Genomic DNA, 72089 nt, shown 5'->3' on the forward strand with positions numbered 1-72089 from the left:
AATAGTCTTGTGTAGTGGATGCATGGAATGTGTAATAAGAGTTATGAAAATAAGCTGAAATGATTACTACAATATATTTTACCACATATTATACCACAAGTCTAGATGGGTATAATCTGGTTTCTCCAAGGCAAAGGACAAACTGATGACTGTAGCCAAGTGTCATCAAAGTTAATTGGCAATCACCTGTCAAATGGCCATTCTTTTGCAACAGAGGAGGGCACGAACAGATCTATCTGCATTTTAGCAAATAACAACATGGAACCTCTTTCACCGTGAGACTCCATGTCTCCATCCTCACAGCTGGAATGAACTTTATCTAGGGGTAACTACCAGGAAAATGCATTTCAAAGGGTTTCTAGACTATAAAAGTAAGGGGCAAAACCACCCAAGGTATTCTTTCACCTAACAAGACAAAAAAATCAGCCGTTTGAGTCTGGGGGGAGATCCTCAGATGAGAATTTGGTCCGCCACATTGCTGGGGTTATGTGGTAAGGATTTGACCTTGAACCAAGTCTAGTTTGTTACGTTTTAGATACTAGAAAGTTTTATCTTGTAACCATTTCTGCCTTTAATACCCGATTTCTGGAATTCACTTACAATCCTATCTTCTTTTGTAAATAAACTTATTTTATTTTTTTAATCTAAACAATCCAATGCTGTGTTTAAACTGAACTGTATAGTAACTCCAGGTAAAGTAGCAAACAGTTGAATATTGACTCTTCACAGGGGCAACAAATCTGAACTGTCCAGGAGAGGGCTGGACAGTGCAAAACACACATTTTTTGGGGGGAAAATTTGAGATCTGGGAGTGTGTTGGGGTCACCCTGAAAACCATTACCAAAGTCTGGTAGAAGTCAGAGTGTGACTGGTGTGTTTCTGACAGGCTGCTGGGGTCAGATTTACTGAACCAGGGCTGCATGTATACACAGACATTCGGGGTGTGACCTGCATGATGTTAGGCTGTTTGTGAGTGGCCCTGGTTGGGACCTACAGCAGCTAAATGTTGTGAGGCACCCAAGGTTGTGGGGCAGGTTGTGACACAACCCCTCACTGGTCTAGATTGTACACTGGAACATGACACCCACCCAGAGGCTGAAATGAATGGCTGTCCTGATGACAGACTTAACCAACGATTGATCTGAGTCAGGTGCCTCCACCCTATGGCCCAAAAGATTCAAGACAGTTTGATGATCCAGGTAGAGGCAGCTAATGGCCAAGGAGGGCCCGAGACAGAAAACAGCAGATGCCAGAGTGGTGCTGCTCTTTAATTCACTAAGATGCTGGGATATTCATTATTAGAATTCCCTATGGTTTTTCTCCAAGTTTGCTCACAGTAGTATCCAGGGTGCAGGGAGTGAGGAGGGAGGGTGTTTTTCTAGAGGAAAAATTTGGTATATTTCCTCCTCACTCCCTGCCCCCTAATAATGAACTAGATCCAATATATATTGGTACATTCCTTATATATATTTTTCGTGATAGTGATGTGTAGGTTTGATTTCAATTGTAATGTGAGAGTTCTGAGGAAGTATTTGCTTTTATGGCAATATGTGATTATTTTAAAAATGTATTTATACCTTGCCAATTGCAGTGATGTCTGAGCACTTTGAAATTTAGTTTAAGATCACTACATACTGACATGATGAGTGAGAAGCTCCCTCTAAGGCTATGTCCTCCTGTTCTTAGTGAAAGTGAGAGACAGAAAAGGCACTTGTTAATTCAGACCTTCTGATATGACATTGTTATGATGCAGCATTGCAATCTAATCGTGTTTCATTAATATGTTATGGGATGAGGCAGCAGCACCATGATCCTGAAGCCAGGGCATAATGCAAAGATGCCAATGTGGTGACTAGGGACTTCTTTTTGTGATAGTTCAACGTGGTTTTAAGGGCCTTCAGAATTAACTTCACTGGGGTCCTTCCAGAACCTAAAATCAACCCTTTGTACTGCTCAGTAGTCAATTATTACTGCTGATTCTGATTAAAAGCAATTGGAGTGATACATGATGCAGCCTGCTAATCCTGGAGAGGCACAAGCCAAATGCTGGTGTGGGATTTCAGCTAGGTGATTTAATAAATTGACTTTAATGTAACCTGTAGCTCCTATGTCACATAACAGGTTGGCAAATGAAATGGAATATGTATTATCTGAAAGATGAAAGCTAGTGTTAGCATCTGAATGGGGTCTGTAAACCTGACTGGAGTGCTCATTGAACTTCAGTGTTGTTATACTTCCTTGTGAATTATTTATGTAACACAGATCATTGTCATGGTGGTGAAACAATCACAAAACTAGAGATGAGTAAAAACCAGAGACGTTTATCTGACTCCCCTCCCTATCCCAGACTTTGGGAGCTTAGGTAAAATGTGTTCCAGGGAGAGTTGTTTCTGGAGTATTATCAATCCAGAGCCCATATGACACAATCTTATCATTAGGGGCTGAACTGGGAGTCAAATCAGATCCTGGCTCTGTGACAGACTTTTTTTTTGAGAAGATAAATTCATTGTTTGTGAAGTGCTCAAATACTCTGGAGAGAAGGGCCATAACATTACCTATGTAGGCAGTAATCTACTTTGTGATGGAGAGGGATGAGAGGCTGTGCAGCAGATTTTGCTTTATATGTATAGTATTATCTAGAAAGGGAGAATACACATGAAAATGGTATTTGGTATGCATCATTATAAACATATATTTGAATCTGTGACTTATACTTTTTCAAGTGAATTTATTACTAACACATATAGCTCAAATAGTGTTCCACAAATTTTCCTCACAGCATCTTGCCAAGATGCCTCAATCTTGATTTGAAGGGATCATGCTTCCAGGATGAAGAGGACAACATTTAGACACTGGCATCTCTGCAGAGGCTGACCACAAACATGTCAATAGGTGTGGAAAAACTTGTGTGCTAGGAACTGGGCTCAGGTCATGAATTCTCCCAGAGCAGGCAGCAAGATCTTTTAGTGGTTGCAAATCTCAGCTGGACTACAACAAGCAATCTACATGTGAAAAGCGCTGAAGTACCTGATCAGTCCAGTGAACTATCCAGACACTCAACTTGATGTATCTTTTTGCAACAAGAGTATTGTTTTCTGGCAATTGCTTAGCAAGGATTATTAAATGATATATTCTTAAACTGATGAAGTAAGGAAAATGCAATTAAAATGTATGAATAATTTATTTTCCTCTCCTAAAAATATCTTCAGAAGCTGACACCGAGCATGCCTGAATAAGGTCCCTCGTTCAGAGTGAGAAATGTCAAATTAAACATAGCTCTATTGATATAGTTTTAGAAGAAGATGATTCTGCCTAGTTTTTGCCTGTATCAGCAGTTATAAAAGAGATGCAGTAGGCTAAATGGCATGAATGACAGCTGTTCTAAAATACTTACTCTCTGTGGGAGCAGGACTGTTTTACTCAGTTTAAATTTAGATTCCAACCATTGGAATCAAAGAAGCAACACCAATTTAAACTAGCTGATGATATGGCCCAATAAAAGCCCACAAGTGAAAAGTGACAGTAGTGGTGAGTAATTTGCTGACATGTATATACATTGAACGGTTCCTCAGAAAAGAGTTAGGCAAACTTTTAAAGGAGCTGTATTTTGGCTTCTAACTGTTGGTAGCAAATCCACTCTTGCCTATTAGTGCCCATGGGTTTGGCCACTTATAATGCTGTTGAAACTCCTGTGATATTTTCTGAATACATGAGGGCCATAGGCATGAGCAGAGAGTTGTCAATGTGTATACCAAACAACTGTTATCAGGAGTTATGGGCTGGTTGGAGGGATTCCTGGATGAGGTGCTATTGCTTGTGTTATGCAAGAGACCAGCCGTGATGATCACAATGGACCCTTCAGGCATGATGACATTGTGCAGTGTTCTATAGAGCTGACATTTTTGTTGAAAACAACTAATTAGCCCAAGTCCAAAGCATTCCTTTTATGGATTATTCCTACATAAATTACTAGATTGTGAACTCTTTGGGGCAGTGGTAATCTCTTTGCACTGTGTCTATACAATGCCTTGCACAATGGTCCTGGCACATGACTGGGGCTCCTAGACGCTACTGCAATATAAATAATAGAAACTCAAATGGGACAGATTCTCAGCTAGTATAAATTGGTGTGGCTCTATTGGAACCATGCTGATTTACATCAGTTGAAGATTTGGACCCTGGGTACCTAATTTTTGTGCAGACCTTATAAAAAAACACTGTGAGAACTGCCTAGAAGGACAGTCAGTCAGTTCTCCATCCTCTTCCAGGTGGAATCATGGGCCATCGGTCTCTGAGTGCCATGGTGGTTCTCATTCCTGCCCCAGATTTAATCATGGGCTGTTAATTTTGAACATGGTATCAGAATTTCTTCTGCTTTGGCTCTTTGGAGAATGTTATGGCAAGGGGGCGTTTCTTACAGTTTGACGCTAGGAAGAGCAGGGCACTTCCTGATACCCTGTAGGAGGATGTTCAACAATCTCTACCTGCAGATCCTTCTAATGGTAGTATCAGAGCACCTTCAAAAGAGCCAGATCTTCAGATGGTGAGCTCAGTGGAGCTTTGTCAGTTCACACCATCTGAGGATCTGGCCCAAAGTTGTACAATGGCTTGAGGCCTATTTTATACTCATTGCTGCTTTTGAGGCAGTTTTATGAACATGGGAATTGCCCTGCTAGATCAGACCGGAGGTTCATCTAATCCGTTGTCCTGTCTTTGACAATGGCCAGCACCCGATGCTTTGGAGGAAAGTTTAAGAGCCCTGCAGTAGGTATAGGTAGGGTGATCTAGGCCTTATCCTGATCGCTAATAGTCAGTGACTGGCATAAACCCTGAAGCATGTGACTTAATACAAATAAAGTGAAGTTTTCAGTTTAGTTTGTTATCCTCCATTCTCTTTTCTCCCTGTCCTATTCCTCCTCTTTATAATCCTCCTCCTTTTGCTCCCATATGAGGAGAGATTAAAGAGGCTAGGACTTTTTAGCTTGGAAAAGAGGAGACTAAGGGGGGATATGATAGAGGTATATAAAATCATCTGTGGTGTGGAGAAAGTGAATAAGGAAAAGTTATTTACTTGTTCCCATAATATAAGAACTAGGGGCCACCAAATGAAGTTTATGAGCAGCAGGTTTAAAACAAATAAAAGAAAGTTCTTCACTAATCGCACCATCAACCTTGGAACTCCTTGCCTGAGGAGGTTGTGAAGGCTAGAACTATAACAGGTTTAAAAGAGAACTGGATAAATTCATGGAGGTTAAGTCCATTAATGGCTATTAGCCAGGATGGGTAAGGAATGGTGTCCCTAGCCTCTGTTTGCCAGAGCGTGGAGATGAATGGCAGGAGGGAGATCACTTGATCATTACCTGTTAGGGTCACTCTCTCTGGGGCACCTGGCATTGGCCACTGTTGGTAGACAGGATAGTGGGCTGGATGGACCTTTGGTCTGACCCAGTATGGCCATTCTTAGTTCTCCATTCCACTTTCTCTTCTTTCCTCACCTCTTTCCCACCCCACCCCCTTTCCAATTCTTTTTTTATCTAAGTTACTATATTTAGTAGCAGCTGTGGGAAGGTAGAATCAGAACTTGAGTGTTCCACTCCCTTCTGACAGCAGGGAGTTTTATGGACATTCTGATTTCCTCTACTAATGAGTCCCAAAGCTTTGACTTTCTTGCCAAGAAACCTTGCTCAGCCTCTCTAACAAGCTTCATAGTTGATTGCTTCATAGTTTTTGAGGGATGTAGCTGCTGAGGGAGACCATTGTTGCAGAGCAAGAGCAATTTTCTAAGATACATTGGTCCAATTCTACACAGAGGGCCTTGAAAATTAGGACTGCAATTCTGAAAAGAATTTGATCCCCCCTGGCCAATGAGGAACCAATCCAATGTGTGAAGCAATGGAAAGATGTCTTGACAACTGACAATGATAATGGGGGGCAGGGGGGCTGTTTCATTCTGACCTAAAGAAAGCCTTTTATATCTGTAAAAAGAAAAGGAGTACTTGTGGCACCTTAGAGACTAACAAATTTATTTGAGCATAAGCTTTTGTGAGCTACAGCTCACTTCATCAGATGCATTCAGTGAGGCTCAGCGAGGGCAATGGGGATTAAAGACATGTTTTGGCACCAATGTGTCTATAGCTGGGACACTCTAGTTCTTTGCTATCTTCTTTATTTGTTGAAGAAGCAAATAATACCAGGATAAATTCATTCTTCAGAAACAATTGCCAGTGAATTCAGTGGGAGTTGCACATGCATGTTAAGCATAAAATTTGGCCGCTAGCAATTAAGTATGACTTGCATGATTTTACACACAGAGAACTAAGGTTCTTGCTGTGTTTGAATTCTGTAGCCCTTACAAAATCAAATTTAATGTATTCATCATTACGGGGGGGGGGAGGGGGAACTATGCTTCTATTGTATTCAGTGAACAGTAGGGGACCATTCCTGTGGCTAATATCTGTCTAACCCTTTTTTAAGATGGCTCTTTTTGTAGCCATCACATCATTATCTGGCTGAACTGTACTTTGTCTAAGTCAATGGAAGCTGATGCCATCTAAAAGTAGGTAGATGAAAGTGATGCACATAGCTGAGCCAATTTAAAATGCCAAGTAAGGCTCATTAATTATCTTATTTTTCTCCCTCGGCATTTCCTCACAGCGGGCTAGGAGGGGCCATTTTAAGTTGATACCTATCTTGCGTCAGCTGCACTATTGTGATTTGTCACCTGGGACCTTTTAGTTCCCACAGTTGTGCTCTCAGTGGCAGAGGGGAACCAAGATGGGCCAAACCCAGGGGTGATACATAAGGCAGTGTAAGCTAGGCTATATCTACACTATGAGCTAGGGATGTGATTGCCCTGCTCATGTATACATACGCACAAGAGCTTGATGAAAGCTGAGCACATACATCCACACTGCATGCTAGGAGTGTGAAACAGGTGGGTAACTTAACACCCCATGTAGTCAAGCCCTTAGATGCCGAGGAAACATAAGAAGGGGTAATTTGAAATTGGTCCCTTACTTTTAGTTGCAGTTGTTGTATTCATGTAGATGGAATATATGGGTCCAAAGAGTCAAAGATGTTAACACGACCCTGTCACTATCCAACATTAAAGACTGTTAAACAGGGTTCAGAGTTTGGAATGCAGAAAACTCAGCCTGCTTAGTACAATGGCAAACACTCCGTCAAAACTCCTTTTTATTAAAGATCCAGAAAAGAAGGAAACATGGTTCAAGCATTTGAAATGTGAAGAATTAACTAGGCTTTCATTTTAACATCCCTTGTTCACTTTCCCTTTAGCTGGAGACTCTTTAGAAGCTTTAAAAAAAAAAGAAAAAAAAAAGAATGTGTTTGACAATGTTTTAGGTAGTGATAACTGTTCTTTTGGAGGGGGACAGGGAAGAAGTTAGCTGAGAAGGGCTGGAGCTGTTGTTGACGTCCAATCCCATTTCCTAAGAAGACAAACACACAAAAAATGAGAGAGAAGAACAGGAAAGAGAAAAATGCAGCTCCTATCTCTGGTGTTGACTTTCACTTGTAATGTCACTTCTAGAAAAAAAACCCACAGGCCCAGCACATGGATTTACCAGCCACTCTGAGACCTGGCAAATTTATACAGCCCCATGCTGGTACAGGGCATTGGATTAACTGCCTCTGTCTGGTGACAGACTTCCACCACTGTTGAAAATACAGTCTTGGCTGGGTAAGCCAGCCTCTTGTTAGACAGGATGAAAAAAGGAGAGGGGTAGATAGAAAAAGGAAGAAATAAGGTGGGGAATGAAAAGGACACATGGAGGTGAGGGAGAGATAAAGTCTCACATCCCAGGCAGTGTTCAGGATTCAGCTGGAGCTGGTGTCAGTGGTAGTGTCCTTAGGCTCCCTCTCTTTGGTTGGGTCAGGACATCTCTCAGGATTAGGACAAGATCATGGCTGCCACACACTCTGGCCCTGCACCACGCATGGTGAAGCTCTTTCCTTCTCCTTCTAGTCACCAATGTCGCCATTACCAGATTTTCTCCTTTACTAATTTTCTTCTCCAGGTCTCTCTCTCTCTCCCCTCCTTTTTTTAAGAACCCCCCAAAAGAGTGATGGGTGGATTAGTCCATCTCATCATTATTTTGTCCACCAATTAATCCTAATTTTAGACACACCGATTTTGGTTCACTTATTTCTGATCCCACACTTCTCTTGTTTGCCAGGCATTTCACGAAAGCTTATGCTCAAATAAATTTGTTAGTCTCTAAGGTGTCACAAGTACTCCTTTTCTTTTTTGATCTTAACACAGTCCTTAAATTATATCAGTAGGCTTATTTGGACTAATTCCAGCTTTCTGTCTCACTTTTACAGCTTTCCCCCATCAAACTAGTAGGGTAGGTTTTTCACGGTATTTTATGAACTTTCATTCACTTTTTCACAGTTGAGCTCCCAACTATGGTAAATTTTTAGGCCTGATTGTTACAACACACTTTTCTCTGGCTCCTTGGTGAATGAGTTAAACCAAATTAGTCTTCTTACACATCATTAGAGAGGGATTAAGTAGGTCTAACACAATGTGATTACACAGGGATCTAAATTGGTGCAAGAAGGTCTAATTGACACCACCTTGAACATCTGTCCTGAATTTGGTCTTCTCTTCCTGGTATCTCTTTACACAAATCTTGTGGTTAAGTTTGAGCATGGTCCTAAGTCCCCAGCTAGATCCTAGAAGATGGAGGTTTTCAAACTGTGGTCCAAGAAAAAACAGTTGACAATGTCTCAGCTGCTGGTGGCCTGCAGAGATCTGGCTGGTCACATGGAGGAGCTAACACTTCTTTATTTCCAGTAGCTAAATTGAAGCCAAAAAAAGCATTAAATTCTTCCCCGACATCCGTTTTCTGTGTAAAACGTTGCTGTGGTTGCCACAGAGACATTACATGATTGCGAATGGGAGAGGATACGGCCCCAGCTGTTATGAATGGGAAAGGAAATGGACTGTTTGACAATCTCAGTATTAAATTGCCACCCACACTGTAGAAAATTTTGGGAATCCCTTCTATACCGTGATTTATTTATTCACGTCAATACCGTGTAGGGTCCATCCACAGTTTTATCTGGTTTAATGTTCCTATTCTTGATTCTTCTTGGACGATGGTATCAGACCAGATGCTCCCGAATAAATTTACCCAGATGGCATTGCAACATAAAATCTTTCTGAAACTTATCCTGTGGAGACACAAATCTTGTAGAGGTTATTTTCTTTTGCTTTCCAGAGTCTTGAAAATCAGAAAGGATTGAATCCCCAGTTGTGGACATGATTGTCTCTTGTCACCCCAACCTCACAGCCCTTTGTCCTCACGGGGTAATAAGGGGACATAAGGCACACACTGGTTAGACTATCTGCATTGTGGCTTACTCCATGGAGGGGAGAGAAGTCTCCATGAGGTTGCTGCTCCTCATCTTACATAGCGGGTGGAGAGTGAGAGTGAGCAGGCAGGATAGGGGAATGGGTGGATCTTTGTCTGTGCTCCCCCAATACGCTCACCAGTGGAGCTAAGCTGGCACAAAGGGGTAATTAATATTCTGTTGGGGAGCAAGGGAGGAATGGATTGTGACTATGAGGCACAATTCACTCCCTGAAGAAACAGCGGCTGGGGCAGTACCAGCTATGTGCTACCCCTCGCTGAGTGCAGATTGTCATGTCGCAATCTAGCCCTCGATTCTATGTCTTTCCAGTTTTCTGCTCAGTTGCTCTCTGGATTACCAACCTCCATGTTGTTGCTCATTCACAGCTTTAGACAGCCTGCTACACAAACGAGCAGGGCAGCCTCATAAGATGTGAACAGTGTAATATTACACATAGTTAAACAATATCAGAATAACCAGCTCTGGCAGCTTCATCAGTGGTGCTGGTGGGTTTTTTGTGTTTTTTGAGGAATGGTTATTTTTATGAGCAAACAGTCTGCATTGAACATATATTTAGAAGAGGCCCTAACACAGCAAGGATCTATTTTTTTTCTAACACTACACTGTGGATTATGGCAGTGTACATCTGACAGGACTATTTAATAGTCGCTTTCCTCGTTGCAAGCTGCTCCAAGTATGATATCATCATTACAGATCTTAGCTTGGCAACCATTTGCCTCTAACCTTGCTCAAAGAAAAATCCGGTGATTGAATAATGTGGTATAGAGGAACTGGGAAAAGAAGGGGAAAATTTGTCTGCACAAACACTCAACTGGTCCTGACTATATGTAGTGTTTTTGACTAGACACTGTTTCTGGGCTATTGGAAAAGTGTGAGCTTTGGATCATGCCCTGAAACTTCTGTTCCCCTACCTGTTGCCATGAAGCTTTGAATCTTCATGGATAGAAACCAGCTGATGCTCTTTGGACAGGCTGAATCAATGAGTTGCAAAGCATCTCCTGAAAAATGGAAAGTACTTTCAACTCCCACTCAGGTCCATGGGAGCCAAGGTCACTCTCACCTCCTAGAAAGCAGCCAACACCATGGCCTCTGTTTAAATGCTTTTGCTAGCAGTGGCTCTGGCCACTTCATACAAGCAAACTACTAGCCAAGTATACTGAGGGTTGCACACAGGTCAGTACAGAACCTTTTGTCATCTTAAACAGGTACATTGAGTTATAGAAAACATGAGGCCCTTTCCACAGCGGTGTTCGGGCAGCTTTGTGCTTCTTCACCTGAGAAGCTGCCCATAAGCCAGAGCAAAGGGCATCCTTGAGAAGGGGGATCATCGGGTCGCCTCGAACTATTGCGGTGGCTCCTACATCATTACCCTTCCTGCAGCTGGTTCAATGGGAGAATGGCCATGAGATGAGGTCAGGACATGGCAGAGTGCCCCACGATTAGGACAATGCAAAGGTGACTTAAAACCATATTTGCACATAGACACCCCTTAGCTGTGCTGAACTCAGGAGGTGGTTTATGCTATATTTGTTTTCTTTTTATATTTTAATTCATCTGTCACTCTGTGTGACCTTATAGCTTCTATAAGGGAACATCACACTGCCCATGTTACTCGATACTGCCTGCTCTTAGATACTTGGGTGCTCCCTTCCATGAAATCAATGACAGGCAACATCCACCACTAAAGTATTAGTGCAAAGAACCTTTAACAATGAAATAATTAGCTAGCGACATTGTAGAGCTACGCTATTAAATTCTTGTCTTGTAATCAAACTCCTAGAGAGAAAAGATTTTATGGAGGTGACTAAAGCTTGATCAAATTATTATTTGTGTTTTTGGTATTTCTTAGATGCCTCCATCAGGGATCAGGCCCCATAGTGCTAGGTGTTGTACAAACACATAGTGAAAAGACTGTCCCTTACTTACAATGTAAATACATGATGAGAGACAACAGGTGTTTTCCACAAGCAGACAGGAGGAGCAAAAGGTATTAGTGAGCTGATTAAGATTAATATAATAAGCTGTGGCCACAGCACACTAGCTGCCTGGTCATTGGCAAGTGTTTTGTAGGCACCACAGTAAAGATAAGTTTTAAGAAGAGAGATGGAGGGCAATGTACTGGCTTTGCAGCTTTTGGCAGGGAACTCTTCACAGGCATGGGAGAAAGAGCAAGGATGCGTGTTGGGAAAATTGGACTAAAGGGCAATAAAGACCAGGCTCAATGACCCTCTTTTTTTTCTTTCGTAAATTATTATGATCATCGCTTTCTTTGAATGTAATTATATGCATTCACTAAAGATGAAAGATGAACAATTTCCAGTCTGTGGATTGCTTGTGGGAACTATATGGTGAAAATCTTTGCTATTCATTATTTGTTGTATGAATTGTTGTGTAAATCACAAAAAAAATTTCTCTCCTCTGCTTGGATGACTGAAATGTCTTTTTAAACAGAAAACAAATAGCAAATGGCACACTTTCTGGGACAGCCTTTCAGATGAATAATCATTTGTGCTAAAAATTTGCAAAACTTATTAGATTTGCAGATATTTTGACATTTCTGACTGTCTGAATACTCAAATAATAAATATTAGGTCCTATAAATTTGTTCCACACCATTAATAAAAATGTTTTTTAACTATTTGACCAGGTCTAGAATTGATTGTATCACCATTCCAAAAGACTGTACAATTCATTCCCTCTACATTGAGTCACAAAACTCTTGGCCACAAATAGTATAAATGCCAGTCTATGAAGAATAGTATCCAATGTGAAGTTAAACAGTGTTGATCTGTCAGTCAGCTATCCAATTCCTTGGTTGAGCTAATGGGTTCAAGATGGGTCTTCTGTTATAACAATGTGGTGGTTCATTGCCAGAGTTCAGGTCTCTTAGATGCTAGGTTTCTCTGGTAACTACAGTTTGTTTCCCGCCAAAATATGTTTGCTTTCTTCAGTGGGAATAGTCTGTGCTCTATTACCAGTAATTTTCCTACAACTAAAATGAAACTCTGCCACATGTTCACCCAGTGGACTTGTATTTGCTTTTATTTTCCGTCCTGACCAGGTGGCTAGTATGAATAACTTTCATCTTCTATTTGTGCTTGTAAACTCCCTCTAGAGTTAGGTTTATGTATCCTTTTAGACACAAGAATCTTAGCTTTTCTATTCTCTTGTGAGATAGACTGAAAGCTTATCTTTTCCCATCTCCATTTGGTGGTGACAAGGACTTCCTTTTGTGCTTGGTTCCTGTGAAGGGTTCCAACATTTTTTGGATTTGAAGCTATGGCTTGGGATTCAAGTCTTGTCTCTGAAATATCCACTTCCTGTGTCAGGTAATGACAGCCACGTAGTGTATAATATATTGCCATCTAATGGAAACTCAATGTGACAAAAAATATAAGCTCAAGCAAATTCAGAACAAGGCTGCAGAGACACGGAGCCTCAAAGCAGTGTCAGAAGGATCTGAATAAGATAATGAATATGTTTCTATCCACAATATGTATGGTCAGCTTTCAGTGACTTTAGAATCTCTTCTTCTGAAGAAAACTCCTCTTTGTCACTTCCTAGGGGAAAAGCACAGAGGAACCAAGAGGAAAATCAATATCCAGGAGGAGACCTCTGCTAATTACTCTTTGTGGAGCTATGTGAATAAATGATTTTCTCCTTGCTGGCAATTCCAAACAATCTAAGATAAATATCTTTCAGGTCAAACGGTCAACATAAAATTAAACATTTCTAGGGTTGTCAAGTGATTAAAAAGATTAATTGGGTGATTAATTGGACTGTGAATAATAGAATACCATTTATTTAAATATTTTGGATGTTTTCTACATTTTTGGATGTTTTCAAATATATTCAGTTACAATATAATACAAAGTGTACAGTGCTCACTTTATTTGTATTTTTGATTGCAAGTATTTGCACTCTAAAAAAGCAAAAGAAAGAGTATTTTTCAATTTGCCTAATACAAGTACTGTAGTTCAATCTCTTTATCATGAAAGTTGAACTTACAAATGTAGAATTATGTACCAAGAAACTGAATTCAAAAATAAAACAATGTAAAATTTTGGAGCCTGTAAGTCCACTCAGTCCTACTTCTTTTCAGGCAATCACTAAGACAAACAAATTTGTTTACATGTGCAGAAGATAATGCTGCCTGGTTTTTGTTTACAGTGTCACCTGAAAATGAAAATAGGCATTCTCATGGCACTGTTGTAGTCAGTGTTGCAAGGTATCTATGGGCCAGATGTGCTAAAGATTCATATGTCCCTTCATGCTTCAATGACCATTCTATGGAACATGAGTCCATGCTGATGACGGGTTCTGTTCGATAACAATCCAAAGCAGTGCAGACCGACACATGTTCATTTTCATTGTCTGAGTCAGATGCCACCAGCAGACGGTTGATTTTCTTTTTTGGTGTTTCGGGTTCTGAAGTTTCTGCATCGGAATGTTGTTCTTTTAAGACTTTTGAAAGCATGAGCCACACCTTGTCCCTCTCAGATTTTTGGAAGGCACTTCACTTAAACCTTGGTCAAGTGCTGTAGCTATCTTTAGAAATCTCACATTGTCACCTTCTTTGTGTTTTTTGTCAAATCTGCAGTGAAAGTGTTCTTAAAATGAATAACGTGCTGGGTCATCATTCAAGATTGCTATCAGATGACATATATGACAGAATGTGGGTAAAACAGAGCATAGGACATACACTTCTCCTCCAAGGAATTCAGTCACAAATTTAATTAACACATTTTTTTTAACAAGAGTCATCAGTATGGAAGCATGTCCTCTGGAATGGTGGCCGAAGCATGAAGGGGCATATGAATGTTTAGCATATCTGGCATATAAATACCTTGCAATGCCAGCTACAAAAGTGCCATGCAAATGCCTGTTCTCACTTTCTGGTGACATTGTATATAATAAGCAGGCAGCATTATCTCCTATAAATGTAAACAAACTTGTTTATCTTAGTGATTGGCTGAACAAGAAGAAAGACTGAGTGGACTTGTAGGCTCTGAAGTTTTACATTGTTTTGTTTTTGAGTGCAGTTATGTAACAAAAAAAATCTACATTTGCAAATTGCACTTTCATGACAAAAAGATTGCACTACCGTACTTGTATAAGGTGAATTGAAAAATACTATTTCTTTTGTTTATCTTTTTTACAGTGCAAATATTTATAATAAAAATAATCACTTTGATTTCTGTTACAACACAATACAATATATATGAAAATGTGGATTAATTACATTAATGTGGATTAATCATGATTAATTTTTTTGTTAATCACATGAATTAACTGTGATTCATTAACAGCCCTAAACATTTCATTTTTATTTGGGGCATCTTTAACCATTTATTAATAAAAACAAAGGAAATGAAGGGCTAGCTTCACAGGAGTACTCCAATATTCATTGTGGGAGGGACTGGAACCTGAGTGTCATCCCCCCCCCCCATGTTAGTGCCCTAACCATCAGGCTATAGAGTCATTTTCACTGTGTGAAAAGGTGCCACACATACATCTAAAGGTTGCCTCCCCCATTAATCATAATAAACCCCCATAATCCCCCATCATCCCTGCAATGTACTGCAAAGGAATTCTCTGAGGATATTACTTGCTTGATGCCTTAAACGCACCTACAATCCACCTTTAGTAAACACCTTCCCATAGACACCGCCCATCTTAGAAGACTTCACAATCAATGAGCAACATTGAGAACAGACCTGACCCCACTAATTACATGAATTAGGGTCATGCATGCATTTTACTTCATGTAATAGGTATGTAATTGCAACCATTTGTGAAGCTTTTCAGATCATTGACATCCATCTACACACTTCTTTTTGGCTCATTTTTCTCTCTTTCATAGGGCAGTAATAAGACCTCATGTGATTCTCTGGCATCTGTGGTCAATATGTGCAGAACAGATGAGGTAAAGGTCCATATCTGGCTTTTGCAGGTAAGGTGGAATCTTGAAGCTGTACTGGGAGAAAGAATGAGGTACATAATGTATAGTGGAGTTTCTGTGCAGCCAGTGGGGGATGGATTAAGTATACAGGGTTCTGTGGCTTGGGGTAAAATGCTAGATAGGGAAAGGCATTGTCATGGGACTGTGTGCGGAGGGTTAAATATAAAATACTGCAATCTCTAGATCAGAGCAGTTGTGAGAGGTGTGAAAGTTTCAGATCTTTGGGCTATATATGGAGAGTAAGGTATCAGATGTTCATACATCTGGCCCATAATGAGCTAGTAGACTGGGGGATCGGGGCTGTAATTAGTTTGTGACATTTGAGTGATTGTTCACAAGTTATTGTGTGGGATGGGGGAAGCACTATGGAAATGTACAGCTCATATAGGAAAGAAAGATGGAATAGCAGAAGTGCAATAAGGAAACTTCTGGTCTCTGAGGAGGATGGGCTGGCTTTCAAGGTCAGAATTAAGGTTGTCTGAGAAACAGTAAATATTTAAAAATCTCCAAGTTCTGGTTAGGCTCTTTTTGCCTATGTTGAGAGAAGAGTGCATGTGTTGTTTCTAACTTTAACTCTATCCTCCTAATGGAGATTGTCTTCTGGGAATTTCCTTACAGATTTTAGGTTGTGGGGTTTTTTTTCCAAGTGCTAAAAACATCTAAAGCTTTATTTTTTCCCCCCTCTAACCCCATTTTAAAGTGTAAAGGTTTAACAATAGAGGGATTTTCTTTTGTTCTTCATCCTTTACTATCTTACTGTTTTTCACACTTATGGAAACAAAAATGAACCAGGCCCAGCAGAACTTATCTTAATGCCTGTGGAGGAATGGGGAGGAGAAGCATGGGCTTAATTATTAAGGACCAGGTTTACTACAGTTACTCTTTTTGATGATGAAAGTGCTCCTCTACATGAATAAGGGTTGCAGACTGAGGTTGTTAATAACTGCACTATATTTCTCTCAGAGCAGTTAGGCCAGGGCTTCCTTGCCTCTTCCCCATCCTTCCTAACCTCCTCTTTTTGGTGTCCTGCTCCCCAGTAGAAATGGGGGGTCGGTAGTCCCTGTGTTCCCTGAGCAAGGATTTGTTGCTGGAAGGGGCCCTGGGCCTAGTGCACAAATGGATGAAGGTTCTTGTACACCCCCGCCCTCCCATGGGCCAGCACAATGGCCTCTTTATGATTTGGCCAAAACAAACCCTCAACAACAAAAAATCAGCAATCTCACTTGTTTTGCCATCAGAGCATGTAAATTTCTATGAGCTGGAGATATTTGGCTCATGGGAACTTATCACCTCCACTAGGTGTCTCTGTCTACTGCGCCTGTATAATCCTTGAATTGTAACTATTGGTTCGTAGCGCTTAAAGGATTTGCAGGCATTACCATGTGAACCTTGCAAGGTTCACAGACAGAGGGAGTTTCTAAATAGGTATCCACGCTCTGCCTTGTAAGGGTCACAGTGGGGCCATAATGCTCAGCATGGAGCTTACAGCCAAGGACCTTGTCATGCTGGAGACACACACAAGCTTAGTAGTAATAAGCAGTAATAAGTAATAAGTAATAAGTAATAAGTAATAAGTAATAAGTAATAAGTAATAAGCAAAAAAAAAATAAGTAAATACCCTTCCTTGGGGTAAGGAAACCAGTATAGATCCTGCTGTGTCTCCAGAAAAAAGGCTTGCCTGGCCTCAGTGTCACACAGAAATGGCTGGAGAGGTGCTCTGTGCACCCATTAGTGTGAATATCCCCATTTCATGTGCTTACGTGCAGGCCATGGGTGGCACGTGAACCGCCACCTTTTCCACCTGAGGCCCCACCCCTTCTGTGCTCCCCCCGCTGGAGCCCAGCCTCCCCCAGCCTATGGTACCTGCCACCCATGGTGCAGGCACCTATGTGCTAAGCTTGAGCACGTTTCTGTACCTGCACGTTGTTTGTGTTGCTGAAGATGTAAACAGCAGATTTGTCCAAATTACAGAAAAGTGTCCTTCAGAACACTCAGGTTAATTTACATTCACTGAAGAGAGGTCCGCTTTGGAACCTGAGCAGCTAGACTGTGATCTTTAATTAAACAGGGTCCCTGATTTAGAAGATGAATCAGCAGAGGCTTCACTCAGCACTCAAATGTAAATGACACAGATCTGTTGAAAACACTGAAAACATGCCTGAAATAATTTGTATTTGCTGCATGTTTTGTTTTGCACCAATCACAACATCTCTAATGTGCTTTTAATCATGGATAAAAAGGAGAAAAGCTATACGAAGTACCAATTTTACAGACCATTTTTGACATTGCATTATCTTACACTAATCCAACTTCAAATCTATGCAGAGTCAGTCCATTCATAAATATAGCAGTGGCACAATCTCTCGTGCTCCCAGAGCTGCTGAAAATACAGGGCCATCTGTTGTTTTAATGGAGGATTAATTTCTAGGAAACTCCAATGTCTAGTATCAAAGCTAACATGCTTACATCCCTGTTTGGCCTGTTTTCTGGGCACTAATTGAATCCCTGTCTCAGATAGTAACCCACATACATATCTTGTGCTTGGGACAGCATGTGGGTTAGCAGAATAATATATTCATGTTTGCTAAACCTTATGTTTCTCAATTTTCCAAGGATCTAGGCAGGTTCAGATTCTGAATCTATTGACCAGGTTACATGCATGTGTCTGGAGCTAATTGGATGCTGCTTGTCTTTAGGGGGAGAAATGTACTAAAGAAAGGTACTAAAATGTTACAATGTAATGTCATAAACAATCCAGTTTAAGTGACAGAAGAATATTTTACCAGTTATTGTTGTTTATGAAAGACACACACACACACATACACTGCTGTGCCCAAATGACTTCAGTGTGGTTCTACGAGGGCACAACAGTCCACCTGCATGCTATCAGTTGCTGGATTGAGGCCTTTGGTCTGATCCTGCAGACACTGATTTTAAGACTTGGGTGGGCTGAAAATGTTCTGTCAAGGTTTTGGCAGAAATTTGGGGGGTTGACTTAAATGGGAGTTGACAGGCCCTCTGTGCTTATTACTGTACTAAGCACCCACTAGCAAGATTAGCAGGATCAGGCCCAAATGACAGTCACCAATAAGGGAAGATGTGACAATCATTCAGAAGTATTTTAATGTCACCACAATTATGTAGCTCTAAGTCTGGTAAGTAACTAAATATCATTACCAATGGTGTGCTATTCAGTGGCACATGTCAGTGATTCTCCAAAGTCTTAAGCTTGGGAGAATAATAATAAAGTTCTCCAAAATTCATAAATACTTCCTCTCACACAAGAGCTGTGTGACATTGCACTCCATATGTTTAATAAAAATGTTTATAAGTGTGGATATGATGTAACTGGAATGTGCTTTATGCAAAAGGTCTCTTGCAAGTTATCATTACAAAGTTTATGATCTACTGAGTGTGTTCATCCTATTTGTATGAATGTATCATTCTTGTATCTGAAACTAGAAATATGAAATATGACTCTGAGGTCCTATTGTAATTATGCAAAAATGGTGGTTTAGAATCTTGATGGCTCCCATTGTCTAGGACAATTGACTGTAGTTGGCTCTGTTTACCTGCAAGTCTCCACTGCATATGTGGGCCAGTGCTGGAGGAATGGAGGGGACATGTGATCATGTGGGGGTTGGACTAGATGACCTTCTGGGGTCCCTTCCAACCCTGATATTCTATGATTCTATGTGACCTGAACTGGAATCCATCTTTAACCTGGTGCTTTTCCATTTTGAAGGAGGGGTCAGAACCCAGAGAGAGACAAAGGAGTCCCACCTTGTGCCAAAGCTATAAAAGGGGGTGGAACAGAATAGTTAAGTCTGCAGCTTTGGGGGCATGGTTCAGACGCTGGGTCTGTGTTGCAGCAGGCTTGCATGTCTGGCTCAACAAGGCAGGGTTCTGGAGTCCCAAGATGGCAGAGAAAACTGACACAGCAAAACAGGTGACAGTTCCAAGGGGGTCTCTGTGACCGAACCCATCACAAGCTGTTCAAAATGTTTTTTCCAAGGAACAGTTTTATGTCTGAAACTGCAGTTTAATCAAAATCTAAACATTTTATGGGAACGTGTCAACTTTGAAAAAAACTTTCAACAAAAATGCTAAATTATTTTGACTTTTTCTCATCTCAGTGAGGTAAATGACTTTATTTTTGTGTTTCATTTCATTTTGATTTACAATAATTTCTATTTTATACCATTTTGACATGTTTAAAATGAAGTATTTCAATGTATCTGGATGAACACTTCTTGGAATTTCTCTTCTGTGAAATATTTTAACTTTTTGGTCTGATTTGGAATGAAAACAAGTTTTGAAATCTTGGAATTTCCCATGGGACAGAACTTCAGTTTCTGACCAGCTCTACTCTCATTCCAATCTCTCAATTTCTCAATCTCTTCCCCCTTCACAACTTAGTTCTGCTGGTGCAGCAGTGTTGGCTCGGGTCCTAGCATGGCTGTGTTTTCAGGGCTAGACTGATGCATTCAGTGTGGCCAGGGTAAATTCCTGTGATGAGCTTCCATTATATAAAACTCGGGATAATTTGCACAAGGAGAGAGAGGATCTTGTCTCAGCTGCAGGGGGTAGCTCTCTCCACACAATGTTTATGAAAATACTTGCTAATGGTGTGTTCCAAACTGCTTTCACTGTACTTCCCCATCTGCCCCTCTGTATCCATCTGTTTCTTGTCTTCCCTTGGGGGCACGATCATATTGTTCTGCAACCATGAGGGCTAGAAATTTACTTAAAAAACATCTGAGGCTTTCGTACAATCACTTGACTCCAGAAGCTGGGGCTTATAATAAATAAATAAAAAAAATATCAGAAGACTCATGATAAAATTTTGGGGGTTGGCAACACTGCTGTGGCATGTGTTTGGGTAAATTTTTGCTTTACTATTTCTATGAAATAAAATTTTAAAATGGTAACTTGTTATGTGTCTCTTGCTTTTTTCTCTATCTTGTTCTGTCCCTTCTTCCACTGATCTTCTTGCTCCCTCCCAATCTCTCCTTCATTTTCTAACGTAATCCCTCCTCCTCCTCCTTCTGTCCTCTCCTCATTTTCCAAACTTTTAAACTCTCTCTTTTCTTCTTTTTCTTGAACAACTCTCACCTCCCTAATCTATTCTCCTTTTCCCTGCCTTGCTGCTACTCCCATCACCTACCTTCCTTTCAGCTCCAGCTCTGCCCCTTTCCAACTTCGGTATTCACCATATCTATGGCTCATATCATGGAAGCCCAGGGAGCTGGACAACATGCCTGCTAGCTGCCCTACTTGCGAACAGAGATGACCTCTAACACCACTCATTCCATATCTCAATGGAAACAGAAGCAGAGAGGATGAAGCTGACATCAAGACACTTTTAGCAATACCCATCTCTCCTCTTTCTTTACAATGAGGAGCAGAAGAAGGTGTAGCTGCATGTAGACCTACTTTCTCTCAGAATAGGAAGCCTGTAGTCATATTTACAGGATGTTGAAGCTGCCTCTATATGAAAGACAACAGAGGAAGCTGCAGGGAGTGAATGAAATGGCAGATACCAGAACAAGGGGGGAGTGAATGAAATGAAAAAGTGGTATATTCAAAACTGATAAAAGAAAATGCTTTTTCATAGAATGTGTGATTGAACTGTGGAACTCATTGCCACAGGAAACCATTGAGGCCCAAGAACTCATCAAGATTAAAAAATGGATTGTCTGGGCACTTATGGGTAACAAGAGTAGCCAGAGTTATCATAATTAATTACACCAATAACAAAATTTTGGAAGGGATATTAAACTTCATGCTTCAGGATTTAAATCAGTCTCTAACTACTAGAGATCATGATGCAACCTAATGTGGGCTGCGGATTATCCCACATCTGACTACTGGAAGGTTCTTATACCTTCCTCTCAAGAATCTGGCAATGGGCCACTGTTAGAGATAAGATACTGATCTAGATCAGTGGTTCCCAAACTTGTTCCGCCGCTTGTGTAGGGAAAGCCCCTGGCGGGCCGGGCTGGTTTGTTTACCTGCTGTATCCGCAGGTTCGGCCAATTGTGGCTCCCAGTGGCCACAGTTCGCTGCTCCAGGCTGACAGAAGCTGCTGGAAGTGGCGGCCAGTACGTCCCTCGGCCTCCACTGCTTCCAGCAGCTCCCATTGGCTTGGAGCAGCGAACCGCAGTGAGTGGGAGCTGTGATCAGCCGAACCTGCGGACGCAGCAGGTAAACAAACCATCCCGGCCCGCCAGTGGCTTTCCCTGCACAAGCGGTGGAACAAGTCTGGGAACCACTGATCTAGATGAACCTTGAGTCTAATCAATTATGGCATAACCACTATTTTCCCATCTTTGAGAACTCATGGCCTATGGAAAATTACAGTTGCTGGGCTCAGTCCAGTTGGACAGACAAACAATCTGCTATCACAATTGGCTTTAATTGGCACCTCTGTTAATAGTGAAGCCAAAGAGTGAATGGCCTGGAGAGTGAACTATCCTCTTACGTCCATCCAAGTCAGTATTGGAGCACACAGGTATTGAGGTGGGGTGAAACTAGCCACTGCTGCTGCGTAGGCTGAGCTTGTGCTGTTGGCCCACATTCACCAGGCCTGTCAATCTGTCACCTTCCAATTGCACTACACTGGAAAAAAGCAGAAAAAATCTTTGACTAAGGGTTCAGGTGATCAGCCTAGCCTGGTCTAGATACTTCAGTCTAACCTGCTCTAAGCAGCTTTTCTTCTCCAGCAGCAATCCCCCTTAAGACTAAACTCTTTCTCAACATATCTGAAGAGTAGATTAAATCTGATACAAATATTTGTTTGATTTTTAATGGGATGATTTAATGCTGCATGAATTCAATTAGAGAGGAAATCAAATAAAACCTGTAAATCAGGAGTGAGATAGCACAACAGATTTTTCCTGGCTTGATGTCTATTAATCTCTCTTATGCCTCTTAAATGTATAAGTACAGTCTCATCTACTCGAGATGCATGGATGACAAGCAATGGAACTGAGATCTTGAATTACTGGTTGTCCTGTTGTGCCTGGTGGAGGGGGAAGGCGGTCTTTAGGGTTATATGACATCAAACATTGCTCTGAGGCTCCAGACCTGGACACCATGATAAAGAAGAAACAGAAACAGTTGGTAGTATTTGTTGTTTTTTCTTTTCTGAAAGAATAACCTCCACTGCCTCCACTCCCCACACCATAGACAAGGCAGATTTTTGTTGTTCCTGCTTTCCTCCCCAGCCCCAGGTATTTCTCTTACACCAGTGACACCAGAGTGTTACCAGGAGATCCAGGAAAATGCAACCCTATTTTGTCAATGGTGATTCTTGCATACATTATCCCCAAGTTAACAGGCTGATTATGGCAACTCACTGTAGGAATGAAACTGGCTACCTTAAAGCAGCCCCAGCTTGCTCAGAACACAACCTGACACATACTAAAAACACTCAAGCTAGTAAACTACTGCCCTCGTGCTCTCCTCTCGATGCTGACTGTCCACTGAAAAATAAAACAAATTCAAGATATCTGTCCTTCTCTTCAACACCCTCCACAGGACTGGCCCATGTTATTTTATGTTTTGTCCACATCGCCCGCGGCAGCAAGCCTCTGAGCCAGGATTGACTGAATTGGACTTAAACAGTTATTTTTAGCATGGTGGTGCCACAGCCATTTTAAGTTGAGGCTTGAGCTTTGAAGCCCATCCCCCTCCTTAGCTTCAAAGTTCGAGCTCCAGCCTGAGTTGCAATGTCTACACAGCTATTTTTAGCATGGCAGCACAAGCCCTGCAAGCCCAAGTCTGTCAATCTGGGCTGGGAGGCTTTCTGCCAAGGGCTGTGTAGACATACGCTAAGGGATCACCTCGATGTGTGTGATCACGACCTCTACATTCCATTGGAATGACTGTCATAGTCACGGCTGAGACTCAAGAGCAGAGGGGAAGGGGATTCCTTGAAACTGGCCCACAACTGTGGCACTGGCTTCTGAATGAGGCTGGAATGACCTTGTACCTCAGTCTGGTCGGGATGTGTGATAAATGAAGGGGGGGGGTAGCTCCCTTTTATGGACCCAGCCAGCCAGTAACTATAAAATCCCATTATGACAGGTTTCAGAGTAGCAGCCGTGTTAGTCTATATTCGCAAAAAGAAAAGGAGTACTTGTGGCACCTTAGAGACTAACAAATTTATTAGAGCATAAGCTTTCGTGAGCTACAGCTCACTTCATCGGATGCATTTGGTGGAAAAAACAGAGGAGAGATTTATATACACACACAGAGAACATGAAACAATGGGTTTATCATACACACTGTAAGGAGAGTGATCACTTAAGATAAGCCATCACCAGCAGCAGAGGGGGGGAAAGGAGGAAAACTTTGTTAGTCTCTACGGTGCCACAAGTACTCCTTTTCTTTTTTGAAAATCCCATTAGTAGCTGTTCTCTACTTGCTTTACCTGTAAAGGGTTAAAAGTCACTGCATAGGTAAAAGGAAGTGAGTGGGCACCTGGCTAAAAGAGCCAATAGGAAGGCTAGAACTTTTTAAATTGGAAACAAGGCTCCCCTTTTGTGGGTCTGTTGTTTTCGGGGAGAGGCAGACAGGGCTGCAACTATGCTGTAAGAAGCCTTGGGCCGGGCATGAAAAATCATCAGTATCATACCTAGAAACTACTCATTTGAAATCCAAGATATGTAAGTAGATCAGGAAATGTTTAGGAAGACACAATCAGGTTTATCTCTTTTTATTTCTTTATGGCTTGTGGACTCCTCCGTGCTAACCTCAGATGCTTTTGTTTTGCTTATAATCTTTAAGCTGGACCTCAAGAAACTATTCTTGATGCTTAATCATTGTAGTTGCTCTCTTTAAATCTAGCAATAGCCTAAGTTCCCAAATGTATTTTCTTCCTTTTGTTTTTTTAATAAAATTTACCTTTTTTAAGAACAGAAGTGAATTTTTGTGTCCTAAGAGGTTAGTGCACATGTTGTTTAATTAGCTGGTGGCAACAGCTGATTTCCTTTGTTTTCTTTCTCAGCTCTTCCCCAGAGGAGGGGGTGAATGGGCTTGAGGGTACCTCACAAGAAGGAATTCCCAAGTGCGCCTTCCTGGGTTCTCAGAGGGGTTTTGCACTTGGGTGGTGGCAGCATTTACTGATTCAAGGTCAGAAAAAGCTGTAACGTTGGGAGTTTAATACAAACCTGGAGCGGCCAGTATTAATTTTTAGAGTCCTTGTGGTCCCCCACCTTCTGCACTCAAAGTGCCAGAGTGGGGAACCTGCCTTGAAAGGATGACATGTAAAAGCCAATCCTTTCAGCTAGCGCAAGTACAACTGCACCACCTAGACATAAAATGCAACCACCCAACCAAAAATTCCCACAGACTGGGGTATGGCAAAAGCCAAATAGAGAACTTCGTGTGTTCACTTTAACAAATAACTGTGTACGATGCTCAGATTGCCATGATTAAGCATGGTGAGCTAACTAGGTGATGTATCTGTGCTCCACAACACACTTTCAAAAAGGGCCTCCACAAGAGGGGGAAGAAACTCAGCTGGTGTAAATTGTCATAGCACCTTTGACATGAGAGATTACAGCAGCTGAAGATCTGATCTTTAAAAACATACAAGGCTTTGGATCAAGATTGGATCATGTCCAGGGATAGGGTGAAGACTAATGCTGGTTGGAAAACAGGGGACTTATCCACAGAAAATGTTGAATGTTTCATCAAAAATTTCAAAACATCAAAAGATTTTGGCCAATAACCAAAACATTTTGATTTGGAAATGCTGCTGCAATACCTACTGGGGGTTGTAGTGTGCCATAGTACCTCATGCTCTCATTCTCTTCTGCATGCTGGGCTCCTTGGTTGAATTACATCTTTCACGAGAGGAGGTGGTGCGGCATGGGAGTCGATGAACATGGTACATCATGGAAGATGTAGTCCAGCTGGGGAGCCCAGCCTCTAGAAGAGGATGGAGACATGAGGCAACCAAACTACACTGTGCATGAAGCTGTGCAGCAGCATATCAATTCTTGCCCATTTTTTCCCATGGCAAGCAGACACATTTCATGAAAAATTTCATTAGTTGAAAATCCCATTTGTTCATTGAAAAACAAGTTTTAGGGAAAACCTTTGATCAGCTGTAGTGGAGACACTAATAAAGAGAAATGGACCTGAGCCATAATCAAGCGGTTTCTGAGTTTGGCGTAAGGATTCAGGATTGGTCCAGTGGATTAAGAACTAGGTTAGATGCAGGTAGGCAGAGCATCTAGCCTTGACTTTGTCACTGATTTGCCTTGTACGCTTCAGTGTGGGCCTCATGCCCTGGTGCATCTCTGTCCCTCCTATTCTCTGCCTGTGCCACATAATAGTCCTGTTGTGATCATGGTGCCTGGACAGGCCGCACTAAGTGTGACACTCAGGGCAGACTGCAAGAAATAGGGCAGGCAATCCTCCAAAGTGGTGTTTTATTCTATAATTAGATGCATCAAGCCAGTAATAAAATAACTTCTGCAGTACCACACTGGTTAACAAGAAGCCAAAGATAGTCCCCTTTAAGCATTCCAGCCCTTGGCTCCCATCTAGACTGCCAAATCCAATATAGTGAGGGATTACAGACAACCTGATTCACCATATGTGAGGTTCACCAATCCCAAAGGACCAGACACTTATCCGCAGGTCAATATGAGTCTCAGATCTTACTCAATAATCACGCTGATGCCAATCCTTTAGTAACTAAAAACTAAATGTTTCACAATAAAAGGAAAAAGAAATAAGAGAGTTACAAATGATTAAAAGATCTATATACATACAAGTGACTTATACTGTTCATAGTTCAGGATCAGAGCAGTGATGGAATAAACTGCTGGCTTGTAAAAGTCTCTGTGAGAATTTAAAGACAGCTTAAATGTAAAGTCTTTTTGAGTCATTCCATACATTTTCCAGGGTATTCAAAATAATTATTTGGAAAATCTCCATTTTATGACTTACATTTTCCCTGTTCAAAGTTTAAGCAAACTATAGATTGTAGGATCAGGCCCAGGCTTCTCTTTTATAGTTCTTCTAGCAGGCTGAGAAGTCTCCTCGCAGAAATTGTCACAGCAGGTCCTTCCCCCAAGTAAGAATAGGCAACGTGGACCATTGCTTTGAAGCTAATCTTCTATTTCCTATGCATACACATGTAAACTAGTTACATTCATTTACATAAGGCAATTAACTGGTCCTCCATTATAACAGAGATAATTAAACTGAAGACAATGTACATAATATTATTAGTTTCCTGCAGTATCTCACATCTTTGATCTAAAAGGTTAACTGGACACAGTCACGTAAAATAGATATATACTTATCGAAGACAATATTGGCAGCTTTTAAGGGTAACAACTGAACCCTAATCTTGTTCTCTGTTGTTGTTCTTCTCTTCCTCCTCTTTGTCCATTTCATGTCCAGTTTACATCTTGCTTGTGGCTCTTTATTGTCCAGTCTATGTGTGTTATTCATCTGGCGTTTCCTTTTTCTAAAAGATCCTTTTTTAAGCCCTAATAAACTTATGCTCCTCTCTGTTCAGCCATGAAGATTTTATCTAATCTTTTTTACTTGGTCTTTTTCACAGGCCATCTGTGCCTCTAATATGGTGTTGTGTTGACTTGGTTCACTTTTGTGTTGTCCAGTGTAACTCCACTGGTTCCAATGGCATTACACGGGAGTAAAAGTACCGTGATGAATCAGGCTCTAAGTGTTTACTCTACCTTCCAGTCTTTTGCTAACCATCTTAATCACGGTTATAAAATCTATATCATTGTCATTCATCTTCTATATTGCCTCTGGGGAGTCACCCTCAAGTTTCTGAGAAACTATTAAAAAACTAGTGCTACATTTTCTTTCACGGGTTTTCTTGGAAGAGGGTTGTGTAGTACTGGGCTCTGCAAACTGGAGTACTCTCAGCTACCTGCTATACGGGAGCTAACAAAGAAACCAACAGCAGTGAAGTGAAGATACCTTCAATCAGCCCTCAGAACATGAACCTTCCTTTTGGGGTTCACAGATTTTTTCAGTGCCCCCTAGAGGGAGCTCACAGTTATGATGCATGCTCTTCCAATTGCCTCCAAACACAGCATTTCCATCCCCAAGCAATCAAAATATCATGATTCATCCCATTCCAAAATAATGAGACTTAGTTAAAAAATAAGGTTTTTATTAATTATTAATTATGATGAATAATAAATTAAAATGTTGGGTTCTTGTTGTATGCCTTCTAATTTTTGAGCCTTTAGGGTACACTCATTCTGGTCATGTTTTTGAGTTTTTCTCCATAACCATGAGGGCTAGAAACTTCCTTATTTTTTAAATGAAAGCTGAGATTCTCATATAGTCAACTGGATTCCTGGAGCAGGGGCTTTAAGGGAAACACCAAATATTCCGAGACTTACAATACAACTGCAGGAGCTGTCAGCGGTGCATAATGGGAAGTCCCTACCAAGCCAGCCAATGGCATGAAGCCTTTGGAATCCTAGCAGGGCAATTTCAAAGTAAGGCATTCCCAGCAAGAAATAATCAGTGTGATGGGGCAAGGTCAGATGGCTATAGGAAAGTAGTGAGAAACAGGTTTGTTAGCCCCAGGCTAAACAAATCCCCATTACCATAGTAACCAAATGGCAGTTGCTCCAGGTTAATCAAGACACCTGGGGCCAATTAAGATCTTTTCAGAAGGCAGGGAGGATGCTAGATTGATTGGGACACCTGAAGCCAATCAGGGGCTGGCTGAAACTAGTTAAAAACCTCCCAGTTAGTCAGTGGGTGTGCATGTCAGGAGCTGTAGGAGAAAGTTGTGCTGTTGGAGAGGCTGAACAGTACACACTATATCAGGCACAAGGAAGGAGGCCCTGAGGTAAGGGTGAAGTGGCTCTTGAGGAAGTGGGGGGGATGCTGTGAGGAAGTAGCCCATGTCCTGTTTCTAAAAAGTCAGCTACTATAGCTGATACTATGAGGGTCCCTGGGCTGGAGTAGAGGGTGGGCCTGGGCTCCCTGCTATGTCCTCCTAATTACTAAGACTGGGAGACATCAGAGACTGTGCAAGGGAGGATAGCTTCTCCTCACTTGCCTTGCTGGCTTATGATGAAAATGGCTCAGTAGGCTGTGACCCTTGCCTCTTGAGAGAGAGAGAGGGGTGGGGGGCTATGTGGAGGGTCCCAGTGAACCTCTGAGGCTAGTGAAATCTGCCAGGAAATGCAGAAGCCATGGAGACAAGGACAGAGATTTGTCACACTGGGTACAGCAGAGGTACATAAATGAGGTTGAGCCCCTTTCAGAGAAAGGGAAACTAGGGCAGGGAGCTCTAGAATTATTTGCCTTCCTTTGTATTGTTGCCCTTTTGGCCTGAGCAGTTAGCCAAAATTCAGGGCCTTACAGGGTTATCTGTTTCCAGGTGAGAAATCAGTGATGTTTGTGGTGTAACTGTCATTCATTACAAAAGAAATGTACATAAATTCTTGTTTCCCTGAACATAGTAGAAACAAACACAGCAAGCAGCTTCCTTGCTCAGAAATACCCAAGTGTACCACTCTAGTGAGCTTGGCACTTAGGGTTGCTAACAGTCCCTTATTACAAGGGCATCCCTTATTTTTTCTTCTCTGTACAATTAGATTGGGAGTTGCCATGCTGCAAAAAGCAGCAAGAAATACCCCTAGTGAATGTAGGTGAGTGTGGCTTATTAATTATTCATTATAATTATTATATAAATGATACCAGGAGAATGGGTGGGGCGGGGCAGGGGTGCTAAGAAAATAGTCCCTTATTTTTGAAATTCAATGTTGGCAACTCTAACTGTAGAGCTAGAAAGAAGATCCTTTGCACCCCTTGCCTTTAATGAGGTCTGTGATTGGCTTTAGCTCTAAGACCCACCAGCTGGTAGCTATTAGCACTATGAAGCAGAAGAATATTTTTTGGAGTTTATAGGGGTGTGTATGGATTTAAATTCCACCTAGAGAATGTGGATAGAGGCTGTGATACTTGTGTGGAAGCTTTGTGTATACACAAGAGCCCTGTAAGTAAACTGGAAATCTCAAAGAGGGCTTTGCTTAACCTGGGCCTGCTGTGACATTTCCCTCCAGCCTTGGTCCTGGCATACCCCCTGGCAGTTCTAAAAACTGGTGAGCCTCTGCATGTATTTGTAGTGTGTTTGTAATACTGATCTTGATGTTTTTTTGCCACAGCACAGCCAGCTAGGTTTAACGGGCTTGTCGCTTAATGTCTATTGGGCACCCTTTGATGGGTAAAGAGCTCATTAAATGAAATAGAACCAAAAGGGAGCAGTATACCATGGCAATCACTTGAATGCAGGGGACTTAGAAGCAGAATATTTTAAAAATAAGTAATATTCAAATATGTAAAAGGGAAGGGGAATCGGGTTTTAAGATTGCAGATGAAACCACTTCCCAGATGATGACAATGGATATATAGTAGAATTAAACTAGAAATGGGGATTAGACTTTTCTCCCCCTTCCCCACTGGGGGCATGGCTTTTTCGGAAGTGTATTAAGGTACCTGAATTGCTCTTGTAGGACTATTCCATGCCTGGTGCTGAGGCCCTGCACAGGAAATGGCTGAGGAAGGAATCGTTCCTTTAGACTTCTCTGAGATTGCAATAGTCCCCCTCACTCCTCACAGTAGAGAGGTCCATTGGCAATGTATCTGCACAGTCTCAATAACTACAAGGCTCCAGTAGTTTTCAGTGTGTGTTAGCCCTGAAAAGCAGGCATAATTAGTGTGGTGGTGATAATTGATCCAGCTACAGGAGCCTTATCTACATTAGGGCTCCCACCTGTAGCACTGATATTAGCACTGGTGGGAATTTTTTTTTTAATTTTCCCAGTGTAGGCAGGCCTGAATAGCTCAGGATTTACTTTCCTATGGTTTGTTAGTAGTTAAATCTCTGAATCTGTTCTGAAATCCTGCTGGATTCTGAAAATCAGTAAATCTAGGTAATGAGTTTTTCTCATTGATAATTATTAAACTCTGTAGACAAGCAAAAGTATACTCTAGTCCCACTTCCATTTCATAATAGCAGACATTGTACATTGGTCCTGCCAAGGGTTATTTATCCTCTCGGAAATATCTTTGTAAAACTAGTGTATTTTTTATGAATACATCTTCTATGTGTACCATTGTAGGAGACTGATCTCTTGAATCGCTCAAGGGACCAGATGTCTGTATGTTTTCATTTTATTTAGTACCTTGGCTTAAGAATAGTTGCACTATATTATAAATGCAGTTTTCAATTCACTATTTTATTATGTACATCAAGTGCCACCTCCTGGACAGATCTAATTTTGCATGCATTTGGTTTTTTCCTCTTCTAATGGCTATGTTGTAGGCTAATTATTCCGTGCAGTGAAACATGTACTGTCAACTCAAGGGACTGTTGAACTGATTACTTAATAGAGGTGATTAGAGCGGAGCTGTAGTCACTGAATTCAGAGACACTCTGGAGCAGTCTCATAAGACAGGAAGTTGCTTAATAAATAGCACTGGTTGCAGGAAACAAAGATTTGTAAGTTTGAGGTGTGGGTAATATTTGTTTGAGTAGTCCGAGCACTATTTTTGCTGGTGAAAAAAGCCGATCATAATTTTCTGTCCTCCAAAAAAGTTTGAGATTCAAAAAAAAATTGTCCTGAATAAGGCTGAGAAGTCAAAATGTTGAACATTTTAATGAAACAAAATTCTGAAAACTTTTTCATTTGAGTCAATCAAAACATTTCACTTTGATTTGAGCCATTTTAAAAAAATCTTTATAGACAAAGTAAATTCAAAACCAAATCATTTTGAAACAACAAACTTTCCATTGTGAAAATTTCAAAATAAGACTATGGCATTTTAAAACAGTTTTTAAAAGTATTTTTCTAAATAAAATGGTAAAAAATGCTACAATTTTGCAAAAAAACCCCAAAACTAGGTTCAGTTGAAATCATGTTTTTTCCGTTCGAAAACTGTTTTGACAAGTGTTTCAACCAGCTCTACTGGTCAACATTGACCTGTGTTGGGGAGATGAATCAGAGAAATGGTGTTGAGGACACAATTTAGGGAATGTTTGGGAAGCCCTTACAATATACACTTCTTGATTTTAATAATTAGCTATGTCTCAGAGGAGAAATAGACAAAGTACTATTCCTGCAACTAGACTTGGGAGACCTTAAAGAGGCATTTGTTGGATCTTATTCAATAGAAAGAAGAAGAAGAATGCCTAACTCTTATATAGTCTTTTATAAAGGGTGTCAGTATCATTATCCCCATTTTACAGAAGGGGAAACTGAGGCTTGGGGATGTTAAACGATTTGTCCAAAGTCACCCAGCATGTCAGTGGTAGAGCCGGGAATAGAATCCAGGTCTCTTGATTCCCAGTCCAGTGTTATATCCACTAGGTTTTCCTGCCTCCAATCCTTTCCTACATAGGAGATATAGAACCACATTAGAACTTAATTAAAAACAAATAGCTGCTCTGTCTACTTCAGCCCCTCTACAGTCCTTCCTAAGACAGTAGCGTTTAGCACTCTATGCTCATACATTATATACATATTTCCCATCTTTCAATATTAAGGGTTGAATCATGGCCACTTGTAATGGGGGCTGTTGGGGAGAACTCCTCCACTACATGCCACCACATTCAGGCAGGAATTAGTCCATGATTGGCTGTGATAGCCATGGTAGTTCAAAGGAGGAAGTCTGGCCAGCAGATCCTACTATCCTAGAGGGACCATGTATGGGCATGGTATTCCTATAGCTAAAAGTGCCTGAACCCCAGTCTGGCTGTAGGGCTGGGGTGGGTGGAAGGCAGATTACACATGTTCTAAAGACACAGTAAGCCTCCCTAGCACACTGGAGGCATTATCTGCGACTGTTTGCCACAACCCAATGTCTCTGAGAATAAACATTCTCTCACTACGGCTCCTCTCTTCATTCCTCCAGCAGAGACCGCCCTATAGGAGCTGTAACTTATCCCAAAGGATTTTGAGGCTTGTCACTCGACTACATGTTTACTAAGACTGAATATAACTCCTTATAATGTGTCGCACACAAGTCATTTCCCTCCCCCTTTTGTTTGCAGCCTTGCTAGTTGATACAAAGCTGTTACAATGCAGAGACTGAGAAGGTCACATTTCTACACATACTTTAATGAACAAATCATGTATGTGCAGTTCCATGATAACTCATCAATACAAGTGAGATGACACTGTGAAATCAGCTTATTTTTATTACATTATCAGGATTGTGTTTTCAAGGTTGTCTTAATTGGCTGTCGAAACAGAGGGAACACAATTCTTTTGCAATGGCCAATGATGCAGAGATGGCAGAGACATGTCTGCAGTGTGTAGCTCTTCATATTGTTTTCCAGATTTTTAGGAACATTAGAACGTTCCAGGTGAAGTTGATTGAGAAAGTTTCGAGCAGGGTTGGCAAACTTTTTGACCCAAGGGCCACATCTGGGTATGGAAATTGTATGGCTGGCCATGAATGCTCATGAAATTGGGGGTTGGGGGGTGAGGGCTCTAGGGTGGGGCCAGAAATTAGGAATTCAGGGTGTGGGAAGGGGCTCTGGACTGAGGTGGGGGTTGGGGTGTGAGAGGGGTGTGAGGGCTCCAGCTGGGGGTGCAGGCTCTGGGGTGGGGCTGGGAATGAGGGGTTAGGGTACAGGTGGGGGATCAGGGCTAGGGCACGTGATTGGGGTGCAGAAGAAGGTCGGGTGCAGGCTTTGGGTGGTGCTTATCTCAAGCAGCTCCCGGAAGCAGTGGCATGTCCCCCCTCCAGCTCCTACATGTAGGGGCAGCCAGGGAGCTCTGCATGCTGCCCTGTTTGCAGATGCCACCCCTGCAATTCCCATTGGCCATGGTTCCTAGCCAATGGAAGCTGCGGGGGCAGTGCTTGGGACAGGGGCAGCATGAGGAGCCCCTGGCTGCCCTTACATGTAGGAGCCGGAGGGGAGACATGCTGCTGCTTCTGAGAGCTGCACAGAGCCATGGCACAGAGCGGGGCAATTCCCAGACCCTACTCCCCAGCAGGAGCCTGAAGGCAGGAATAAAACATCTGAAGGGCCGGATGTGGCCCCCAGGCTGTAGTTTGCCCATCCCTGGTTTAGACTCTCATAGGAATAACTGACTGAAAGGGATTAGAAAAATAGATTCTGATGGGTACAATAAGAATTGGATTCAGTTATTCATTTGCAGTGTTCAGAATAATCTATCAGAAGAATTAACTTCCACCTTAATAGAATTGGCGTGTTAGCACTGACCCCCCCACACCCCCACTTGGTAAGGCAACTCCAGTCTTTTCATGTGCTGTGTATTGATATCTGCCTACTGTATTTTCCATGTGAAGTCATCTGTTAAACAGAGCAGCCTACTCAAGTATTTTTGCCAGTTTTGTCACTTGAGTACTGGACAAGATTTTTTCAAATGTGACAGTTGAAAGTTAGGCCTGTCAGAGCTATGTAGGAATTTTTGAATGAACTCTTCTCTTCTCTTCCTCCCCCACTGGCAAATGCTGATTCACCAAAACTGGAAATTTGTGAAAGATTTTGATGAAACTCCCAGCTCAAACATTTTTGGAGGGGGGAAGGAGCGGAATGGGAATGTTTTGAAATGAATGTCCCATTCTGACAATTTCAAATGGGAAAGTTTCAGGGTTTAGTCAAAATGATCTTTTGTTTAGAAATGTTAGTAAATTTAGACTTTAAAGAAATTGGAGAACCTAAAAAAAGTTCTGATGACTTGAACTGACTTTCATGTTTGGTTTTTTATTTTGAATTGGACTATTTTCAAAATGTTGACTTTTGTCCTGATTCAGGACAGAAACTTTTTAAATGGCTCAAATTTTCACAGGACAGGAAAACTCTTTCCTGCCCAGCTCTACAGACAATTCTACTTTGCCCTGATCTCTGTAGATTGTGTTAAATACACCTTCCTGTTTCAGGATCCAATTCATCAAGGTACCTAAGCATGTGCATAACTTTAAGCACATGAGTAATCCCTCTGAAGTCAATGGAAATGCTCAATTGCCTACAATTATTCTTCATGCTTAAGTTCATTGCTGAATCTGGGATTGAGAAATTTCCTTGATGGATTTCACTTGCTTTGAAGAAATGTTTTTTTAAGTAAATTTCTCAATTGCTTCAGTACATCCCAGTAAACTTTCACTCTTCTTAAAAGACTAAATCCACACCACATCACCCACAGTGACTGTCATGGCCAATGGGAAGAACAGGGGAGGAAGAAGTGCAAGGAAGAATCCTTCACATGCCTAAGGCTGCAAAGTAATAGCTTCTGCTGAGCACTCTATCAGTTTATTGCTTGGAGTGGCCTCCATGGCTGTAGTGTGTGTTCTATGTGAGGGCTGACTGGAAAACAACAAATCCATTTTGTGAAAAATGTTGAGGTTTTGGTATTTTTCAGTCTAATGTAGAATGGAAACAGGTGCCTTTTTTTCCGCAAAAGGTCTTATGTCTTACTGTCCTTGAATAGCTAAATGGTTGGGGTACTAGTCTGGAATGTGGGAAAACTAGATTCTAGTCTCTCCTCTTTCTAATTTGGAACAGGGATTTGCACCTGGATCTCCCTAAGTAGTCTTGAGCTGGCTGAATGAACACTTAATGATTTCTACAAAGTAGAACACCTTAAGGAGGGACCTTGTCTAGGATGTGGGAGAGCCAGCTTCAAGTCTTTGATTTGAAGCAGGAACTCAAATTTGCTTTCTCATGTCCCCAAATAATATCTTAACCTCTATACTATTGGCTATTCTCAGTCTCTGGTTCTCCATCCTGGACCTGAGAAACCTTCCCAAGGGAAACATCATTGAAACTGCTGTGTTTCCACAACATTTTGACTAAGGCATTTTCTGACTGGAAAAAAGTTCAGTTGAATTTTTTTTCCACCAGCTCTACTCCACAAACCCCATGAAAAGAATGTGGGTGAGTGGGTAGGGAAGAGGTCAGACCAATCACTCTCTGTGGAAAAAGGAGGGGAACACTTGCCAGATAGGTACTGTCATCTTTTATAGTGCAAGTTGCAATGCTGCTTATGGTGAATGTTTTAAAGAGTTCTACTCTAGCCATGAGTATGTATTGTATTATTATTATTTACACATTGGTGCTTATCTATCTCAGTGTCCTCCTGAGATGAGGATTTTCTGCAGTGGCAGAAGGCAATGTTTACAGCAGTGCTCAGTGTGTCTGTGAATAGATAAGTGGCTGTACTATACCCTCTATCTATATTGCCTGCTTAAATGGGGTGGGGAGTGCCAAAACCTGCCCTCATCTTTTATTCAATTATTTTTGACAAAGTTAGGCATTGAGTCACTGGGACCAATATGAAAGCTAGGTTCAGTAGGTAGATTTCAGATTCAGCTGCCTGATGCCCCGTATGCTCAACTATCTTTTTCTTTTCTTTCCCCCCTACAGCACCCCAACCTATGGAACCAACCTCCTTCAACTGATCTGAAGGCTTCTCCTGTCCTTTCAAATCTCTCCTCTCCATTTGTTTTTTTTTCTCTATTTGTTGTTCCTCATCACACAAAGCTTTTTGGAGCTGGACTGGCTTTTCTATTACATGTGTGCACAATGGGACTGTGATCAAGCCCTCTAGTTGCTCCTGTCAAAACACTTATCCATATTCTGTGTCTATAATCCTTGTGTTCTAGTCCTGAAGTTCAAGCAGAAGCTGGTCCATGTGAATACCACAACCAGAGTGAAACTAGGGTGTTCAAACAACCTATATTAAACTGGAGCAGTAATTTTTTAAATATGCCTGGAAAACTCAGAATCTGCATTATATCATCTGAGCAATATCCCAGTGTTGACTAATGCCCTAAAATAGCTGGGAGAAGAACATGGCATGAGAGTATTTGTATTTTCAGTTTTCCAGGCAAAGTAAATTTAACAGATTCCCAAGGGAAACAGGTGGGAAGTGGGCTGGGGGAGGGGGAAGGCAAGAGACTCCATAAGTGTACAACATGCCTTCTAAATAGAGCAAATCAGGCTTGGGAAAACTGCTTGGTAAGTAAATACGGTTTTTGTTTGACAGGAAAGGTCAGCACTTAGGCAAACCTAAGACTAGCCAAGAAAAACTTGAGCAGAGAAGGCAAATCAAGCTGATTGCAGGTTATGCAATATATAATATTTAATGTGTTTGGGGGAAGGAGTTGCATGAAACTACAACAATGCCTGAGGGAGAGGGCTGTCCATACAGAGCACTGTAGATCTTCTATTTGTAATGTCTTATTTTCTAGGTTTTGATTTACTGTTATCTGCTTTTTTCTGGATAGCATCCACTTATGTAGCAGGGAAGAACAATTCCCTCCAGTGCAGGAGTTATGGGGTGGAACTCTATTGTCTGTGTCATGCAGCAGGTCAGGTGAAAGTATCATAATTTCCTCCACATGCTGTTGTGCTGAATGATAACAGAGCCTGGCAGGGTTTGCTGTTTGTCACTAGCAGAACATTGTGAGACAGCCCAGGCTGGAGAGTTAAGGGGACATAGCGGTACCTCAGTTCCAGGTTGCACTCCATCCTGGGGATTCCATCACACCCACATAGAATCATAGAATCATAGAATATCAGGGTTGGAAGGGACCCCAGAAGGTCATCTAGTCCAACCCCCTGCTCAAAGCAGGACCAAGTCCCAGTTAAATCATCCCAGCCAGGGCTTTGTCAAGCCTGACCTTAAAAACCTCTAAGGAAGGAGATTCTACCACCTCCCTAGGTAACGCATTCCAGTGTTTCACCACCCTCTTAGTGAAAAAGTTTTTCCTAATATCCAATCTAAACCTCCCCCATTGCAACTTGAGACCATTACTCCTCGTTCTGTCATCTGCTACCATTGAGAACAGTCTAGAGCCATCCTCTTTGAAACCCCCTTTCAGGTAGTTGAAAGCAGCTATCAAATCCCCTCTCATTCTTCTCTTCTGCAGACTAAACAATCCCAGCTCCCTCAGCCTCTCCTCATAAGTCATGTGCTCTAGACCTCTAATCATTTTCGTTGCCCTTCGTTGTACTCTTTCCAATTTATCCACATCCTTCCTGTAGTGTGGGGCCCAAAACTGGACACAGTACTCCAGATGAGGCCTCACCAGTGTCGAATAGAGGGGAACGATCACGTCCCTCGATCTGCTCGCTATGCCCCTACTTATACATCCCAAAATGCCATTGGCCTTCTTGGCAACAAGGGCACACTGCTGACTCATATCCAGCTTCTCGTCCACTGTTACCCCTAGGTCCTTTTCCGCAGAACTGCTGCCGAGCCATTCGGTCCCTAGTCTGTAGCGGTGCATTGGATTCTTCCATCCTAAGTGCAGGACCCTGCACTTATCCTTATTGAACCTCATTAGATTTCTTTTGGCCCAATCCTCCAATTTGTCTAGGTCCTTCTGTATCCTATCCCTCCCCTCCAGCGTATCTACCACTCCTCCCAGTTTAGTATCATCCGCAAATTTGCTGAGAGTGCAATCCACACCATCCTCCAGATCATTTATGAAGATATTGAACAAAACGGGCCCCAGGACCGACCCCTGGGGCACTCCACTTGACACCGGCTGCCAACTAGACATGGAGCCATTGATCACTACCCGTTGAGCCCGACAATCTAGCCAGCTTTCTACCCACCTTATAGTGCATTCATCCAGCCCATACTTCCTTAACTTGCTGACAAGAATGCTGTGGGAGACCGTGTCAAAAGCTTTGCTAAAGTCAAGAAACAATACATCCACTGCTTTCCCTTCATCCACAGAACCAGTAATCTCATCATAAAAGGCGATTAGATTAGTCAGGCATGACCTTCCCTTGGTGAATCCATGCTGACTGTTCCTGATCACTTTCCTCTCCTCTAAGTGCTTCAGGATTGATTCTTTGAGGACCTGCTCCATGATTTTTCCAGGGACTGAGGTGAGGCTGACCGGCCTGTAGTTCCCAGGATCCTCCTTCTTCCCTTTTTTAAAGATGGGCACTACATTAGCCTTTTTCCAGTCATCCGGGACTTCCCCCGTTCGCCACGAGTTTTCAAAGATAATGGCCAAGGGCTCTGCAATCACAGCCGCCAATTCCTTCAGCACTCTCGGATGCAATTCGTCCGGCCCCATGGACTTGTGCATGTCCAGCTTTTCTAAATAGTCCCTAACCACCTCTATCTCTACAGAGGGCTGGCCATCTCTTCCCCATTTTGTGTTGCCCAGCACAGCAGTCTGGGAGCTGACCTTGTTAGTGAAAACAGAGGCAAAAAAAGCATTGAGTACATTAGCTTTTTCCACATCCTCTGTCACTAGCTTGCCTCCCTCATTCAGTAAGGGGCCCACACTTTCCTTGGCTTTCTTCTTGTTGCCAACATACCTGAAGAAACCCTTCTTGTTACTCTTGACATCTCTTGCTAGCTGCAGCTCCAGGTGCGATTTGGCCCTCCTGATATCTTTCCTACATGCCCGAGCAATATTTTTATACTCTTCCCTGGTCATATGTCCAACCTTCCACTTCTTGTAAGCTTCTTTTTTATGTTTAAGATCCGCTAGGATTTCACCATTAAGCCAAGCTGGTCGCCTGCCATATTTACTATTCTTTCGACTCATCGGGATGGTTTGTCCCTGTAACCTCAACAGGGATTCCTTGAAATACAGCCAGCTCTCCTGGACTCCCTTCCCTTTCATGTTAGTCCCCCAGGGGATCCTGGCCATCTGTTCCCTGAGGGAGTCAAAGTCTGCTTTCCTGAAGTCCAGGGTCCGTATCCTGCTGCTTACCTTTCTTCCCTGCGTCAGGATCCTGAACTCAACCAACTCATGGTCACTGCCTCCCAGATTCCCATCCACTTTTGCTTCCCCCACTAATTCTACCCGGTTTGTGAGCAGCAGGTCAAGAAAAGCGCTCCCCCTAGTTGGCTCCCCTAGCACTTGCACCAGGAAATTGTCCCCTACGCTTTCCAAAAACTTCCTGGATTGTCTATGCACCGCTGTATTGCTCTCCCAGCAGATATCAGGAAAATTAAAGTCACCCATGAGAATCAGGGCATGCGATCTAGTAGCTTCCGTGAGTTGCCGGAAGAAAGCCTCATCCACCTCATCCCCCTGGTCCGGTGGTCTATAGCAGACTCCCACCATGACATCACTCTTGTTGCACACACTTCTAAACTTAATCCAGAGACACTCAGGTTTTTCCACAGTTTCGTACCGGAGCTCTGAGCAGTCATACTGCTCCCTTACATACAGTGCTACTCCCCCACCTTTTCTGCCCTGCCTGTCCTTCCTGAACAGTTTATAACCATCCATGACTGTACTCCAGTCATGTGAGTTATCCCACCAAGTCTCTGTTATTCCAATCACGTCATAATTCCTTGACATCACCAGGACCTCCAGTTCTCCCTGCTTGTTTCCAAGGCTTTGTGCATTTGTATATAAGCACTTGAGATAACCTGTTGATCGCCCCTCATTCCCAGTATGAGGCAGGAGCCCTCCCCTCTCAGACATTCCTGCCTGTGCTTCCTCCTGGTATCCCGCTTTCCCACTTACCTCAGGGCTTTGGTCTCCTTCCCCCGGTGAACCTAGTTTAAAGCCCTCCTCACTAGGTTAGCCAGCCTGCTGGCAAAGATGTTCTTCCCTCTCTTCGTAAGATGGAGCCCGTCTCTGCCCAGCACTCCTCCTTCATGGAACAGCATCCCATGGTCAAAGAATCCAAAGCCTTCTCTCCGACACCACCTGCGTAGCCATTCGTTGACCTCCACGATTCGACGGTCCCTACCCAGGCCTTTTCCTTCCACGGGGAGGATGGACGAGAACACCACTTGCGCCTCCAACTCCTTTATCCTTCTTCCCAGAGCCACGTAGTCCGCAGTGATCCGCTCAAGGTCATTCTTGGCAGTGTCATTGGTGCCCACGTGGAGAAGCAGGAAGGGGTAGCGATTCGAGGGCTTGATGAGTCTCGGCAGTCTCTCCGTCACATCACGAATCTTAGCCCCTGGCAAGCAGCAGACTTCTCGGTTTTCCCGGTCAGGGCGGCAGATAGATGACTCAGTCCCCCGGAGGAGAGAGTCCCCGACCACCACCACCCGCCTTCTCCTCTTGGGAGTGGTGGTCGTGGAACTCCCAACCTCAGGACATCGCATCTCATGCCTCCCAACCAGCGGGGTCTCCTTCTGCTTTCTCCCCCCAGACATATCATCTGGTCCACTCTCCGCATTGGTACCTGTGGAGAGAACATGAAAGCGGTTAGTTACCTGTGTCTGTGTTACTGGAACCCGGACATTCCGCTTACCTCTTCTGGAGGTCACATGTTGCCAAGCTTCTTCACTGGCCTCTTGGCTCCTCTGTGCAACCTGCTCTATATCTTTAGAGCTTTGTGCCCCTAGAAGGCTATCCTGAGTTTGGTCCAGAAAATCCTCAGTCTCTCGTATACAACGCAGGGTCGTTACCTGTTGCTCCAGACCTTCAATCTTCTCTTCCAATATGGAGACCAGCTTGCACTTTGTACAGACAAAGTCGCTTCTGTCCTGTGGAAGAAAGACAAACATGGCACATCCAGTGCAGGTCACAATAGCTGAACCCCCCCCTTCCATATCACCTACCTACTATGAGCTTCCTCAGAGACGTTGGCAAGATGTAAGCCTCACTGGGCTCACTCCAGGCGAACTCCCAGGCAAACTCCTGCTGTGAGCTGCTCTGCTGTCCCCGCTGGTTCGCTGCCGCTCCGCTGGTTCGCGAGGCTCTGGCTATTTTCAAACAGCCAGGCTTCCCTGACGCAAACACACAGACACCCTAATGCCCGCCCCCTGCAGGCTAGCAGCCAATCAGACACTCACTCAGGCTCTCTCCCTGCCCTCCCAGCAAACACACGCTCGGATACTTCCTCAGCAAGCAAACACACACACTCGGATACTTACCACATGCTGTGGACATTGGTGATGGCTCATCACCAAGAGCTACAGGCAGCACAAGGGATGATGTGTGAAGGGTAAGGGATCCTGGAGACCAATGGAAGATGAGATAGTGGCACTGATTAAACAGGGGACAGACAAATGGTATTGATGTCTAATCTAGCCTGAGGACTTCCACTGGCCAAAGGGCAGAAATGGCCCCATAGAGAGTTACCACCTCCTTGAACCCATGCACCTCGGGAGCTTTCTGGGTTTGGGGGCTGAACAGCATAGTAATGAGATCAAACTGTGCCTATAGTTGTATGTCATTATAAATGGGGAGGTAAGTGATTCCCTCATAGGTTACTAGGTTGTCTTGTTCAAAGGTTTAGGCTGACCTTTTATGGTAGGCATGGCAAAAGAGACAGATTGGAGTGTAAAGCAATAATTGGAAGGATTTAAGGCTGGATACTTGTACAGATTATCCGGGGGGGGGAGGGGGTTGGGCCAAAAATCCACAAGAAATAGTTGATTTGTCTATTGTCTTGAATGACAGATGAAGTACTTTCAGGACCTCCCTTGATGATATCAAGTTCCCCTTCTCCTAATAGATATCCCCATTGTAGATAGCTTGGGTGGACTTCCTTTTTCTACTAGAATAGAAAGCAAGTAAGGAATCAGAATAACTGAAAGCAGTAGAGTTCTACCCACTCACCCCAGGCCTGAATTTGGTACAATATTTCAGGTGCAGAGACATACACAATAGGGATGATAAGTCTGTTTGTGTGCCATGAACATAATAAAGGTTAGCTAAAGACCTAAAATACCCTTGCTGGAAGGCTGCAGTGTAGCACTAATTAATTTCTTGAAACCCAGAATCCTAACATACAAGACTAAAAATAGAGACACAAGGCAGACTGTGCCCCAAAACAGGCACAATTTACCCCAACTTGCTTTAGGCTGGCTGACTGCTGAAAGACTGAGATCTTATGATTTCCCCACAGAGCCTTCTTGCCTGCAATCAGGACCAGAAAACCCCTGAGAATTTAAAGTGATAGCACATCCTTTTTATACAGTTTAACACATCTGATTACTTTATTGAATCTCCCAAATATTCTCTCTATAGATTATAAATATACTAGATTATTTTTTTTAAATCCTTAGGAGGGGAATATGTTTTTCACTGGTGAAATCTCATGTGGAAGTGTAACCCACACATTTTCCGGGTGTGGTGTTCTGTCCCATTTAGTGGCACTGAGACCACTTAGAGATAAAATGAGTCTGCTCTATGGCCTGAGCTAACAGCTATATGGCTTTTAGCTCACACAGTAGAGGCTCATGCACTGAGCTCCAGACGTCCCAAGTACAGTTCCGCCCAATGACAACTGGGGTCTGTTGGTGTTACAGAAGTCCTTTAAAGCTTGCTAATTTTTCACTTGAAAACGTACTCCTGCTTCTCTGCAGCCATAACATTTCCAGCTGTGCTCCTCTCCAAGCAGGGTTAGACCTGATCATTGCTTGGAAGGGATACCATCAAGAAAAACTAGCTTGCTGCAAGAAGTGGTGGTGGTGATGCATCAGTTGCCACTTTCCCCACAGAAGTATCAATACTGCATCAGTGGCCAAAGATGACTTTGAAAGCTGCTGGAGAGACTTGGCCCATCCAGATCTCCTTCAGACTTGCCTGCCTGGTCAGTTGGTTGTGTCTGATTCTTATTTACAGTAAGGTCCCTATTGCACATCACTGGCCGAGCAATGTGGCTTTCGTGTAAATGTATGAAAGCCTTAGGGCCAGAAGACTTAGAAGGATAGAACATTCTGTTCCTTCTACAGGGGGAAAATCCAGACCTGGTCAGACTCATTTGCATGAATTATGTTTACCCATAATTCCACCTACTGAGTTTTCTTTCTTTGTTTGGAATTGTATGTTTTAATTGTATAAAAGAATATTATGGTATTTGTGGAAGGACATAGGAATCTTTTAGTGTATGCCCTGCAGCATGTGGGTCACCCTGAGATTGCAGGTGGTGGACTTCGATAACATAACTCAAGCTCAATAAGGGTGGGTCATCTCGTAGAGATCAGGAATGGTGACTGTCCAAAGGTCCTGTTTTGCTTTTGATTTCTATACCTGGAGACTCTGCACGCTGTTTGGAGTTAACCTACAGGAGTAGCTGGAGGGTGATGTGGAGATGATTTTGCAGTGAGGCCTGATTGGCCAGGTGGTGGCAGAGCTGAACTGATTTCACAGTGAGACCGAAGTGAACCAAAAACCATTCAGAGCTGATTGCACAGTGATTTAACAGGCAATGGTAGAGCAGAGCTGACTTCGGTGTCCTAGTCCATCTGGCTGGTGAAAGCAGAATTGGACTAGGTAACCAAATGGTGGAGCAGTTCTAGCCAGACTGGCACAAACAAGCTGAGGAAAGTTACACCTTGACAGACAAAAGGAGTACTTGTGGCACCTTAGAGACTAACAAATTTAATCTTGACAGAGGTGTAGCTGGATCTGAGAGTGGGGTTTGAGGCTGGTGGGTGGGATTTGTGGTAGGACTAAGCTCTGGCCCTCAGTAAACTGGACAATTGCTATTTGTTAGTGTGGGGTTGATGTTTCTTTTGATTCCCTCTCCCTCCCCCCGCTGCTCCTTTCCCCAAAATAAATGATATTTGTGGTTTCATGTTTCCAAGGACTGAGTGATTGTGAGAGGAGGAGGAAATGTGGGTGGGTGGGGGGGAACCTCCTACACAGGTGACCAGGGAGGCTTTCTATTTCCCAGCCCCAGAAATAGGAGTACAGCTCTGGGTGGGGGCTTAAGGCACTGGTCTATTTATTTTAAAATAGACAGGCAGGACCTGGCCCTATTTGACACCTGGCAGAAGGGGTATTGGAGAAATGGGCCATTAAATTTCTCAGACATCAGCAATATTTCAATCTTCTTGAAGTTCTCAATTTTTTTTTTCTGCTCTGGTTCAGATCTGGTGAGAACTCTGATTCTTTGTTGCAGCTGTTAGTGCAAGGTCACATGGTCCTGAGTACTGGAAGCCAGCTGGTGGTTCTATGAATCCAGCCTATTTTTTGTTACTAGAGCTAGCAGGGCACCCACAGGTTCTGAGATGGTTCCAGTTCCTCCAGCCCTGGGAACTGTGTATGTGCTCGACTAATTTTTCCTCCTAATTTAGTTTTTATGCTCTTGGAGCTTTTAACTTTTTTCTTGATTTCTGAACCCCAAAACAACTAATATTTAATAATGGTGGGCAATTTGCAATGCAATTCTCACCAATGGGACTGCAGTTAGAGCAAATTTTTCTGTTGTGCCTCACTGGTGTTAAGCAGACTTCTTCCAAAAGACAAGAAAATGTAGTTCTACTGGGATCCATTTATAGGGGAACTTTTTAGTCCTCTGTGCATAGCCCAAGGGAACAGGATATACCCTGGGGAGTTCCCATAGGGACCAGAAGGGAAGAAACTGCTCATCGGTAGCCAAGGAGACACTCTGGAGCTCCTTTACCACTGTAAGTACACTTGCGGGCTGCAGTACTCCTTGCTCATTTGTTTCTTCCTTTTCCTGCATGGGGAATCGTTGGTAGATCCACATAGGAGCAGATCCACCAGACATGCCTCACTACTCCCCTGGTCCCCTCCTAAATACCTACTGGAGCACAAGACCTGTATTGTAGTTCCCTCTTTGCCCATTAGTCTCACATTGCAGAACCATGTCAGGACACTGCTTTTAGAGCCCTCTACACTAGGGTCGGGGTGGGGATGTCAGGAACTGCCCCCTAGTGAACCTGGCTGTAACTGAAAGATTCTCATTCACTTTCACCAGTGTTAGATCTGGACTGAAATGACAGGAATATCCTGATATATTTCAGTGCACTGTATAATGCACTGAAATCACCATTCTGGTTATCCTGAATCTCAGGTCAGCATGAAGTTCTTCTGTGAAGAGGAGGGTAGGGCAGGGAAGGGCTTTAAAGAGTTTTCACTTGATTTCTGTAATAGCTGAACCAAGAATTCTGATGACAGCAGGCAGCCCATAACATTCAATAGGAATAACTAGGCAGGAGAATAACACAGCTGGCTGTTCCTTTTGATCTCTCTTAAATAACACATTGTCTTCAACACTAGTGTTTGGATGATAAAAGCATCTAGGCCTGGTAAATTTTATTGGATTGCCTTTGTTGTTAGTTACAATAGCTGGTTATGATCAGATGTTCCAGTTTGGTCAGAACAGATCCCACTATCCTGACTCTTTTCATAGTGTAACGATTAATCTTGGTTTTCTTTATGCTGTGATTACATGATCTGCCAAGGATTCAGTAATAATGGTCTCTCTGAGCCTTACATCAGTTGTACAATATGAATCAGAAATCTAGGAAGTACTGGTTAATGCACATTTTTTTCTAGTCAAAGCAAATGATACTTTATATGCTGAAAGAATTTTCACTTTTTCCACTTATACAGCCCCCACCCACCTACAACATTAGAATTCATTATAAAATTCCATTTTTGGATTATCCTTGATTTAGCCTGAGCTGAGTTCCCTCATTAATGTCAAAAGTGGGACATTGCAGCCTGGTGGAAGAGATACAGAGACTTGAAGAGCTCTGTGTAGCTCAAAAGCTTATCTCACCAGCAGAAGTTGGTCCCATAAAAGGCATTCCCTCCCACCTTGTCTCTCTATAGAAAAAAATATATTTAAAAACCAGAGGGCCAGAGATAAAGGGTAGGGTGTTGGATTTAACTTGGAATTTAAAATATACTCCCCTCTTCCCTCCCCCCACACTCCGCACACTGTATTTGAAATGAGACTGATGCACAGGTTCTGAATATCTCAGTAAGGAATTGCGCTCCTGGTAGGAAAATGTGTTAAAAAGTAAATAGAATCATAGAATATCAGGGTTGGAAGGGACCTCAGGAGGTCATCTAGTCCCACCCCCTGCTCAAAGCAGGACAAATCCCCGACTAAATCATCCCAGCCAGGACTTTGTCAAGCCTGACCTTAAAAACTTCTAAGGAAGGAGATTCCCCCACCTACCTAGGTAACGCATTCCAGTATTTCACCACCCTCCCTAATGGGAAAAAGTTTTTTATAATATCCAACCTAAACTTCCCCCACTGCAACTTGAGACCAGTGCTCCTTGTTCGGTCATCTGCTACCACTGAGAACAGTCTAGATCTATCCTCTTTGGAACCCCCTTTCAGGTAGTTGAAAATAGCTATCAAATCCCCCCTCATTCTTCTCTTCCACAGACGAAACAATCCCAGTTCCCTCAGCCTCTTCTCATAAGTCATGTGTTCCAGTCCCCTAATCATTTTTGTTGCCCTCTGCAGGACGTTTTCCAATTTTTCAACATACTACTTGTAGTGTGGGGCTCAAATCTGGACACAGTACTCCAGATGAAGCCTCACCAATGTTGAATAGAGGGGAACGATCACGTCCCTCTATCGGCTGGCAATGCCCCTACTTATACATCCCAAAATGCCATTGGCCTTCTTGGCAACAACAGCACACTGACTCATATCCAGCTTCTCGTCCACTGTAACCCCTAGATCCTTTTCTGCAGAACTGCTGACTAGCCATTTGGTCCCTAGTCTGTAGCGGTGCATGGGATTCTTCCGTCCTAAGTGCAGGACTCTGCACTTGTCCTTGTTGAATCTCATCAGACTTCTTTTGGCCCAATCCTCTAATTTGTCTAGGTCCCACTGTATCCTATCCCTACCCTCCGGCGTATCTACCTCTCCTCCCAGTTTAGTGTCATCTGCAAACTTGCTGAAGTTGCAATCCACACCATCCTCCAGATCATTTATGAAGATATTGAACAAAACCGGCCCGAGGACCGACCCTTGGGGCACTCCACTTGATATCAGCTGCCAACTAGACGTGGAGCCATTGATCACTACCCAATCTAGCCAGCTTTCTATCCACCTTATAGTCCATTCATCCAGCCCATACTACTTTAACTTGCTGGCAAGAATACTGTGGGAGACCGTGTCAAAAGCTTTGCTAAAGTCAAGGAACAATACGTCCACTGCTGTCCCCTGATCACAGAGCCGGTTATTTCATCATAGAAGGCAATTAGATTAGTCAGGCATGACATGCCCTTGGTGAATCCATGCTGACTGTTCCTGATCACTTTCCTCTAAGTGCTTCAGAATTGATTCCTTGAGGACCTGCTCCATGATTTTTCCAGGGACTGAGGTGAGGCTGACTGGCCTGTAGTTCCCAGGATTCTCCTTCTTCCCTTTTTTAAAGACTGGCACTACATTAGCCTTTTTCCAGTTGTCTGGGACCTCCCCTGATCGCCATGAGTTTTCAAAGATAATGGCCAATGGCTCTGCAATCACATCTGCCAACTTCTTTAGAACTCTCGGATGCAGCGCATCCGGCCCCATGGACTTGTGCTCATCCAGCTTTTCTAAATAGTCCCGAACCACTTCTTTCTCCACAGAGGGCTGGTCACCTCCTCCCCATGCTGTGTTTCCCAGTGCAGTAGTCTGGGAGCTGACCTTGTTCATGAAGACAGAGGCAAAAAAAGCATTGAGTACATTAGCTTTTTCCACATCCTCTGTCACTAGGTTGCCTCCCTCATTTAATAAGTGGCCCACACTTTCCTTGACTTTCCTCTTGTTGCTAATATACCTGAAGAAACCCTTCTTGTTACTCTTAACATCTCTTGCTAGCTAACTCCAGCTGTGATTTGGCCTTCCTGATTTCACTCCTGAATGCCCGAGCAATATTTTGTACTCTTCCCTGGTCATTTGTCCAATCTTCCACTTCTTGTAAGCTTCTTTTTTGTGTTTAAGATCAGCAAGGATTTCACTGTTAAGCCAAGCTGGTCGCCTGCCATATTTACTATTCTTTCTAACATCGGGATGGTTTGTCCCTGTAACCTCAATAAGGATTCTTTAAAATACAGCCAGCTCTCCTGGACTCCTTTCCCCCCTCATGTTATTCTCCCAGGGGATCCTGCCCATCAGTTCCCTGAGGGAGTCAAAGTCTGCTTTTCTGAAGTCCAGGGTCCATATTCTGCAGCTCTCCTTTCTTCCTTGTGTCAGGATCCTGAACTCTACCATCTCATGGTCACTGCCTCCCAGGTTCCCATCCACTTTTGCTTCCCCTAATTCTTCCTGGTTTGTGAGCGGCAGGTCAAGAAGAGCTCTGCCCCTAGTTGGTTCCTCCAGCACTTGCACCAGGAAATTGTCCCTTACACTTTCCAAAAACTTCCTGGATTATCTGTGCACTGCTGTATTGCTTTCCCAGCAGATATCAGGGTGATTTAAGTCTCCCATGAGAACCAGGGCCTGCGATCTAGTAACTTCCCTTATTTGCTGGAAGAAAGCCTCATCCCCCTGGTCCAGTGGTCTATAGCAGACACCCACCATGACATCACCCTTGTTGCTCACACTTCTAAACTTAATCCAGAGACTCTAGGTTTTTCTGCAGTTTCATACCAGAGGTCTGAGCAGTCCTACTGCTCTCTTACATACAATGCAACTCCCCCACCTTTTCTGCCCTGCCTGTTCTTCCTGAACAGTTTATATCCATCCATGACAGTACTCCAGTCATGTGAGTTATCCCACCAAGTCTCTGTTATTCCAATCACATCATAATTCCTTGACTGTGCCAGGACTTCCAGTTCTCCCTGCTTGTTTCCCAGGCTTCTTGCATTTGTGTATAGGCACTTGAGATAACTTGCTGTTTGTCCTGCTTTCTTAGTATGAGGCAGGAGCCCTCCCCTCTCGCACTCTCCTGCTCATGCTTCCTCCCGGTATCCCATGTCCCTACTTACCTCAGGGCTTTGGTCTCCTTCCCCCAGTGAACCTAGTTTAAAGCCCTCCTCACTAGGTTAGCCAGCCTGCTTGCAAAGATGCTCTTCCCTCTCTTCGTTAGGTGGAGCCCTTCTCTGCCTAGCACTCCTTCTTGGGACACATACCGTGGTATAAGAATCCAAAGCCTTCTCTCTGACACCACCTGTGTAGCCATTCGTTGACTTCCACAATTCAACAGTCTCTACCCAGGCCTTTTCCTTTCATGGGGAGGATGGACGAGAAGAGCACTTGTGCCTCAAACTCCTTTATCCTTCTTCCTAGAGTCATGTAGTCTGCAATGATCCACTCAAGGTCATTCTTGGCAATATCATTGGTGCCCATGTTGAGAAGCAGGAAGGTGTAGCTATCCGAGGGCTTGATGAGTCTCTGCAGTCTATCACATTGTGAATCCTAGCTCCTGGCAAACAGCAGACTTCTCAGTTTTTCTGCTCGGGTCAGCAGATAGATACTCAGTCCCCCTGAGGAGAGAGTCCCCAACCACCACCTGCCTCCTTCTCTTGGGAGCGGTGGTCGTGGAACCCCTCATCCCTAGGTCAGGGCATCTCACGTCTTCCAATCAGCTGAGTCTCCTTCTGTTCCCTTCCCTCAGATGTATCATCTAGTCCACACTCCGCATTCGTACCAGTGGAGAGAACATGAAAACAGTTGCTTACCTGTATCTGTGTTGCTGGTACATGGACGCTCCCCTTTCTTCTTCTGGAGGTCACATGGTGCCAAATTTCTTCACTGTCCTTCTGTCCCCGCTGCACAGCCTGCTCTGAATCTTCAGAACATTGTGTCCATAGAAGCATATCCTGATGTCTGTCCAGGAAATCTTCAGTTTCTCTTATGCAACGCAGGGTTGATACTTGTTTCTCCAGACCTTGACCCTTCTCTTCCAATATGGAGACCAGCTTGCACTTTGTACAGACAAAGTCGCTTCTGTCATGTGGAAGAAAGACAAACATGGCACATCCAGTGCAGGTCACAACAGCTGAACACTCACCATCCATATTACCTTCCTTCTACAAGTTTCCTCGGGAGTTGTAGTGACTACTCAGAGAAGCCGGCAAGATGTAAGCCTCAGTAGGCTCCTCCAGGGAAACTCCCTCTGTTAGCCTCTCTGCTGTTCACTCTCAGCTGGGTCACAGCTGACTGGCTTTTTATAACAGTCAGGCCCACTCAAGGCTCACCTGGAACAAAGCACTCCCAATTCACGCTTTTCAAACAACCAATCAAGCACACTATCAAACTGTCCCCACAACAGACACTCAGATACTCACCAATACAGCCTCTCTAATGCAGCCCTTAGTGTACCTCCTCTCAGACAGATCCCAGGCAAACTCCCTCTGTTAGCCTCTCTGCTGTTTGCCGCTCAGCTGGTTCACAGCTTTAGGGTTCATAGATACCCCAAAATGGATAGAAAATAGCCCAGGAGAAACATGTGGAGTGAGTCTTTCAAGTTTGCATACTCACATCAAAATTAAGGCCCTGGCCTGCACTTAAAACTTTCATTGGCATAACTATGTTGGTAAGTTGTGATGGGTGTTTTTTCTTCCTGGTTTGGTTAGGCAGGCAAAAACCCATGTCAAGGCAATTATACTGGTATAAGGTGCTTTATATTGGTATGGCTTATTTTGCTTTGCTGAATCAGAATAAGCTCTGATACTATAACTGTCTGCACTAGGAGTTTATTGATGCTTTATCTAGGTCACCATAGTTCAAGCAGCAAAACTTTTAAATGTGAAGAGGGTTTGAGACTGTCTTTCAATGAAAGGCAAACAGACAACGTTGTACATCCACACACATAGTGGCTGAGTCAGCACTTCCTGTCCCATGAAAAACTACAACTCAGTGCACCTATGTATTGGACCCCATAATTATGGTAGCGCCCCATGGGGGACTATTATGGCTGTGGGCATGGGTGGTGCATGAACAGCCAGCTGAGGGAAGCTAACCCCCAGCCCTGCCCCTTCCACCCGAGGCCCCCCCCTCATTGGAGCCTAGAGCTCCTCCACCACAGCTGTTGGCCCCAGAGCACCAGGAGGGCAGGCTGCATAGTCCCAGAGGGCAGGCGGTCAGCTGCAGCCCCCCACCCCCAGCCCAGGAGGGCAGGCAATGTGGCCCGAGCCAGGGCCACCACACGGGGAGCTTCAGAGTGCGAAACAAGAGGAGGGCACTGGGGGCAAAGCATGGGCAGGGCCACCTGACTGTTTGGGGAGGTTCAGCCTCTCCCAGTCTGATACCCCCTGCCCATAGCAGCAGATCCTGCAGGACTGTGGGATCTCAGTTCTGCTGCAGGGCCCTACACTAGTCCCATGCAGGGCTCTAAATTATGGCACATATTTAAAATCTAACAATATTAATTAGATGCCCCCATGTCTTGCATTTATTCTCTTGAAAGATAGCCCTGGGTTCTTTAACTTCTATCTGGTCAGACTGTATAGGCAGGCATCATGGATATCCACTTTAATGTCTCATTCAAAGGACAATACATTTTGCAGTGTAGCACTTGACACTATAGGGAAGCAGGTTTCAGAGTAGCAGCCGTGTTAGTCTGTATCCATAAAAAGAAAAGGAGTACTTGTGGCACCTTAGAGACTAACACATTTACTATAAGCTTTAGATAGAAAAGCATTCCAGTTTTCATCTGCAGAAAAAATACAGTAGTGGCTTTTATTCATTCATTTAGTTTGCAGACTTGTACCATTTCAATCCAGAGCAGTGGGAGATTGTCACCACCTGCCCTGGAACACTGAAAACATCCTAAACAAAATGGTTATTATGTGGTGGGGAGGGTATCGGGGGAGGGGGAAGAGTGTTTTTGTGAGAGAAATATCACAATGGGCCTGTTTCGAAAGTGGAAATAAAAGGCATGAGTAATATTGTCTGGTGAACCTACAGTTGGCTAGCCAATCACATCCCATCTAACTCAGATGGGCAATGGTTCTTTCATACTTAAATCTCTGTGGGCCTCATCCAAAGCTCACTCAAATCAATGGGAGTCTCCAATGGCCTTTGGCTCATTCCCTGTATATGGAACCACAAATAGGAGATTTCTCTTCCTGCCTCCCCCATTGCTGTCGGGGATGAGGATAGTTCGGGATTGTCTCTTTTGAGCTAAGCTGCTGAATAGCCACATCAGGTCACCAATGTCCTCACAGTCCTATAGCCCTGTACTGTTCTGTTCTATATATTATAGTATCTCAGCACCTTCCAGTAGTACACTAAACAATGTGACTAGCATCTGTCCTGTATGGCTTGTTCTCTCATCTTCTCAGCAGGGTGGAATATTGAATGCAAAGTTCTGTTTTGTTAACTTTTTTCAAAGTACATGCACTTTGTACTTGGATCGGAAAGTGGAGAGGTTTGTGATGCTCCATAGTTGCTGTGGGAGTTGGTCCCACAGTCTGGGATTGGCCCCAAATAATGCTCTGCCTTCTGCACAGATGTGCTTTGCCCTTGTAGTAGAGAGTTGTAGACCACAGTCTTCATCCCAGCATTTTAGGCAATCTTATAGACATAGGTGATGGAACTAGGCTTACTGGGGATGCTGCTGCACCACCTGGCTTGAAGTGGTTTCCATCATACTCGGGGTTTACCGTTTGGTTCAATAGCTCTCAGCACCCCTGCTTGTAGATATCCTGGGCCCAGGCCATAAAGCACCTTGAACATAAGGATGGAGACCTTGAACTTGATTTGCTATTTTTATGGGAAGCCTGGTTAGAGAGAACACAGGGCAGGTCTGAAGTGCACATGGTACCATGTGTTGCTGAGGAGATGGTAGCAGGACAAAACTGAGGTGCTCTAAGTGCACCATGGATCAGAATTGTCATCTTCTGATGCTGTGAAGCACCTAGCACATGTGGTGGTTAGATGTGGCTTGCAATTATTAGAATTTGGAGCACTGGCGGTTGGAAGTCTGAAAGGACAGGAGGAGGGGGGGAGGAGTTAGCTACAGAGGGTGCAGCAGCAGCTTGGTAAAGAGGTTTCCACTTTGAAAATAAAGTCCTGTTGAAGCTTATTAGTACCTTGCCTGGTTGATACAACATTTTGGTGACGAGGATGGATCTTCTGCCTCTGAATTTACCTGCAGCCTTTCTGCAAAGCCCAGGTGAGCCTCCAATTGCTTTTACTACCTGGATCCATATGTTTGAGACTTATCTGCTTGCAATCAGTGCTACAGAGATTTCTGAAGTAAGAAAGTGTGCTCTGCTAATCCACTGCCTTGGAGCAGAAGGGCAGCATATATTTTACACTTTTCCCCTTGCAGATGATAAATATGAGACTGCACTCACTGCATTAAAGAACTTTTTTTTTGTGCCAGAAATTAATGTTGTAGCTAATCACTACAGATTTCACCAGAGAGCAGAAACCAGGGGAAACTATAATGCAGTATATTGTTTCCCTGAGGAGTCTGATTGTAATTTGTGACTTTTGTGAATATGGCAGATGAGATGATTAGAGACCAGCTCATTGAGAAAACAACCATGCTTCATGTAAGAGAACGCTTACTTCTAGAACCACAACTTACACTAGAAAAAGCAAAGCACTCTTGCAGTACACACACGAGTTTCAGCTGGGACCCAACACCAGATTGAGGAGAAACTCTGCTGTGCTTATGGGTTTCCGCATAAACTTAAAATGCAGAATAATGTGATGCCTGTACGATAGAAGTTACACTCTTCCAGCTATTGTTTAAGTCGTACTGATAGGAGCTGTGTCTTCAAGTCCACCAAGAAGACTTAGACTTGTATCTTGTATTATCCCCATTTATTGCAAAACTAGAAGAGGGCTGCTAGTTTTGTCAGGGTCTCTGGTAATGCTATGATAGTATTCAAGAAATGAGAAGGGAATAAGTAACCTTGTTCACTAAGTACCAGTATTGTGAAGGACCCTAGACTAGTAGCTAAAGGGCAGGTTAGTGCCAGATATCCTGAATTCCTAATCTGCAGTGTCACCTTGGGCACATAGCCTCTATGCCTCAACTTCCCTGTAAAGTGTATTACTGCTATAAGTGTTGTGAGGTTTAATTCAAGTTTATAAAGCTCTTTGAGGCCTCATATGGTAAGCACTATGGAATGGCACAACATTATGATTAAAAGGGAGTGGGAATCATGCCGTTTAATGTAAAACTAACTTATACATGCACAGGATCCAAAATGTTTGGAACACTTGGATGCTTTTCTGATGTTGCGCCGAACCTTTTGAACTTCATCCAGCATTCCCAGTCATGCTTCTGACATGCCTCCTAGCTGATTCTATGGAGATTTCCTTGCATTTTATAGAGAATGTCTCCTCTCAGATGGTATTTCATATTCTCATGACTTCAGTCTGCTTGTTCTGAAATACCAGCATGCCTGCCGGTCATTCTTATACACTGTAGTGACTCAGTAATGCTGTTCTCTAGCGAGTATGGCATTTTCTTCTGTTTCTCAGGGATATGGTGTCAGCTTTTCTGTCCCAAATTTGCATGTCTTGAAAGTCTATTTCCTCATCAATTGTCGAGTCCCATCTGCCCTTTTCTCCCCATCCCATAAACCCTCTTTTTCCTTTGTGATGTCAGTACCCTTCCAATCCCTTTAAACAGGACACACATGGAACTCACTGGAGGCTGATGGCAAAGGACAGGGATGCAGCCATTAAATTAAATCAATTTCCTAAACAAATAGAAAAGGAGTACTTGTGGCACCTTAGAGACTAACAAATTTATTAGAGCATAAGCTTTCGTGAGCTACACGGATGCATCCGATGAAGTGAGCTGTAGCTCACGAAAGCTTATGCTCTAATAAATTTGTTAGTCTCTAAGGTGCCACAAGTACTCCTTTTCTTTTTGCGAATACAGACTAACACGGCTGCTACTCTGAAACCTAAACAAATAGGAAATAGCTCCAATTTTATTTTACTAGTGCAACTTTTGCTTGTTTTTAAAGAAGCTGCTTTTTCATTGTTTAATGGTACATTAAAAAATTTTCTTATAGGTATATGACTAATTTCTTTGTATTGTGCTAGTGAGTTACAGCTTGGGATAGTAAAGTGTTTTGCAAGCTCTGGGTAAGGCCCAACCTTGGTGTGCCTCTGTTGCCTTCAGGAGATTCCAATGAGAGGCACCTTGGATGCAGAGTGTGCCTGCTTATGCTAGAGCTGAAACTGGTGCTTTGATTAAACTCACAACACCCCTGTATTTATGATTATACCCAGTTAGAGTTCACTAGAACAGGAAATGTAGGTGAGTCCAATCCTGCATTCATGAGTGCTCAGACACCAAGGTACTCAGGCCTGCATCATGCTACTAGGTCAAACATGGAACATGTATATACTAATGAGGCACTTAGTTATTAATCCTTCCTATGCCAGTGTCTCTTTAGATGTGCTCTGGGAAGTTGGCAGGCCACATACCAGCTCATGCCAAAGCTCCAGGCCAATTCACTTGTGTATTAGTATAGATTAAATTGCTAATTGTATAATGAATTTATTTGGTGTTTAAACTTCATAAAAACTATGGGATATAACATGCAGCATTTTCACTTATCTGTATGCTGTTATAATGCAATAGCAAACATTTACATTTTGCATACCCTGTAATTAAATAACCCATCAAACAAGAAAGAATCCTTGTGGAATGCAAATGAAGAACTTTAGCAGGACAGTGCTAATTTGTGCACATTTGAAGGTAAATGGTCATTGTGTGTGATGAGCAGAGATCAAAAAATAATAAATATGCCTCTCTCTCGCTCTCTCTTTCTCTCTATCTCTCAGCCAATCAAAGTAAAAGGCCACATGGGTAGTGACCCTGTCAGCTTCTTTTTTATGAGAAGAAGCTATAAGAATGTATTAAGGGAAAGATCCTGCATCTCTGGACTGTCTGGAACCTTACAAGAAAGGGTACTGGATGTAAAGCAGAGCTGCCCAAAGACCATGTGGTACCCTGATAAGACTTTGGGGAGGCTGGCAATTTACTATATTTGACACCATTTAGAATTATAGAGACTGTTTTATGGGTACATATATTTTACCTGCTTTAACCTCTCAATAGCTCTCATTTCCTTAGCTAACAAACCTCTAGTTTACTGTAGAATTGTCTGCTAGCATTGTCTTTGGTGTGAGATCTAGAATACAACTTGATCTGGGTGAGTGACTGGTCTCTGAGTAACCTGGGATATTTGACATTTTTGTGGAGGGAGGTAAAAATGAGCATTTATAACTAAGTCCAGTTTGCCTTGGTGGCAGGATAGAGTGGAGAGTCAAAGGGGACTGTCTGTGACTCCATGGTAAGACTGTTTATAGTGATCCAGGATTTCACATTTGGTATTGACTTGATGAAATTTTAATGACAGAACATACCACCAGTTTGGTGTGTCTGTCCTGTTTTTGACAGTCTGCCCTGAGGGAGGCACTCATGGTTGTGAGCCACTCCAGACAGTGTGCCATATTCATTCCTTGTCCACCTCTGCTCCTCTTACATTGTGTACGTGTGAATAAGGGAATGATGCACAAAGGTCTACTGCTCAGTGCAGGAGCATTCCACCTAGTGCTTCACCTTGCATGAACTCATAAGTATTCCACTCACCATTGTGCTGGAATGTACCAACTTTGTGTGCACTGTACATGTCCTTCCAGCATCAAGACTTTTATGTACTGATAAATTGAGGCAGAGAGGGAATAGGTGAAGTCACGCAATGAGTCAGTAACAGAGACACTGAAATAAAGACTCACAGTTCAGTCTTTTTTTAGCCCACGGAAAACCTGTTTTATGTCATTCCTTGAAAAGCATATTTTAAGAGAATGAAACAGCTGATTTAGAAAAGCAATTTAGCACATTTATATTCCCTGGAATATGCACATAAACATGGAATATTCTATACTTAAGATTTTAAGTGGGGTCACCTAGTTTTAAATTTATGCTTGAATAATTATATGCATTTTAAAAAACCTTATGCCAAAATTTTCAAACTTGGGTGGCTAAACATAGGCTCATAATTTATATTTAGGCTTGTAAAAATTGGATCACTCACATATAAAACTTCCAAGGGGCCAGATATCCTATTGAAGTCAGTATGAGCTCAGAACGTAGCAGGTCACTTTTATGTAGGTGCTTAACTTAAGGCATCTATATTTGGAAATGTTAAGGTTCGCAACAGAGCGTGTGTAGCTAGCTACAGGTGTTTACTGTCCATCTTCTCCTTAACCAAACCTAGCTATTAACTCAACCAAAAGGGTTGATTCCATTGTATGTGTGAAGGCTAATTGGTGTATTTAACTATGAAACTGATGCTTTTGTTTCCAGTGTACTGCATCTTTAAATTTAAAAGAATTCTGCCTATGTTGCAGAGTGAATAGCCATTATGCTGCAAACTAGAACAGAGTAAACTTAGACACATTGTGCTCTTCCCTGGGATACTTTACTTTGGTTTGTCTTGTTTCTCTTAATCATTTTAGACTGAAAGTATCCACTGTGTTCTTAGCTTTAGTATTAATCTTAGAAACATCCCAACACAATCCAGATTTACAATAAGAACTGACATTTTAGAAGTACAGGTGGGTAGTTAAACAGATGTGACAACCAGAAGATTCTTCCAGACCTAATGTATTAGTCCCTTTTTCAAAAGAAATGTGCTTAGAAGCTTAACTCTCCCTGGAAGTCTCTCTGAAGTGCCATCTCTTTTGAAAATGGGACTGAGGATCCCAAGTCACTTGGGTGCTTTTGAAAATTTTACCCAAAGGCTACAGTGCTCAGTGGGAGTCTCACCCATGTAAGTTCTGCACAAGCCCTAGTTTCAAAATAAACTTATTTAGGAGTATAATTCTCACTGAAAGTCACTGGGATTTACATTTTGAATAGCCCAGGTCTCTCTTGGAAAAAAGGACTTTGGCACTTTTGAAAATTTTACCATTTGTCTGAATAAAGACTCCAGTAGCAAGCAAAAAAAGGGGAGGGGGTGGGTCAGGCCTAAACATGTTCCCATTGCCATCAATCGTAAGGAGACCAGACTGACTTGCCTTTGACTGCCAAATTTGTGATAACATATTAGGTAAATTCTAGCTGATTCAGCCAGTCTGTAACTATATTGGGCCATATTCCTATGTTTTCATTGAGACTAGTGGAAGTTTACATCAGGGATGTATTCAGCTCATCCATTAACATTTTCTTTGCCCCAAATGTCAAATCTATTTTCCCCTCAAATTGATTTTTATGATCTACACCTTTTTAAAATAACAGCAAAAAGTTTCCATCAAGATCTATTTTCTGCTTTTCTATCTGAACCTGTATGGCATTCATACTAGTCATCAAAATGCCTTTTCTTACATGCTGTCGAACAGTTCTGTTCCCAGTTAGATCAAAGTTGAATCCATCTGTTTCCCAATATTACCCTCCTGCATTTATACCCCATGAACTCCTTGACTAACACCTTCTCTGGTAAGATTTTTTTTCCTTCTGCTTCATAATTGGGGTGCTGTGTGTGTGCAGCACATCTGGATAACGTTGGGTGCAGTGTCACCAAACCGACTTTTCCCATTACCCATTGTTCTGGTCTCATGTTGCCCCTTTCTCTGTGCCAGATGCTGCTTCATTCTGGTTCTGACTTGATATTTAATCAGTTCTACTTTCTGCATCTTGTACTGCCACAGCTGTCTTTTGATCTTGCTGCCTCTTTCCCTCCCAGCCCCCCCCCCCTTAAGTTTTGATCTAGTTCCAAAGTTTCATTATCTAATTGATTTGTTCTGGTAAACCTTTTAATTTCATCCTCTCTTTTAATATGTCTTAAAAGGATTGTTTTCTCACTTTGGAGCTTAGTGATGGCTGCTTTTCCCATTTTATGTATACAGGCTGCCAATCATGCACTTCTATCAGACTTCCAACTGGGTCTCCCAGCAGTCGCCATTCAATTCATGGTTGTTAGCTGGCCTTTCCCAGTAGTTGCTTGGCTTAGAACCAAGAAAATAAGTGTTCAAATGCTTCATATGATTATCTGCCATTGACATCCCAAGACAATTACCAACTTGCTTTGGATATTTTCACCCTAGAATGCTGGGTCTCTTCAGACTTTGCTTGGCAGTGGTTAATTATGTTTCAGGACAGCCTTTGTGAAAGCTATTATAGATGTCACATTTCCTGCTATAAAAAACTTGATAAATCATATTCTTGTAGAAAATTAACATCCAGAATATGAAAGAACCTTGCACATTCTTGCTCCAAATAATGATACAGTATGCTCAGAGGACTTGATTCTACAGTTTATATTCATGTAAATTGTCCCATTTAATTTAACAAATACTCAATGAGACTGGATGGTCTTGTGGCTAAGGCACTGGACTGGAGATCCGGTTTTGACTCCTGTTTCTGCCACAGACATCCTAGGACAAATCACTTAATCTCTGTGCCTCCACTTCCCACGTGTAAAACAGATAATAGTGCTTCCTTTCCTCTAGCCTTTAGCTGTCTTGTCTATTTGGATTCTAAGTTTTGTGGGACTGGGACTGTCTCTTTATGTATGTGTAGTGCCTAACAGAACAGGGGCTTGATCTCATTTTGGAGCCTCTAAATGCCACTGTAATGCAAATAATTAGAAAGAATGTCTTATCAGTAAATGCTACTCAAGTGAGTATATGTAGCAGAATAGGGCCATGCAGAATTGTCTGCAGTTTTGGTTTGATATTGCTGGATGCATACTTATTTAGGAGTCTTGATGTTTTCAAAAGTACTTTGCTAAATACATGGATCAAAAATGCTCGTAGTGCTATTTTGACTAATATGAAAACCATATAAGGGAGAAGCAGAGAGTAGTATACTTCAGGATAATTGTATCATTTTGTTTTTTTCCAAGTTCACATTACTGATGATAAGCGATTATTCATTTTTAGAGATGTTTGGAAAATGGGATCTTCCTTTTGACATCTCAAAACTACTTTCCATTCTGAATAGCAACAAGATCAAAATGTCATGAAGTGAAAAATTCCAAAAAGTTTGGCATTGGAATTTTCAAAACAGAAAGCTGACATCTTTGATCAAAATAACTCCATAGTTCAAAATGAAATTTTTCATTTTGACTTGACACTTTTAAAGCAAGCTTTTCATTTTTTTTCTGACTGATAGCACAAGATAACTAATCAAAATAATCATTTTCTTGCAGATTTTTTTTTAAGGAAACCACATTTTTCCAATGGGAAAATATTTCCATTACAAAGTTTAGACTGAAACTTCAACTAGCTACTTCTCTTCTCACCCACATGCTATCTGCATTTCTTGGCCCCTTATAGTGCCCATGTAATTCTTTGAGGTTTGTTTTGTTTTGAGTCCATTAAAGCATTCAAGTCCCACTTATGCCATGGTTTAGAGGTCTTAAAATGTTGCAAGCACCAATGGTTGCAATGCTATCATCCACTAATATAGACAGCTTCTAACATAATACAATACCAGCTGAAATGAAAGGGTCATTCTTCCCAACAAATGTACCTGGACCTGTTCATCGAGTTTATTATACAGATTTTTTTGTTCATTTGGTAAATAGTTGAGCTGTTCCGATTCCTTTGCTGTTAATTAGCAGTGAATGTCTGAATTCAGCACCAAGTTCTCTGAAAATTTTACAGTTTTTCTTGTGATAGCTTTCCTCCAGAGGATTTGGAAGATTTAGCTATTTGAGCTCTGTTGGAGTTAATTTAAGTGGAAATCTTAGTTAAGCATCCACATGCATACCCAGAAAGATAATGGAGCAAATAATTAAGCAATTTGCAGACATCTAGAAGATAATAAGGTGATAAGTAAGTCAGTATGGATTTGTCAAGAACAAATCATGTCAAACTAACCTAATAGCTTTCTTTGACAGGGTAACAAGCCTTGTGGATGTGGGGAAGCAGTAGACATGGTATATCTTGACTTTAGTAAGGCTTTTGATATGGTCTCAAATGACCTTCACATAAACAAACTAGGGGATATACAACCTAAATGGAGCAACTATAAGGTAGGGTGCAGAACTTGTTGAAAAATCATTCCCAGAGAGTAGTTATTAGTGGTTCACAGTCAAGCTGGAAGGGCATATCCCACAGGGATCCATTATGGATCTGGTTCTGTTCATATCTTCATCAATGATTTAGAAAGTGGCATAGAACAGTATTTCTCAAACTGAGATCCACAGACTCTAGGGGATCCATGAGTCATGTCTGGGGCCGCCAGCCCTGTTGACCAATTCTTTCCCCTCCCTCCTAGTGCCTTGTGTGCAGGAGGTGCTGGGAGGGTGGGGGAGGAGTGGGGAGGTGGTGGAGTGGGGAGGGGCACACTCAGGGGAGGGGGCAGAAAGGCAGGGAAGAGGAGGGGTAGGGGTGACACAGGGGTGGGAAGAGGTGAGGTGGGAGTGTGGCCTTGGGGGAAGAGGTAGAGTGGGGGATGGAAATTTTTTTGTTCCAATGTAAATAAACATCAGTAGGCTTGGGGCGGGACGGGGAGGTCTATGAAAAAATTTAAATAGGGTCCCTTGGGTTGCTAAACTTTATAAGTACACTTATAAAGTTTGCAGACAATACCAAGCTGGGCGGAGTTGCAAGTGCTTTGGAGGATAGGATTAAAATTCTAAATGTTCTGGATAAACTGGAGAAATGGTCTGAAGTATACAGGATGAAATTCAATGAGAACAAATGCAAAGTACTCCACTTAGAAGGAACAATCAGTTGCACACATACAAAATGTGAAATGACCACCTAGGAAGGAGTACAGCAGAAAGGGATCTGGGGGTCATAGTGGATCACAAGCTAAATATGAGTCAACAGTTTAAAATGGATACCAAAAAAAGGGAAACATTCTAGGATGTATTAGCAGGAGTGTTGTAAGCAACATGCAAGAAGTAATTCATCTGCTCTATTCCACGCTGATTAGGCCTCAGCTGGAGTATTGTGTCCAGTTATGGGTGCCACATTTCAGGAAAGATGTGGACAAATTGGAGAAAGTCCAGAGAAGAGCAACAAAAATTATTAAAGGCCCTCATGACCTATGAGGGAAGATTGAAAAAAATTGGGTTTGTTGAGCCAGGAGAAGAGAAGACTGAGCGGGGACATAACAGTTTTCAAGTACATAAAAGGTTGTTACAATGAGGGGGGGGAATTATCTTTTTTTAACCTCTGATAGGACAAGAAGCTAAAATTGCAGCAAGGTCAGGTTAGGTTGGACATTAGGGTAAAAGTACCTAACTGTCAGGGTGGTTAAGCCCTGGAATAAATTGCCTAGGGAGGTTGTGGAATCTGCATCACTGAAGACTTTTTTTAAGTCCTTTTAAGGTTTAGACAATACTGTCAGGGATGGTCTAGATAATACCCACTCCTGCCTTGAGTGCAGAGGACTGGACTAGAAGACTTCTCTAAGTTCCTTCGAGTCTTATGATTTGATTCCACTCTTTTTTTTCTCATTAAAGAGCAGTATCTTGAGACAGATCTCTGAGGATGAAAGCATCAAGAACGCATTTGTAATTGGACTGGATGGTTTTCATCTGAGTCAAAACAGAATTTGGACTTATCTTCAGTTGGGAAAAATTGCAGACTTTTCACTTCTAATTTCTTTAAACAATAGGGATGCTGCAAAAGCCAAGATTGCTGTATGTATCCCATTCCGGGGAGGAAAAAATGTTTAGCCAACTAACTGGTAGAGAATGAAAATCACCAAATGATAAGAGCCAATTGCCAGTAGGTAATGTTTCAAACAGGAGCTTGTATGAAGCCCATTCTGGAGATATTGTCCTCTCCCTTATAAGAACGAGTATTGATATACTGGGTTGGATCCTTAGTTGGTGTAAACCAGTATGGTTCCATTTGCTTCTGTGGAGCTACACTGATTTACACCAGATTAGGATCTTGCCTATTTTAAAACATGTTATGTTTTTCAATATTTTTAATCTGTAGAAGTGTACTTTATATAAGCTGAAGCGCTAATACAAATCTCATGTGAAAGGGAAATTTTTGCCTCTTTCATGAATTATCTGTGAACAGTCTTTTTTTTTTAAAGTGTTCATTCTTCCAAATTATTCCAACAATCCTTTTCAAATATATTTCAGCCAATGGACTATTTGCAAAGTGTTTGCTTGGGCTATTTGAATAGTATGGCTCACTATTACTAGTTGCTAAATGGACAGAATTGTGTTTTTGTTTGAGGGCAAGGAAAAGAAGAGTTCAAGATGACCACATGAATGCTGCTGGAGTGAAACTTTGTGTCAATCCATATTCATTAGTATTGAAGACTTTTTTTTTTCTTTTGCGCTTTCTGTGAACATTCTGGTGAACAAAATATCATGTGAACGAATATTAGTGGAAAATGAATAAAAAGGGTTGTGAACACCAGCATACTGAAATGTTGTTCAAGCAATATTTCTGATTTTTTTCCAGCTTTTGCCCCTTTCTGATAACTTTAAAATAGCCATACTGATTTTCTACAAACTAGCCTTGTTTTGGGATCATAGGCCCAGCCCTGAGTGGGAGTGGAGTGGAGTTGCACTACCCTTGTGTGAACATCAGGGGCATGTGTTGGGGGGCACAATCACTTCTTTAGCTCCTCGTTTCAGGGTGTGCAGTATGCCATCTTCTATGCCATTATCTAGCTGAGCTATCTGGTGCCAGGACTCCACCTCCTCCCCATCCTTTTTGAGGTGGCAGACAGATTTAAAAGAGGAGCATCTCCTGGGTTTAGGGAGCATGGAGAATGCATTTGTACCTGGCTGCTACACAGAGGCCTATCAGCACTAGTGCAATTGTTAAACAGAACCTGACCCTAAAATAGTAGAGAAGTTGCTATGAACTTTTCCCTTCCCTAACTCTAGTACTGCAAACTGTTTTAACTGTGCAAGGATGAACTGTCCCTGCAGTTATCCCAAGCCACAAAATACAAGCTCATCCAGTTTCTTAAAACAGGATTCCAGAAAGGAACAAAATGTGAAAATTATAATGTGAAAATAATAAGTCACTTCAGCTGTTGTTTTTCTGTGCTACAGGGTCCCAGTCCAACAGCTATTGAAATCAACAGGCTCCCTATTAGCAAGTGGTCAAGTACATTGAAAGGCTCTTTACAAGGGAGATGGTGAATTGCAACTCCCTTAATGCAATGCAGGAAAGATAACTGTACTGTGTGCCATTCAAATGTTTCAAAATAACTGAATTTCATTAAGACTTGAATGAAGAGCTCAAGGCAAAGAGCAGACCAGGTCTGCCAGTAGTTTGGTTATATGGTGGAAGGAATACCCATCTCCCTCAAACTCCTCCCCACAGAAGGTCTGCTGGAGTGGCTGGATTGGGGCACCACTATTATTGGAAATAGATATTATCTATTATTATAAATATTATCTAGAAATAGACTTCTAGGATCGAGGCTTGCACAACTGATAAAGAGAGCTTTAAACTAGGAATTGGGGGGAGATGGATGGGAGATGTCCAGAAAATCTCCACACCAGATTTTAGCATTGAGAGGGAAGAAGACGAAGTAAGAAAGGATACAGCCGTGGGTAGGAGAATGTATACAAGGAGCGAGGGCAGTGTGGATACTAGTCTAATAGGTTATACTGGCTGTAGAATGACTGTGCCTAATAGGGTACAAAATGTGAGTGAGTCCAAACAGCAAAAATTAAGATGTTTGTACACCAATGCGAGGAGTCTAGGTAACAAAATGGAAGAACTAGAGCTACTGGTGCAGGAAGTGAAACCAGATATTATAGGGATAACAGAAACATGGTGGAATAGTAGTCATGACTGGACTACAGGTATTGAAGGGTATGTGCTCTTTAGGAAAGAGAGAAACAAAGGTAAAGGGGGTGGAGTAGCATTGTATATCAATGATGAGGTAGAATGTAAAGAAATAAGAAGCGATGCAATGGATAAGACAGTCCGTCTGGGCAAAAATTACATTGGGGAAGAAAACTAGTAAAGCCTCTCCTACGATAGTGCTTGGGGTGTGCTATAGACCTCCGGGATCTAATTTGGATATGGATAGAGCCCTTTTTAATGTCTTTAATAAAGTAAATACTAATGGAAACTGCATGATCATGGGAGACTTTAACTTCCCAGATATAGACTGGAGGACGAGTGCTAGTAATAATAATAGGGCTCAGATTTTCCTAGATGCGATAGCTGATGGATTCCTTCATCAAGTAGTTGCTGAACCGACTAGAGGGGATGCCATTTTAGATTTAATTTTGGTGAGTAGCGAGGACCTCATAGAAGAAATGGTTGTAGGGGACAATCTTGGCTCAAGTGATCATGAGCTAATTCAGTTCAAACTAAATGGAAGGATTAACAAAAATAAATCCGCAACTAGGGTTTTTTATTTCAAAAGGGCTGACTTTCAAAAATTAAGGAAATTAGTTAGGGAAGTGGATTGGACTGAAGAACTTATGGATCTAAAGGTAGAGGAGGCCTGGGATTACTTTAAATCAAAACTGCAGAAGCTATCAGAAGCGTGTATCCCAAGAAAGGGGAAAAAATTCATAGGAAGGAGTTGTAGACCAAGCTGGATGAGCAAGCATCTTAGAGAGGTGATTAAGAAGAAGCAGAAAGCATACAGGGAGTGGAAGATGGGAGGGATCAGCAAGGAAAGCTACCTAATTGAGGTCAGAACATGTAGGGATCAAGTGAGACAGGCTAAAAGTCGAGTAGAGTTGGACCTTGCAAAGGGAATTAAAACCAATAGTAAAAGGTTCTATAGCCATATAAATAAGAAGAAAACTAAGAAGGAAGAAGTGGGGCCGCTTAACACTGAGGATGGAGTGGAGGTTAAAGATAATCTAGGCATGGCCCAATATCTAAACAAATACTTTGCCTCAGTCTTTAATAAGGCTAAAGAGGATCTTGGGGATAATGGTAGCATGACAAAAGGGAAGGAGGATATAGAGGTAGATATTACCATATCAGAGGTAGAAGCGAAACTGAAACAGCTTAATGGGACTAAATCGGGGGGCCCAGGTAATCTTCATCCAAGAATATTAAAGGAATTGGCACCTGAAATTGCAAGCCCATAAGCAAGAATTTTTAATGAATCTGTAAACTCAGGAATAGTACCGAATGATTGGAGAATTGCTAATATAGTTCCTATTTTTAAGAAAGGAAAAAAAAATGATCCGGGTAACTACAGGCCAGTTAGTTTGACATCTGTAGTATGCAAGGTCCTGGAAAAAATTTTGAAGGAGAAATTAGTTAAGGACATTGAAGTCAATGGTAAATGGGACAAAATACAACATGGTTTTACAAAAGGTAGATCGTGCCAAACCAACCCAATCTCCTTTTTTGAAAAGGTAACAGATTTTTTAGATAAAGGAAATGCAGTGGATCTAATTTACCTAGATTTCAGTAAGGCATTTGATACCGTGCCACATGGGGAATTATTAGTTAAATTGGAGAAGATGGGGATCAATATGAACATCAAAAGGTGGATAAGGAATTGGTTAAAGGGGAGACTGCAACGGGTCCTACTGAAAGGCGAACTGTCAGGTTGGAGGGAGGTTACCAGTGGAGTTCCTCAGGGATCAGTTTTGGGACCAATCTTATTTAATCTTTTTATTACTGACCTTGGCACAAAAAGTGGGAGTGTGCTAATAAAGTTTGCAGAAGATACAAAGCTGGGAGGTATTGCCAATTCGGAGAAGGATCGGGATATTATACAGGAGGATCTGGATTACCTTGTAAACTGGAGTAATAGTAATAGGATGAAATTTAATAGTGAGAAGTGTAAGGTTATGCATTTAGGGATTAATAACAAGAATTTTAGCTATAAGTTGGGGACGCATCAATTAGAAGTAACGGAAGAGGAGAAGGACCTTGGAGTATTGGTTGATCATAGGATGACTATGAGCTGCCAATGTGATATGGCTGTGAAAAAAGCTAATGCAGTTTTGGGATGCATCAGGAGAGGCATTTCCAGTAGGGATAAGGAGGTTTTAGTACCGTTATACAAGGCACTGGTGAGACCTCACCTAGAATACTGTGTGCAGTTCTGGTCTCCCATGTTTAAAAAGGATGAATTCAAACTGGAGCAGGTACAGAGAAGGGCTACTAGGATGATCCGAGGAATGGAAAACTGGTCTTATGAAAGGAGACTTAAGGAGCTTGGCTTGTTTAGCCTAACTAAAAGAAGGTTGAGGGGAGATATGATTGCTCTCTATAAATATATCAGAGGGATAAATATAGGAGAGGGAGAGGAATTATTTAAGCTCAGCACCAATGTGGACGCAAGAACAAATGGGTATAAACTGGCCACCAGGAAGTTTAGACTTGAAATCAGACGAAGGTTTTTAACCATCAGAGGAGTGAAGTTTTGGAATAGCCTTCCAAGGAAGCAGTGGGGGCAAAAGATCTATCTGGTTTTAAGATTCTACTCGATAAGTTTATGGAGGAGATGGTATGATGGGATAATGGGATTTTGATAAGTAATTGATCTTTAAATATTCAGGGTAAATAGGCCAAATCCCCTGAGATGGGATATTAGATGGATGGGATCTGAGTTATTATAGAAAATTCTTTCCTGGGTATCTGGCTGGTGAATCTTGCCCATATGCTCAGGGTTTAGCTGATTGCCATATTTGGGGTTGGGAAGGAATTTTCCTCCAGGGCAGATTGGAGAGGCCCTGGAGGTTTTTCGCCTTCCTCTGTAGCATGGGGCATGGTTGACTTGAGGGACGCTTCTCTGCTCCTGAAGTCTTTAAACCATGATTTAAGGACTTCAATAGCTCAGACATGGGTGAGGTTTTTCATAGGAGTGGGTGGGTGAGATTCTGTGGCCTGCGCTGTGCAGGAGGTCGGACTAGATGATCAGAATGGTCCCTTCTGACCTTAGTATCTATGAATCTATTTTTTTCTAATATACAGGTGTCACCGTTCAGGGCAACTGCACCTTTATTTTCCCCTTATAGAAGGGCACCTGCTCTAGGCTCCTGTATTCTCTGCCTTCAGGTCTCTGCCCAAGAGACTCATGTCAGTCCCCCTCTTGGGCAGGGTATTTCTAGGATCCATACACCATGATATCCCGAGCAAGCCAGATTGCTTAAATAGGTCAGCCTCAGCTCTTTGCTGCCTCTCCAGAGGCTGTGAACAGCATAACTGCCACAGTAACAAGTTACCACACAGCTCTTCAGAATAAATGTGTTTACTTATAAAGTTGAAAGCATTACAGAAAACATATTAAAAACAATACATGAACTTACATACCTGCTAAAAAGCTTACCAGAAGTCAGCCTAACTCCAATTTCAGGCTCTGGTAACATCAATCCTTCAAAATCCACAACTAGGGTTTCCTGTGGTTTGAAAGTTCATAACTATCTCAGATTCAGAACCACACCAACAATGCACTCTTTCCGTTAGACAGCTTGGCCATTGATCTTGGCGTCATGTAAGAGATAGTTTCAACAGGCTGCATTGGTATTCACTTTCCTCTAGATATTACCTAGAAAAATCACTTAACCCTTTTTTTCTTCTTCCACAAATCTATTTTTTCTATGACACATTGTTTATACAGATCTTTGAAACCCCAGGTCTCATGTTTCCTTGCCCATAATAATACAAAAACCTTTTGTTTCATATAATGAACCCCAAAGATACTTGGATTGAATTCAGTGAGTTCTCAAAAAGGTACTATATCTGTCAGAACAGGTACATTCAGATAAGTCTAACCTATTGACTTTCTCTAGTAAGAAAATGGCATTTCCATTCTGTCAGAAATTGATATTTTAAAATTTGTTTTAGTTCCAAATCAGAACACACAGCTGAAATTTCAAAGTTTTCCATGTAATGAAAACTCTGAAAAATGTAGATTTGGAACTATCAAAATGTTTAATTTCCATAATGTCAAATTGCTTTGATAATGTCAAAACATTATAAAATAAATATATAAATGTAATATAAAACCAAATGAATGAAACATTTTGAAATAACATTAAAACAGTGCTTTACCTTATTGAAATAAAATGTTTTGACATTAACGAAATGAAGAAATTTAAATAACTGTATGGGTAATATAAAATTGTGTTCCCATAAAAGGTTCGATTTTTGACACACCACATTTTTGGACAGAAAACCTTTTTTTTTTGTTTTTACCAGCTCTAATAATTTGAACAAATAAAGAAAAAACAGCAGAAGGATAAATAGGTCAGTCCAGCCACAGAAAAAGCTACTTATCTAATCTATTTAGGCATTTGTACTGTGCCCATTACTATGGTGTATATAACCCCAGAGTTGCGGCGTTGGGAGTGAGCAGCATACAGACACCATGATGTAAAAGTCCTTTAGGAAATGACTAAACTACACATTTAATTTACTAAAATGTACTTAATTAAAATGCTTAATTTCCCTCGCCCTTAAAGTACAGGAGAGAGGAGACTGTGGGAACAAATAGTGCGGTGGATTGGGCTACTCGTCAAGAGTCAGACAGGCAGATGCTGTGACGAGCTTGTCAACAGCAATTACCACACAGGGTATTTGGACACATCAGAAGTTGTAGATCTCAGAATATACAAAGGCCACATGGGTGACTGTTGCCTCCCTCATGAGATCATTCTCATTCAAGATGTGGTTCAATAAGCTATTACTTGCAGTGTCTGAAAAGAATGTTCAACAGCTGCTGGGAAAGACCTTTGCATATATTTTATTGCTTTGTGTTCTCAGATGAGAATTGGGCAAAAGTAGCAACACTGGAGCCTCAGTTTTAAATGTCTGGGTTTCTGCCTTACTTTGAGGCACTGAGAATGACGAGAGGGAGAATTTTGTAGTGTTTATGGAAGCTTTCCTTTCTACAATATCTCACACTATAACGTGTGTTGTGAGGTACTGTTTTACATCCCAGTGCAATGCCCATGGGAGTGTTTCCATCAACTTGAGTTTGAATTGGATAAGACCCTTGGAAACAAAAATGCTTCAGACAGTCTGATTCTGCCTAATTCATGTTGAATAGTACTTTGCAGAAATAGTTCCATGGACTTCAGGGGAACTACTGACAGGAGTAAAGTACTACTCAGAATGAGTAAGGATAATAGAATTAAGGCCAGTATGGATAGCATGCTCAAAAGTCAGATTCTCCCACCTTTATTCACAGAGTAGTACCTTCCTTTGCAAATGGTCCCATTGACTTCAGTGGGAGTATTTGTGGAGTAAGATACTACTCAGCAACAGTAAAGGTAGGAGAATCTGGCTCTTAGCAATTGTAATCCCTCACTTTGGTTACTATTAAAGATAAGCACCTCACAACCAAGTGCAACCACCTTTGGAAAAAAAACACAATTAGGATCCAGTCCTGCAACTGTTGTGCACTCACCACTCCCATTGATTTCAATAGGAAATTTATGCATGTAAGTACAACAGAACTGGACTCTTAACAAAAGTGCACAGAAAAAACACTACACACTTATCTAGAACAGAAAGGAACAATACTATATCCAATTGAAATATTAAGGGGTTTCGGGTAGGCAGAGTGTTATTACCAAAGTTGGAAATTAGCCAAGACACTGGAGTTAATACCCCTATTTGATGAAAAATGCCATGGCATTTTTAGTTGGTCAGGACCTTGGTTTTATGTCTCACCCAAAAATGGCAGGCACTTCTAATGGAGAAATGCCCCCTTAATGGTTCAGAACCAACTACAGAACTGATCCAAAACCTAGAGTCTTCAATGGGAGTCTCTCTACCTCCATCAGTGGCCTTTGGATCAGTTGCTAAGAGAAGCGTGTAACAGATTGAATTCTCTTCATCACTTCAAATACTGGCAGAATGTTATTATAGTCTGTTTTCCACCATATTCTTGTCATTGTTTAACCAATACATATTTAGCTCTTTTAATCTTTCCTCATAAATCCTTTCTTCCAGCCCTCCAGTCATTTTTGCTTCTTGTCTGATTTTTTTTTAATGTGAAGTATCTTTATCTTCATCTGGATTTTAAAAATATTCAGATTTGGCTTTCAAGCAAACTGTTTCCTCACCTTTAAATGCTTTTAGTTGCCTCATGTAGTTTTCTTCTGGACATTGTATCCAGTGTCTTTTGGCTATGTTAATTAGCAGCAGTTCACTGACTCCTGACTGGTATGCAGAGAATTTTCTCTGGAGCTTTATAGTGTAGAGTTAATATAACTGAATTTTGCAGAAAAGAAAATGTTACTTTCAGTTCTTTCAAGGTCTGTCACTACATTGTAGTATTACACAAACTAACCACCTTCTTTATAAAGCTGGGATTTCCAAACCTTTTTTTAAGCTGCAGTATAGTCTCTCACCTTTTGGAAGGAAAGAAATAGCTGATTAGAGTCACTAGAGGCCCCTATGGTTCCACAAGAGGGGTGCTGAATGTTGAAGAATCTTGCTGGGAACTGACTGTATTGAAATCTAATTTGGGGAATTACAACCAGTCTTGTTTTTATGTATGTATCTGGTGTAGCAGTTCCTTACTTGAGGGTCCTTATCTGTTGGTTTGGCTCTGTAAAGATAACTAGGTAATACCCTGGATCATTCTGGGAAACTATGAATGAGTATTATCTCTCTTAATAGGAACTCTCTCTATTCTTTTGGGTTAAAACTCACCTGGGACACACAGCCTCCCCACCCCAGTCCTCCGTACCATTTAACCTCACGGTGAGAACACACAGGTAGGCTGGGCAGAATCTCTACCCCTTGAATGCTGCAGAAGGGGGTTCTGCACACCAGCTCCATATATGCTGGGAAGGTTTGGAGGCAGGCTAGCAGCAGCTCTGGACTCCGGGATCTATGACTAGTCAAAGAGATTGCACAGTGGCCACTGTTCACCCTATAGGCTGGAGTAGCAGTGGTGGAAAGGTTATACTGCAAATACCTTTGTATTTATACTGTCTGTACCTGTGTAGAGTGATCATATGCTGTAGATAGATGTACTACTGAAAGAGTGAGTGTGTCCCTTGATGATTTTCAAGAGCCATTATGTCAATGGGTTGAGACTCAGAAGGCGAATTCCAGCCTCTGTGTAGTGGTTTGGAAACACTTCTTGTCATCCTTATAGATGAGGCAGGCTCAGACTAGGTTATAAACTAAAATCTATGCTATAGTAAATAAAAAGAAGTGGGATTTTCAAAAGCACTCGGCACTGGCCTTACTAAGCTCC

This window comes from Dermochelys coriacea, chromosome 1 (genome assembly GCF_009764565.3).
Source record: "Dermochelys coriacea isolate rDerCor1 chromosome 1, rDerCor1.pri.v4, whole genome shotgun sequence".
NCBI lineage: Eukaryota > Metazoa > Chordata > Testudines > Dermochelyidae > Dermochelys > Dermochelys coriacea.